The sequence below is a fragment of the Macrosteles quadrilineatus genome, unplaced genomic scaffold (assembly GCF_028750875.1).
Source record: "Macrosteles quadrilineatus isolate MER2022 unplaced genomic scaffold, UCM_ALF_1.0 Scaffold_3__2_contigs__length_128488019, whole genome shotgun sequence".
NCBI classification, from domain to species: domain Eukaryota; kingdom Metazoa; phylum Arthropoda; class Insecta; order Hemiptera; family Cicadellidae; genus Macrosteles; species Macrosteles quadrilineatus.
In genome coordinates, this window is record NW_026542596.1 from 126701276 (window position 1) to 126764016 (window position 62741).

General features: G+C 34.3%; 4 protein-coding genes across 4 annotated transcripts in view; 2 read left to right on the forward strand and 2 right to left on the reverse strand.

Annotated features, from left to right (window-relative positions):
• LOC128989542 (uncharacterized) overlaps positions 1-4644 on the reverse strand; it is a 54704-nt gene extending 50060 nt beyond the window's left edge. Inside the window, exon 1 of the mRNA XM_054411441.1 lies at positions 4594-4644. Within this exon, the coding sequence (XP_054267416.1) occupies positions 4594-4644 (51 nt within the window). The remainder of the gene's footprint in view (positions 1-4593) is intronic.
• An 8555-nt stretch (positions 4645-13199) lies between these two features.
• LOC128988376 (uncharacterized) lies at positions 13200-18530 on the forward strand. The gene is made up of 4 exons (XM_054409620.1): positions 13200-13386; positions 16024-16142; positions 16610-16700; positions 18249-18530. The coding sequence occupies exons 1-4, from the start codon at positions 13294-13296 to the stop codon at positions 18393-18395; spliced, it is 450 nt and encodes a 149-aa protein (XP_054265595.1). The 5' UTR covers positions 13200-13293; the 3' UTR covers positions 18396-18530.
• Positions 18531-24145: 5615 nt separating this feature from the next.
• On the reverse strand, positions 24146-43892 carry LOC128988705 (eukaryotic translation initiation factor 5A). The gene is made up of 5 exons (XM_054410269.1): positions 43804-43892; positions 30963-31088; positions 29889-30056; positions 28739-28873; positions 24146-28047 (listed from the first exon to the last, which is right to left on the reverse strand). Exons 2-5 carry the CDS (start codon positions 31068-31070, stop codon positions 27976-27978), a joined length of 483 nt encoding a protein of 160 aa, XP_054266244.1. The 5' UTR covers positions 31071-31088; positions 43804-43892; the 3' UTR covers positions 24146-27975.
• A 3887-nt stretch (positions 43893-47779) lies between these two features.
• On the forward strand, positions 47780-60647 carry LOC128990087 (leucine carboxyl methyltransferase 1-like). The gene is made up of 6 exons (XM_054412323.1): positions 47780-47874; positions 50192-50455; positions 53582-53765; positions 53901-54142; positions 55571-55680; positions 56326-60647. Exons 2-6 carry the CDS (start codon positions 50258-50260, stop codon positions 56522-56524), a joined length of 933 nt encoding a protein of 310 aa, XP_054268298.1. The 5' UTR covers positions 47780-47874; positions 50192-50257; the 3' UTR covers positions 56525-60647.
• The last annotated feature ends 2094 nt before the right edge of the window (positions 60648-62741 follow it).

Below are 62741 nucleotides of genomic sequence, written 5' to 3' on the forward strand. Positions count from 1 at the left end.
CACTACTACTCGATCAGCTGACATCGACTACGTTTGTTTAATTGATGAATCGATTGTTTCGGTCACAATTAGTGCCGATATTCATGGCCCTGTCGTTGTCGTTGGTCGTTACCATCTATAAATATTCCATCAGCCATTCTCGTTCCAGCTTTATTGTTTCCCATCGGCCCAATACGATAGTCATGATGTATGGCCTCCGATAGCTTTTTAGTTTGTCTCTGTTGGCTTGTAATTATAGATGATCAAGTGATGAACACACGTTGATTTCAATATTCGGTTTTGGATTCAGTACTACGATGGTATCACGAATTGAACTGTTTTCGTGATGACGAGTATAATTAAATATTATGGATGTAGTATGAAATTGTCTAAAAATAATTATATCGTTTTTCGAAAGATAGGCAAATTGTTTACGTAATGGTAATACATTATTAATTACTAGCAGAGTACCCTCCCTCATGGGTATGGGGTTAGGGAAAAAATATTAAAATTATTCAAATAATTTAAATCTAACGATTTCCTTTCTACATTCCGTCTGTATACAGAGAGGCTGAAAAGTAACTTGCGCCCCCCCCCTTAACTTTTCAACCATTTGAGATATTTGAAATCAGTTTGTGGCGACCCTCTTAGATATGAGGGGCTACAATAACTATGGTTGATTTTGAAAATTTTCCCCTTAGGAGTGCGGGGGTAGGGGTGGCTCAACATTTTCAAATGGCAAGTACATTTGTATATTTGACTATGTATAGTCGAGTTTGGTATCATTTTCCAGGTCTTGACAAAACTAAACAATTTACATAAAGAAAATCAAAATCGGACCACTAATAACAAAATGGCGTCCTAAAACGTATCAAATCCAAATAACCATGAGGGCTGAAACTTAATTTGCAACCCCTTAACTTTTTAACTATTTGAGATATTTGAAATCGGCTTTCGGCAACCTGTTTGAATATGAGGGGCTCCAATAATGATGGTTAATATTGAAAAATTTGCCCTTAGGTATTGGGGGTGAGGGGTAGCTCAAAATGATCAAAAGGAAAAATGGTCGAGATTGGTATCTTTACATGTCTTGACTAAACTAAACAATTAACATAAAGAAAATAGAAATCGGACCACTTACAACAAAATGGCAGTTAAAAATTACTTTTAATGGCCAATGTCTTAATCATTTTTCTTACCCTGAGACCTTCTTTAAAAGCTTACTCCCAGCTTTTTATTTACTTATATGGTAAATTTGTTAAAAAGAGTATTAATCAAAAACTTCACTGGGTAAAATTTCAATTCAATATGTTTTTTTTTATTTTCTTCAATATGTTAAATTAATTTCTTCCTCAGGATTTGGATATTTAGAAGCAGTTGATTGTAGCGTCCTCAACTCAAGAGACTTTCATTTGAAGAGACGACAAAATTCTCTGCAATTAATTATCACTCAAAACGCGATTCTCTCTCATAAAAGGCACGTTCCGTTCATTTCAAGTAGCAATCAATATTAGGCCTAGTGATTCTAAACAATAAAGATCCTGATCACTAAAAAAATCTGTGTTATATCTGTATTAAAAGAATAAATCTAAAGCCCACCCGACCTTAGACAACCCATAAAATGATATTAAAATTAAACTTTTAATAACTGATTACTTCATAGAAGATCTTACATCTGGAATAATTTTAATTACACTTTAAATTGAACCATATAACTTAGTTTTAAATACATTGTAATTGCATTTAATTTATGTCAAATTGAATTAAATCGTTATTGTCTCCCAACATAATACAAGAAGTCGACATTGCAATTGAATCGAATTGAATTGCCTTCAGTACACTCTTATTAACTTAGAATTGCAAACATAATAAAAAATTTGTAAAAAATAATCATCATTATTATTTTTTTTTATTTATCTACAGAGTATTTTGAGACTGAAGCCGTTCTAGACAATTTCGAAACTTTCGGTGATGTGATAATTATTGTGGGAATTGAATAATTTATTGAATAATGTTATTTGGATAAGGAAAAATCTGAAATATTTAAGGAAATACGACTATTTTAGTAAAAAAATACAATCACACGGAAATTCACGTTGTCTGCGAATTTGCTGTGGGGTATTTTCAAGGCCTTTTTCAAATCACGCCATTCATCTCAAGTCAAAATAACACGAGTTATAAACTTTGCTGCTTTGAGCGCCACTTTAATGAAGCCATTGAATAATCGAGGGGTTGGAAGCACCCTTTATAATTGCAAATGGGTTTGAGGGCGAAAGAGACGCAGTATAACCTCAACAGGCTTGCGGGCCGCCCCTGGCACAACATTGCATAACATCATCTATGTACACAGCGGCGACATTCCGTTAGACAAAGGGGTTGACACACGTTTACTACCCTACCTCGTGCTGCCTCAAGATTATCGCAAGTTACGTAGTCAATGGTTGTACCCAGTATCGTGTACATACATAGTGTAAAGTGTTGATAGGTTAGCTTTCATACTTTGTGTATAAGCAGCTTTTGTTTAGAGTGTGTCGAGTTTTGCTGCTTTATTTTATTGAATAATGATTGTACTCAAAATGGTTTACTGGACCTTTTCCGTTAATTCCCTGCCAATAATAGTGTATTAGGTTAGGTTAGGTTAGGACCCTTTCCGTTAACATAGTTCCTAACCTAACCTAACCAAATATACTATTTAGTGGTAGTGAATTAACGGAAGAGGTCTGATGTTAGATTTTGAATTTTATGAATTATTCAGTGATTTAAGTCTACATGGAGATATCGTAGAACAACATTTCGAATGGATATTTTTATGCGTTTAAACTATTGTAGTTTCAAAGTGTGTAAAATAGCAAAAGATGAATAGCACACGAATAGCATCACCCATGAATAGCACACTGTTTATAATGTCTTCCATAGGGAAGTAGTAGGCCTACAAATTATAATTGTTTACAAAACTATACACAATGATGATTTTTATGTGTTTAAGCTCAGTATACATTTATAGTAAACCCAGAATGACTTACGCGAAGAAAGGAAATGTATGAACAGTTTGACCTCTCAAACTATAAGTTGATGATATTATAATGGATTATGCTTTATGGTAAAATGACCTGTAAAATGTGCTATGTGCTGCAACACAATATTAAATAGCCAATTAAGAAACTAAGCCATTTAGACACCTGGTAGATATGCATACGTCTTGATGTAGGTTTTTATGCCAATATTTAAGAAAAATCTATTATGTTACAAAAAAAAAAATACAATGTATAACAATCAAAATTTACATTTCAACAATAGTACACAAATATATCGATAACTATTTGCCATAAAATCATGATGTACTGTACGAGTAAATATCTAAAGTTGGTTTTTGTACTTAACAGTGGCAGAATGTTTTAAAAGTATTGACAAATATCGTGTAAAACTGTTTTACTTCTATTTTGTTTGTTACACAAACACTCATCGGATAATCGGATTGGTCTGGTTGGCGATCTCATTCGAATGGATGTTTTGTTGGTTTAATCGTTTGTTCAGATAACAATAAAACTCATTCTCAATTTACGGGGGCTATAATGTCAATTGAGCTGGACCGATTAGATACCCCGGTGGACACCCCTCTACATGGACCAGCTGTATCCAATTTGTTGATCAAATTGAACCTGTAAGAGCAACTTACAGAATAAGCTACAGTACTGGGATAGTTATTTGTGTAACTAGTGTGCGAAGTGGCATTTTGCTACACACGATATAATTTGTTTACTCACGAGCCACAGGCGAGTTACACACTATATTTCTAAGTGTTACACATTATATTTTTCCTACAGTTATTATAAATCATAGAAATAATTACAGTAGTCTTTCAAACACTATACAATACGTTTTATGTTAGGTTAAATCCAAGCGTGGAACTAAATCGGAAACACTGCAACAGCTGATCGTTGTCTTTAAGTGTTGCCAACTTATTTTTAAGTATAGACGTATTACGTGCCTTTGGAATTCTGGAGTGCGGCAAAAGTAAGTAAATGCAGCACAAATAATCAGTGAAACGAAGCCCACTTTGTCAGGTAACTGCAAGAAAACAAATTTTTATCCCTTTTGATACTATGATGATTTGACTTTTATATTGATAGCCTATAAAAAATGTTATAGTTTACAGTAAGCTGTTATTTCATTTAAATGTTGGTAACAATTTTTGTGAAAAGATCAGACATCAATTGAAACATACACTCTGTTGGATGTTACGTTGTGATTTGCACAGTTATGTTTGTTTTTCCTCAGTTGGTCTTGTACTCGCGGGACTTATGCACTAAATACGAGGCACAGGATGTCGTCCAAAAATTGCATTTTGAAATTATTTTTCCACTACTCTGTGGTTAGAAGCACACCTTATGCTGTGGCATCTATCAAGTAGAAATATCGTCCTCTTTGACTGGAAGATCTACATTTATTTATTAAATTCGCAAAAACGAAAACCCATACGGTAATTACATTTTAAATCTGGAAATAATCAACAAATATCCTGCATTTTATAGAAACGAACAACAATAAATGAATTACTGCACTTACTTACTGAAGTGGCTCCAAAAATCTCAGTTGATTCTTCGCTTCGTGTACCAGCCTCTTCCAGCCTTCCCTGTCTTCAGCCAAGTTGACATTTGCATCCATCGTCCTGATGTCGTTCAATACTTGGTCAGTCCATCTCAATTTCGGCCTTCCCAATGGAAGTTTACCTCCAGGTGTGGCTCTCCAAACTCCATAGTCTTGTTCCTTTCTCTCTTCTTAGCTCACCTATCCAAATTCTTCTTCCTTTAACCATTGCAACAATATCTGGGTCAGTGTAGTGATCTTAGCTCTCTATTTTTCCTTATTCTCCACATTTCTCCCTGCTGCACTGGTCCAAATATTTTTCTTAGGACTTTATTCCCAAACACCATGAGTCGTTTTTCATTTTTCTTCGGCAATATTACTGCACTTACAATTTACAAACAAATTACCTATTTAAGTTGCATTTACTCACGTATGCGTTTTTATCACGAAACTCTGCAAATTTTAGATGAAATCCAATTAAAAGTTGGATGAAATAACACTTGGAGCTTTCCAGACTGTTACAGTTACAATTGCTTCAAGAGAGGACAATTAGTACGCAGTCTAAGCCGGTTGAGGAACGCTATGTAAGGCCGCACTAATGAGCTGGCCTCTCTGTTCTATACAGGGTTACTTAGCAGAAAAACTCGTATTAGAATACTCGAATATGGTGTGTATGCTGTAATTCACAGTAACTGTGAGTTTAAAACAGAGTTTTAAAAAGATGAAAAGGAAAAGTTTGTTTAATTACTTATTTTCTCGTCTGAAATGCTTTTTCTCTGTTTGATACAATAACGTTTAATAGTACTAGCTGTTACCCACGGGATTCAACAGGTTTGACTTCATAAGTATTAATAAAACCATTGATTGGTTAAGTTAAGCTTAAATAAACAAAACCGAATAGAATAATACAAACAAATAATCACCAGGGGCCGATTTCATAATAAGTACAAACTAATATATTACTAGCTCTCTGTTATACCCGTGCTTTGCAACGGGAAGAGGACACAAAATAGAAACATTTTAATCTTTACATCTGTTGCATATAATAGTTACACTTCCGCCAACGCTTTTAGAAACAAAATTCAACTTTTATAGCCTTAATAGAAACGTTTAAGTTATATGACTTTTAAATCTTGTAAGTAGTGGATAGCACCATTTTGGTTTCGATTAATTTTAAATCTTGTGTAGGCTGATATGAGAAAAACTTACCAAATCTTCGAATAAAACATTGACATACATGATTTACCTTAATCTTACATATCTTTTAATTTATTAGTGACATTTTAAATTTTAATTTTGAAGTTGCAAAAATACTAATTATTAAATTTAAATGAAATTTGTTTTAAATTTCACTCTTCTTTATATTAAATCACAAATCCTTCGATCTTCAGTTTCTTCACTCACAATAAATCATTAGCAAAACTAAGTCAGCTGTTATAAACTTTAGAAATATTGCTGTGCTATATCAATACAGTTTTTTTGAAATTTTAAAGAAACTATATCTATATTTATTTATATATAAAGATACTTATTTATTATTTACATTTCTATTTATTTACTATTTGTTCATAACTGTGATCATGGCCTAAGAGCCGAAACATGTAAGTTTATTCAATAAATTAATAACTTAAAGGGTACTAAATGTTTAATTATTTATTTCATTTATTAATATATATATATATATATATATATATATATATGCAAATTTGAACGAATGGTGTTTTTGGCCCCTGGGGACATCAAAATGAAAAAGTAAATCGGTCCCGGGCCTAAGTCTTACCGTGCCACCTACGGTAATAGCTACTTCCCTATAGGGAAATTCGCTAAAGACAATGTGATGTGCAAGTTATGTTAATCTAACACATGTTAAGCAGTTAGAATTTATTTAAAGTAGCCTCCAAATTCATATAAAACATCTATACTTTGTAATTTTAATACTGTTTCCATGAAAACATATCAATAACATTATTTTCGTTACTTAGACGCTTTAAAAAATCCAAAGCAGAGCAGGAGTTGATACAGCAACGGTTATAGAATTTTTTCTATAATCATTGACATAGTTTCAGAATAAATAATCCATGATAAAAGGTTAGATTAAAATAAACCTACCTCATAGTTATGGAAAATATTATATTTAATTTCTTTGTATCAGCTGTCTGAAATTGTGAAATATGCAGTTTAGCAGTTCTTCTTGTTTACATTTAAATGTCAAAGCAAATGTAAACAAACATTGTTAGTGTTCTCATCACAGCCATGGAGACCAATCAATATTTGCTATTAAAATAGAACTTTTAAAGCCAAAGGGGCAAAGCCTACGGTCAGTTTTGAAATGTGAATAGTCCTATAATGGTCCTTGGTATGGTAGCTATATTTTTGTATAATTTAAGCCCAGTTGGTTCAGTAGTTTTTGCACCTATTAGTAATACACATACAGACAGACACCATTAGATTTTTATATAATAGTATAGATATAGATAGATAGTATAGACTAGTAAATCAGCTGATCGCCCAATGCAAATCTAATGGAAATTACAAGTTACTAGTTGTAGCTTGTAACTTGTAGTTGCAAGTTGTTGTAGTTGTAGTTACAGAAATGGGCCCCTGTTTTTGGTAATAAATTGAAGGAATAACAAACAAATACGTACAGCTGAGGTATTTTCAACATTAGGTATATGGAAAATTCCCTTTGGAAAGTAATTACAACCTTAAAGGGCAATTTATGGAATAATGGATAGTTTTGCGCAAGGTTTCTCGTCATGACGAACATTTTAAGTATATGGTTTATGGGGCGTGATTTGTGGTTTCTCAAAAGTTCATGGGTACTTTGGGATTTATATGGATTGCCATTGACTATTGGATACAATCTATATATATAATACGCTAAGCCGATTTTTGTGAACAGAACTCCTCCCTCATTTTTGGACCGATTTTGATGATTAAAGTGTCCAAAAAATTGCCCTGATCTATAGTTTTGCAAAGTGTTTTTCGTTTTTTGATATCTTTATTAGTTTGGGCAGGATCTTCCATCAAAGTTGAGTTTTCTCCCATAAGATTAACATGGGGGAATCTAAATATTTAATTGGAAACTTTGTCTCCACTAATTTGAGAGAACGGCTGGGCGTAGAAACTTGGTAGGGGTGTCCAAAGAAAGGTCTTGGTCTGTAGACGAGTTATCAAAAGAAAAACGAAGTGAATTCGCTTAGGGCTCTGCCCCAGAAGCCTTTAAAGATCCCTCCACAGATTTGTTTACATTTTGGCCATATGTATAATTACTTTTTAACAAAACAGCTGTTAATTTTAAAACTGTACTTTAAACCGCACACATTTATTGGGAGTTACTGAATAATCCAAAAGAAGTATTTGCAATGTTATTTTCTGATTTAAAAATTGATTTTCTTCTGTATCATGTCATGTGTTGCAATATGAAGTTCCATTACGAAATTTGTGGAAAATCCTTTGATCACAATAACTCTTACAATTATTTATTATTTAACTATCTATTTTACGGGTTGGTGTCTGCCTTTTTCACACCTTTCCCTATATTTTACCATATTATTCTAGAGAGATAGGTTTACGAGATTATTGTCATACATGCTTTTAATCATTGGAAAAATCTTCGATTGTGTAATACATTCGAAAAAATAATACAAGTGCAGATGGGCACCATGGTGGAAGGAAACCGTGCCCATTTGAGCCGTGTCCATGTTTTGTTAAATTAATATTGGTTTACAGCAACTGGATTAAACATTTTACAATATTCATGTAGAAATATGTGCATGATTTAGAAAGTCATTAAGCTGGAAAACTGCAATATTCTGCAGACTTTTCAGAGAGATTACTTCGATTCATTCAGCTTATTGAAAACATAATATAGATATGTATACAAATAAGAACTTGAACTCTTAGAGAGCCTTTGAATGTTATTAGACTAACAAAAAGGGTTGTGCATGTTTACTATCGCTACTCAGCAAAAAAAACCATTTAATTTATCTCTAAATTATATATTCTTAAAGTGCACTGAGCAGCATTCTAAATAATCTATGCAACTTATAATATAGTTACACAATGCTCAAACTCGCATTGTGACATTTATAATTCGGCTTATATTTCTCCAACAGAAAATTCATCTGCATCAGAAAAATTGTATTGTGCCCTTACCGTTTCTAATAACATCCAAACACAGAAACCTTGCCTAAAATAGAACCTATCTTGACAGATTATTTGCAGTGGCCTATATTACGGACGTGGCCCACTGGGTTGGTAACATTATTGAAAATAACACAACATTTTGGCTGTAAAAAGGCCCAATGAGTAAATACTATTTAAGCAGCTACTGTCATGACAGAAAGGTCATATTCCTTTTAATGATAAACCATATTTGGTAACTGACGCAATTAATATCATTTTTTACACTTATTAATCTTTAAACAATGCTAAATACTCAAAATATGTATAATTTCACCCAATTTACCGCAGTTAGATGAATAAGCGTAAGCCTTGAAAGTAACCGTCGATTTCGACGGGTTTCACCTAGTACTCAATATTACAGTATTTTGACTGATCTCATCGTGCTGTGAATCTAATTAAAAATTGTCAGTAGTATTCAGAGCATATTATTCATTTAACGTATATTTAAATCAGTATTTGATAAAATTAACGTTTAATATCAGTTTTTATGCGTATGGTATTATTTTTGAATATTATTTTTGTCCTCATGAGTACGTTGCAACAGTATCAGTATTCACTGAGTTTGAAGCGCATTGCCAATCTCAGTATCAACATCAATATCAGAATCCACCAAGACTGGAGTGTAGTGTAAATATCAGAGCATCTGTATAAATTTCCTTGTCTCAAGTGCACCAAATATACACATATTTGGACACAGTATTCACTAAGTGTTCAGTTGCAATTCAGCAAAAATATCCGCATTAACTGAATGAGGTTAATGCTATTTCTACGTCAGTATCACTAGAGGTAAGGTGCAGTATCAATATCAGTACAAATTCACTGAGTGTGAAGTGCAATATCAGTAGTATCAATATCAGCATTCTTTGAATATCAGGTGATGTTTCTACGTCAGTATCACTAAGTGTAAGGTGCAGTATCAATATCAGTATATTCACTGAGTGTGAAATGCAATATCAGTAGTATCTATATCAGCATTCGTTGAATATGGGATGATGTTTCTACGTCAGTATCACTAAGGGTAAGGTGCAGTATCAATATCAGTATATATTCACTGAGTGTGGAGTGTAATATCAGTATACACTGAGGTGTTTTCTAACACACGCAACAGCAACCCTGTAAATCACGCAGTTGAGCCCCAAGAGCCGTTTTAAAGCTAATGACGCCCCAATGGAACTTTACACTGTAACTTTATTACAATTGCTGCTCATGGTTTCTCATTTTGCAGTGGTGTATATCTCTGTACCACACCTATTTTTTTATATTTCTTATCAAAAAATAAAATGACAAATTGTTACAAAGGCATTATCTTTTCAGGGTGTACGTTTGTATTAGTTGAGTTATTCATTCTTACTTGACACTTTAATTTACATTGATCGTTGACAATAGTTGCTTTTGCCATTAAATTTAAACAGTAGATTGTGTGTTTTATCATTGTATAGTAAAGTTTATTATGTATTTGAACCTTTTTTAGTGATTATTTACTTGTTTTCGTCCCGAATAAAACGTTGTAACGCTGGATGTGTGTTATTAAAAGTTGACGAAATCGTGGAAATAGGCTCTTTTTGTTTCAATAATGTTTATTAGGTTGAAAATAATAAATTACTTCATTGAATTTGCAATCAGCCGAAACCATGAAACAAGAAAAGTCGCTTTGCATAACCATTTTATGGTGGAAATTAAGGCATTAGATCTACTACTTCGTATTTAAGAAACACTATTGGGTTTAAGATAGTTTTAGGATTGTGTTTAAAACATGTTCATATCAATAGACAGTTATTTACTCAAAGCGTACGTTTTAACCCTTCCCAACTATGTGGTAAAATAAGAAAACCCGGGGGACCGAGCCATGGCTCGGTATATTTGATTGTAAAAGCAATCATAAAATAAATATAATGTTATTAAATATTTATTTCACTCTTTAACAAAAGTTTGCTAATAATAAATCGTATTAGTACTTAGGGGAATAAGTGTTGGTAGGGAGAGCCAGGTAAAGTAATCAGGTAACTTATTTGATCGGAACTGTTTTCCCCTATAGAGATTAATATTCAGTGTAATCTTTGCTCGATAGTAAACAACTGATGTTTTCCCCTTTGTACTGTATATTGTAATTTGTTAGTATACTGTGGATGGCTTGTTATAAACACATGTTTCAAGTCTTTTGTTTACTTTTCCTTATTATTTTGTTCAACCAACATAGTTACTTGGCAACCTATAAGGCCAATGTTAAAAATTTAAATATTCCAGTGAGTTGTGTAGCAAAATACGCATTTCCTGAGGTAGTGGTTGTCGCCAATCACGTTTTTAAGGCTATGAGTCCCTAATTCCAAAATTTAGTCAAAATCTTTCCGCTGGATTTCGAATTTTTTATTACAATTTGACAATTTCTTTATATACCCTGGTCTGGTTTGGACCATAGGTCCACTCTTACACCAGACCAGACTTAGACAATCTGTACATACATAAATTACATGTCAGTTGTGGCTTGGCAACTTAACTACCTTATAACTAAAAGAAAATTGCTTTTACAAATTGTAAACTTAAAAAAAAATATTTGCAAAACACAAAACATGTTTGCTTCTAATCTATAGATACATTTAAATTTTTATTTATTTTTTAAAATTATTTTTCAATGAAAGATACCACAAAATTAGCTTCGTTTTATACATGTTTGGTGAAAATAAAGTAGTGTTTTAATATAGAGAGATAGAGAAAAGGGCTTAATATCTTAACAAAAGGGATTTCTTCAACATTCTATTGAATTATGCGCTAGTTGTAACAGTTTTTAGGCTGTCATTCAACTTATTGACTAATCATATTGTTTGTACATGAAATGACCTATTATAAATTGTTGTTCTATGTATAGGTATTTGTAGCAAATTGTCACTAAATCTAGTATGTCTCAAATGAACTTGTCTCATCAAAACATATTTTTCATATAAATAGTCTGGTCTTTTATCTTCTAAAATTTTATACATCAAGGACAAAACATTGTACTCTACCCTTTCCTTAATCTTAAGCCATCCTAATTCTTTATAATATCTTGTTACATGTTCATCAAGAGATAGATTAAAAATATACCTTAAACATGAATTGTGTGCTCTTTGTAACTTCATTGTCAATGTTTCGTTTACATCACAATATGCCGCTAAAGCATAATCAAACAACAGAAAAGTTAGAGTGGATACAAGAAGTTTCTTTATTCGAAAATCAGGTCTAAAACATAATCTTTTTAATCTATATAATATCTGATAGACCTTTTTATGTACACAATCTACTTGTTCGGTCCATGACATCAGATTAAGATTAAGACATCCATGTCAGATTCGGTCCAACATTACAGGCAGATAGACAGATATAGCTCGTATTGGATATTCAAAACATTTGTAATGTTGTTTACTCTAACATCGATTTACTACACAAAACAGTCAAACAATGTTCTCGCATGGCAAAAAGCCAATATTTCCCGCCTTCCGTGATTTATTCACGATTTCACCTCAAACCAAACAAAGCAATCTGCAAAGCGTTTTATTCCTACTCAGTCGAGGGAAAGGAGGCAAAATGAAAACAAGAAGAGACAAAGAGGAGACAAGAGAGGTGGCGAATAATGAAGTGACGGAGGCGACATTTGTTGTCACGATGGCCTGAGGGTAGTAGAAGGGTTGGTGTGGAGGGTAAGAGGGAGGGTAAGAGGGAGGGTGAGAGGGAGGGAGCCGATGTTTGTAGGACGGGGTGTAGCCGTGGAGACTGTGTGTATCGGAATGTCACCAATCGATGGCTTATTTCGATACGACTATCGCAATAGTTACACATCGATTAAAAACCAGTTAGTGTTGCATTTTGGTGATAATAGTCTGTATAAAATGTGAAAGTACATAAGAGTTTTGTTCAATAATGATAATGGCAAAGTGATTGATTCAGTATGTGATTGCAGTTTGAGAGTAGTTTTCTGATATGCCTAATTGAGAGGACCTTGTAAGTTTTCTTCAATTTGATCTAAACATCAAACTTAATTGTTACAATTTATCAATTCTACAAACACCCAACATTGTAAACATTAGGGTTATTAGTTTCATAATTTATCACTCAGAGTGTAACAATTTTTTGAATTTGTAGTAAATCGCAAAAACTTTGCTTAAACGGTAATTTCTGAGAAACGTAACCTCTGAGAACACATACGAGACATTTCTAGGAACCTCGCTCATTAATGTTTTCAGGAATCGAGAAACTATTTGGCGTAAATCTTTAAACCACAATATATACATTAAGTATAAAAACAACACGTCATGATGCGTTTTAAATCTAGGCTCCAGGTTATTAAATTACAATCCAATTATTTTGTGTTGATAGCCACGTGGTTAAATAATCAAAGCTTTGATACAAATTTGGCAATGAAGATTATTCTTACAGCTAATGTAGATTAACTGATACCGGAATATATTCTCCAAATTCGACAGTGTAGTCGGTAAACCATCGATATATCGAAGGATGCGACAGTAGGGGTGGCGCAGCTGCTGAAGCTGATATAGTAGTGCTGAGGCTATGGCTGAGGAAGGCTGTTGTTGTCTTCCTCTCCCCCGTCGACGTTCCCGGTGTTCAGCACGTCATCTCCTCACCTCTAGGCAGCCGTGCAAGGTACGTGGACAGTGGTGATATCAAGGTAGCATTGGATGTTTATATACCAACAATGTCTCAGAAGACGACGCTATAAGTGAGGATTCGGAAACTCGTTTTCCATAAGGATGTGCTGCACTCTCGTATTGTTTGTATTCTTTACATAGATTTTTCAATATTCATATTCCGAGATAGAATTAAAATTATTTAACTAATGAAAATTACAAGTAATGTGTTTCTTACGTAACTGAAACAAAGTATTTTTGCTATAGTGTAAACAAATAATATTTTTCTTCAAACAATATATAGAAAGTTATATGGTATTTAGCATGAAAATTTTATATCTTAAAACCCCTTTGGGTAACTAAACAATTTGAATTAGTTGAGTTAAGGATTCGGAAACTCGTTTTCTATAAGGTTACTCTACAATATCATATTGTTTGTATTCTTCACATGGCATTTTCTATATTCACAGATATGTTGTAAGAACACCAGCAATGCTAAAGAAAAATTATATTGACTGGGAAATGCCATATCTTAAAACCATTTCGTGTAATTAAACGAATTGAATTGGTTTCTGCAAAAAATACGAATTCACGTTTGAATTTGCAAATAAATGACATCTGATCTTTTAAAATATTTTTTTTTCTGAATGTAAATTCGATGTTGTGGCTCTCCAGCATCAAACCCGGTGATTATTAGGACCATTTTTTCTTTATAAAAACAATTTTTGTCATTTTCCCAGTCCGTTTAAATATAAAGATATAGGCTTTTTAAATTGAATGGCAGTAATATTATTCTCTCAGTGTATCCGTAGTCATAAAAATGGCGATCCTATACAAGGTGATACGAAAATTATAAGAGTAGTTAGTTTGTAAAGAAACAACAAAAGACACACATTTTCAGAATAATAAGTTTACTTGCAGTGCACAGAAATATTTTCCGTCTTCCAAGTATACAAATTACACATCATTATACAAAAAGTATATGAACTATAATTATGACCATTAATTTACAATTTCATGAAAAATGTGTTTAAATTTATGTAAGACTATGATAAATTAATATTTAGTGTATTCAGATTAAATACGAATATTTTAATAAAACTTATGATTATATTTAATGCAATTCATATACAGACTACTTTAATTTTAGCTTAAGACGTAATTTCAACAAGTCTGTACAATTAATTTAACAAGAGGAAGTCCAGTGGTCGAAAAATCGACAAAAAATATCTAATGAACAGACTTCTCTATTATCACACCACGCTGTAAATAAAACATGTGATTGGAATTTCCTCTTCCATTTGTTTTGGTTTCCTGTTTATATTTCGTCACCCATAGGGCTCATGTTAATTGTTTAAATTTTAAATTCATTTGCTGTGCTTATTTTTGAGCCTATTTTAATTTTTAAAGGGATTCTGCACACCTATAGGAAAACATCTTTCTAACAGTATGCGTAGATTTTCCCTGCGATGCACACAAACTGAGAAAAAAGGTTTTAAAGAAACATGCTTGGCTATTAAATAGATTCTAAATTATCAAATGTATACGATTAAGTAAGTTATTGTACAACGAACTGCAAAAACATTATCAAATTTCTATTCTTGATATTTTAGATTTCTATACAACTTTTTTATTGAACAATGTACTTTTTCCAAGTCAAAAATCTAGAGTTTCCAACTTCAGTATGACTTCACAGATATTTTAATGAAAAGAGTGAAACCGCCTGTAGCCACACAGCAGAGCCTTATTGTGTCGGATAGGCAAAAAGATTTCTGTATCCGAATTGCGTTGTTAAACTTGAAGGCTTTCGTTTTAACGCGTTTTGTTGTTGAAGTGTTTACAATATTTACAATTTTGTCACGAGCATTGATTTGAAATAATTTTTTTGTGTAGTGATCAGTTTTTATTTTTCATTCTCAGTGTTGGTATTACCATTGATAAAACATACTCCCTTAGCCAAAACTCTGCATTTACAAGTAAATCTTTTCAACATTTGGAAACACTATCATATCAAAACGAAGACTGTGGGACCGTATCCAGTAGCCCCATTAAGTCCCAGCCTGAATGTAGTAGCATTATGGTTGATATATTTCTGCTATGTAACTACACAGGCTTTTGACTTTAGTACTGAAATGGTCAAAATGCAGATAAACTGTGCAAGTGTGTATTTATCGCTGTTAAGGTGGTGAGGCCAAAAAAATTTGCCCCTCGTAAAATTGTAAAATAGTTTACTATTATTTGAACTAAGACTATGCCTATACACATTTTTTCATAATTTTAAAATAAATGTTGTTTTTAGATATCAAGGTTTTTAGCTACTAAATACAGTGCTTTTCTGTCTTGGTTCACACATATACTGACCTAAAATTTTCATTTTATTTATGATTAATTAATCTTTAAAACTTAACATAAATGAAATTGTAAAAAAAATTAAATAAAAATTTACCTCTTTAATATATATTTTATAAAACACAATTGGCATTCGATTGCAATACAAATCATGTCATTATAACGGCCCTCAAACCCCCCCTTTGGATAGCCTGTGTGTGTTGTAAATTCCTGTGTTATTCTTTACATCTGTATACATGCTGTTTAATTTTTATCAACTAGTTTTTTTCACTTCATGTTGGTACATTGTACTGTCCCTGTGTAGGTGCTCTTATATCCGGAGGAAGGCTGGGCCCGCAGCGCCATGTCATCCTACTGGATACTGGCGCCTTGCTGGTGGAGCTGGTCTAGGTGTAAGGTCATTGAGGTCACAGGCACGAGGAGGTAAGTGTGTGTGTGAAAAACCTTTTAAAATCCAGTTTGTCAGGAATCCTTTGCTCGGAAAATACAATATTATCTAGGAAAGATGTTTGTTCAACAAATCGCCTGTGATTTACTATGAGCTCCTAATTGTCCAGCTTTCAACAGTAAGCAACACAATTCTACTTACATCCATTGATAGGGCAAGTTACACAGACTGGTACCGATACCTCATAACTCCACTGCAATACCTCACAACAGAATAATGTTTAAGACAACTGTCGTCTGAGTTCATTTTTTTATAAACCAACTTAGATTATAAAATGATGATCTATTTTTCTATACACAGCTTAACAAATTGGAGCAGCATGGTAAATCTGTTGCAGACACATGCCGTGGTATGTTTGGTCTTTGGTGCACCAAGTGATGTAAAAACCACACAAGTTTTTTTTTATAAAAGCAACAATTACTTATGTATTGTGTTTTTGCAGGTTTACCACAAAAGCTCAAATGATCAGCTCCGATCACAGTTTATGCATCATTGGTTCCTTCAAGAAGATGAACATTGATCCTGATTTTAAGGTAAATATTGATACCTTTACAAAATAAAAACGGTTTCATGCGTGTTTTGTCATAAAACGTCTGTATACCGTAACACTGATTATTGGCCAAACATATAAATACCGGGGTTCCCCCGGTTGCTGTAGTGTTAATTTTTTAATTTTACTGCAAATTTGTGGTAACAATCTTAGCAGAATCCCTTAACTTGTCCACAATCGGATCTTGGATAATGCCTCTCATCTAAAAAATCTGCTGAAGTTCCTATCCATCATTGCAAAATACCCAGCCCATAGAGAACCAATTCCTGTCCGAAACAACCCAAGCAATGTCCTTAGTTAAGTTCATTGGCAGAAACCAGACCTCAATCTCTGACCCAACAGCAGCAGTAAAAATGTTGCAGCTACTCTGTAATGGGTTCGTTTTGATTTGAACCACACTAAACGTAGGTAGGTTCATTTTCTGACAACTCATTGGGTATACCGGAACTTACGTCAAGTACAGTAACTGTTAACCGAAATCAAGACATGAGCCTCATCACATTGAGTTGTTGCCCTTTATAAGCATTTAGTGGGTTAGCTCAACTCCTAAGTCCAGATGATGTTTTTTTGACCTCGAAGCTTAGTGAAACAGCCATATAACTTTGCTGTAGCCACACTAGGATTACAAACCATCTAATGTGCTCAGTATTAACCATGAATATTAGAACAGAAACAGTAAATGATTCATAAACATAAACAAATTATGTTACTATGGCCCTAAAGTAAGGATACAGTATTACATAACATTACTGAAATGGAACTGTCTAAATAAATCCATGTTAATGTTTTTAGTATAGGATTCGGGTCAGTTAGGTAATTTGTTTATGATGCATACCACTTCTGTTCTAATATTCATGGTGTTAACGTAGAAGTATCTTTGACTTTTGATCCAGCTAGACATGCCATCCTCATGTTAAATCTGTCTTCAGTTTTTTTATCAAAATCGTCGTAGTTGATGTGAGCGTGATTAATAATAAATTTCAGTCAAAACAGATTGTGCTGACCTAAATTTTCCAATTTCTGTCAAATTCACAAATTTGTTACCAAGTCAAACTGATTGAATGACTTATTATGAGCTATAGCAACTGTTATGACTCATGAAATTTGTCAGTAACAAAAACTATAAGATTGAAAATTTTAACTTTCTTTTAAACACTAGCACATTCTGTGACTAGCTCACACAACTAAGTTTTTTTTTACTAAAATATTGGTGACACTGGTCCATATAGATGTTATGTCTACTTAGGTATATAATAGTCAATATGATAGTATCATTGGCAAAAATAGAAAATAGACCGACAGCAGTGCTGCGGTTAGCATATGTTCCGGCGTCCACCGCTAGGAGTGCCGTGTAGTTAAGGCGCACACCGCTGCAGCGTCTGCTGATAGCATAAGGCTCCTTGCCTGCAGCTGTGCGCCGTAACTACATGGCACTCCAAGCGTAACCTTCCTTTGACATTCTATATATTCTATTTGTCTATGGTAGCATCAACTCTTCATTTTTCTTAAATCAGCTGTTTAATGTGTCTAGTTGAGTTTAACATCCAACGTGACGATGGCAGACTTCAACATGGGCTACATGATGACTGGATCACTAGAGCGAGGACACAAGAAGAAGAACAGTTACCAAACAACACACTTTGCCATCATCCAGAGAACTGATTTCTCCAACTCCTAAGAATCCTTGACGCTGTGAAGTAGAGTAAGCCGCTTAAAAACATGCAAGTATAATGTATACACGGTGGCCCAATGTTACCAACAGGAAACAACAATATTTGTCTTAAGCACTCAAAAATTACCTATACAGCTATTTTGTACCAAATATTAAATCCAATCAGTGCAAAGATTATCCTTTATATCCATTAGGAATATGAAAGTATAAAAAGTATAAATTTAAAATTTTACCATCTCCTCTTAGTTGTCAGAACCTAACGTATATTAGCCCTTGACAGATTATTGTGTTAGGATTAATTTTGTAAAGACACAATGTCTACTTAATGGTATTTAAATAATATTTTGTGTAGTCATGTTTGAATGAAACCAATCATGTTTCAATAGAAAATAATTTATGCAAATTATGAACATCTATGATGTACATCTTCAGTTTTACTACATAAGTATATATATTCCAGCCAAACCTTCATATAGACAAGAAAGCAGTTATCTGCTAGAAAGTAAAATGTAATGGTACATTATTTCTTTTGATTAGCCTGCTATTAATCAGTATCTCTATGATATTCAATGTTTAACTAAAATTCCACATTCTATAGATGTTAACTGCCTTAACCACTGAAGTATTTTATAATTTTTATCAATTTCTTTCGAGTGAGAACTTTTAATAAGATCCGTCCAGATATCATAGGATGAATTTTTTCCTAGTTTTAACATTACCTAGTTGTAAGATTTTCCTGCCTCCCGAGTTGAAATTTAAATGCAAAAAAGGCCCTTTAAAGACTATTTTACCCCCTTTGGTCTTTAAAAACTATTTTACAACAAATAAATTCTTATGTGAAGTTATTAAGTACAAACTTTATCATAAGAGGGGTTTCCATAAATTAAAATGTCCGTCAAGCTCCCGCAAAGCCAAACAATTCTGAGATCAACGTTGTTTTTATTATTTTTTTACTTCAGCAACTAATATTCTAGCTGGTTCCAACCCATCAACATTGTTCTCATCACAGTATTGGAAGTCAAAGAAAAATTGACGCAAAGTTTAAATAGTGACCTGTATTTTAGATTCCTGAGGTTTGAGTAGTCAACCACTTTTAAAGTCAATCAGGTTGATGGACATGAATGGAGTCCATGACCCACTCGATAAAACCAACACAAATAAACCAATATAACAAACATAAAACTCAAAACAGAAAACTTAATATTTCGTCCCAGTTAGGGACCTTATTAGTAGGAAGAAGAAAGAAGACTGGTATTCTTTCTTTCTTCTTCTATGGTAGACTGAGTCTTCGTTCTCCTCCCTACGAGTCCCCCTAGAGTTGTTCCTTACATTATTTTCAGCTACTGTAATGAGAATAATAATGGTCGCATTCGGTTGGGGACTGGCTAAAAGCTAAAATATTACAGGGCAAAATGACAAATTAAGAAAATGGCGTTGTCTAATATTTCAACTAGCTTGCTTGGCCAAGATTGGAGCTCAAAGGAGCTTAACTTAATCAAGGATCACTTGTAAAAGGTTTAAATGTGTCAATTTCACCGTTTTAAGGGTGATTTTCTTAGCTTCTACAATACCTGACTTGTTCTGTTTTTCAGTATATCTCCTAAATTATAACACCTAAGTATACCTGCAGTGGTGTAATTTACACTCTCAAAGTCCAGTGGTTTTGGTTTATATAGTGGTTTAATTGTGCAAGTGTTTTTGTTTTTACCAAACCTATCATGGTATCTCTGAGGGAGTCAATTGAATATTTGTTATATCACTGCCTCCTTGATTGATTATATTAATCTGTTTAATCATTTTTTACGATACATATTTTCAGTCTATCATGATACAATTGAAAATATTTGTATCTTCATTTATGAGAAAACCTTACACATCTCGTAAGCCCTTTTTATAAATATGAGTACATCAAAACAAATTTTTTGTTAGGAAAATAATTTTACATCAATGGAATTCAACTTGTAAACCTGTACCTACTCAATGTTGCTTAAATGCTAGAATTTTTTTTTTTTTTTTTAATTAGTTGAATATAGATTAACAATTTATTAATCTTTACTAACTAGTCTATGTAAATTCCATCCATTATAGCTGTGAATGTAAATTGAGAAGAGCTTAAGCTTTACATTTTAAGGAATAGTTTTAAAGTGTAGTTGTTACTAGTATAGCTAATGTTCGACTTAAGCAGTGTCATTTTGCTGTATTGGGTATTCCGAGTATTTCATGTAAAATGTGTTTAAATGTACAACAAATTATTGGTGTATTCAGGTTTTAAGGATATTACCTAAACTTTTTAGTAAACTTTCTGCAATGTCAAGCGAACAACTTGACTTTTAATTGAAGACTTACTTTACAATGAGCTTGCACAATAAATTGTATTCCACTAACATTTATTATTAAGTACAGTAAGTTCTTGTGCATTTAATTTTCGAACAATAATACGCTTTATATTTTTGCTGCTTTAAATAACTAGCAAACACTTTCATTGAAATTGTACTGTTTACAAAACCATAAACATGATGATGTTTTCCTTATTTGGAAAAAGACTATAAGCGTATGAGGATTAAGTTTGTAGTTCACAGGATTGCTGCCTAGGTGGCAGCACCTCTCCTTTAGGTTAAAGGTGCTGAAACCAACCTGTGGTCTTACCATTCATAGATTTAGAGAATATATAACAGTTTGTAAAGGTGCGTTTTGCTAGGAACGACTGGTGCGACTTAAGCTGATGTAAACTGTTGATTTTAGCGTCTGCACTCTCTCAGATGAATTGTTGAGTTTTACATAAGTGTATGGTGTTAATCCATAATTACCGGTAATCAATAAGCTAGTAAATTTTCTTCTGAGTGAGGCATCGAAAGCCAAATAATTCCTAGGATTCTTAAATGCTAATAAGCAGAAAACTCGTTCAACACAAAACTGATGAGGGTATAGCACAGATGAGTTGAGTAAGGTACATAAGAAACATTCAATGGCACACTTAAGTGGTGCCTATCACTAGTAATGGTGTCTAAGACAAGGTTTAACGCTTTCCTCACCCTCATGTACGAACATTTTCTCAAAAAAAAAAAAAAAAAAAAAACAGCAGGCGTCTTTATCCCAGCTATGTAATATTGATTCATGGTTTGTGCTCTTGTGGTTTTATATGCACGATTAGAATTTTACCCTCCTTGCAACAAAATATTTGGAGGGCTTTAAATTATGTTGGAGGGCTTGTCACGAATATCTTTTTCTCTGATTCAAGAACTGTTTTATCTATATTCTGTGAATTGTTGGATTAGTTTCTCCTCCTAGATAAGTTAAAATTATGGATTGGTTTATAACGTTGGGTTAACAGTTTTCAAAAAAAAAAAGCTCACAGTAGACGATGCTGTGCTCTGTGCGATAGGAACAGTCTGCACCGCTCAGGCTCTTCCTTGCTCCTCACGACAAACTAGAGCTGAAAGCGCTTGGTTGTCCCATCATCGTGTTTCTTCTGTATCTTACTTCTCTGTGGGGTTCAATTTAATTTTATACTTTGCTTTAATACTTTTCATTGATATAATTAATTGAAATATCAAAACCTTGTCAGCCAAATGCTATTACAACCCGTGACCAAAAGAATAGATGAACTAGGATTTATTTTCACGTAGTTATAACCTCACTGTGGCTGGTCAGGGCAGAACCTCAAGACTGGTGACAGTAGTTTTGAGCTTAACAAGACAACTTAAACCCTTTATCTGTCGCTCCAAGCTAAACACACCTTAAGAGTCTTCCGTAGTGGAAGCCATGTTGGATTTCTTCCCCTTAAGAACAATGTTAAACATTACATCATTTGTGGACACGTAACGGCGTTATTTGTTAAGATATAGCTTTGAAATTTACAATTCGTATTTTTAACATAATATACTCGTGACTGAGGTTTTTGAATTTCAAAAATCCATTTTCATTTCCTTTCAATAATTAGCTTAATTTTAAGCTAATTAATAATCAATTATTCATTATAAAAATTAAAAATTGTGAAATAAAAAACGTCAATCTCTAGAGGACCGCAATTCCTCAAATTTAACTCCTTATCCATAATTATATGACAATTTACTGATGAGATATTTGGACCCAAAGTTAACATTGTTCTTATGGGGAAGAAATCCAACATGGCTTCCACTACGGAAGACTCTTAAGTAGAGATATACCTGTATCTCTAAAAAAAACTTTCTTTACACCAAAGAAGTTTTTCTTCAATGTGTCATCTAGTGTATGCTTGCTTTGTGAATCATAATGAAGACTATTCACATTTTCACTGTTTGATTTCACAAACAATAAAAACTATTAGTACAGTTTGGAAGGTTGTTTATGTATCAAAGCTTAAGGCTGTGATGACTCTTGTTCATGCTCACTATTTACTCATGTAACTGTCTAGTCAACTAAGAGTGGTATGTGTATTTTTTGTGTCAAATTAAAAGTTAGCAATTACTTTTATGATTGAGAATAAACAATGCTCCAATATTTGCTGATTGATTGCTTAACCTTTATTGTACCTGTTTTACCTCATGTTATATTATGTTTACACAAGTTAAGTTGGCTTAAATGCTAAACAGGAAATAAAATAAAGTAAGTAAAATAGGCACAAAGCTCCAGTGTATGTGTATGTGTAGTACAATGAACTGGAGGGAAAATTTAACCTTCTATGAATTGGCTTTCCAATCCAGCGTTCTGAATATGCTCCATGAAGATTATGTATACTTTTGTTTTTCCCTGGTTTATCCTACTGCTGCGCACCCTGTAGTGGAAATCTCTAATCTATAAACGTAGGTTTTACTAAAACCTACAGTATGTCAGTATTTACAAAGTTATCACCAGTGCTGTGAAGAGGACAACACAGGGCCAAACTTACACGACTTAAGAGAATGCATCCCCAGAAGCTTTTTTTATTACATGTAACATGTTAGCATACTATTCTCAAACAAACTCTATATATAAAGGTAATAAGGATCTCAAACTTTTAGGAAAACTGTAAGCCTCTATCAACCGAATTCTTGAATAAAAGGTCTTTATAGGACACTTGCAAAAAAAATGGGGTTTTCAATAAACCTCCTAACGGCACGAACCTTAATGAAAGGTGAAATTGACAGCACGTGTGTGAATATTTATATCTAATGATGTGGAATATTTAATTTTAGTTTTCTAACCTTTTAATACGTGAGTCTTCCAATTGATTACATATTTAGTTTAGCTTTAACACAATGATGATGTTGCATGAAACAAGAACCGTTTAGTTTGGGAAGAGCCTTATGGGTTTTAAGTTGGTAAAAACTAATTCATCTGTAGAGTATTTTGCCTTGCCAGGGACATTAATATTGATTCGTATCAAGATGAAACGCCTAATCATCCAGCAGTTTGCATCGGACAAGGCAGTAAAGAACCACAAAATCTGCTCTACTTGTTGCGGAGCACAGGCAGAACTAGTTAAATATAAAGGCAAAAACCTATCCCAAACCATTTACTAGTCAGCTTATTTCTAAATTGGAATATTTTTACAAAGTGATTCATTATTTGCAAACCCATGAGGCTGATCTTATGTTGTGTAAACTTTATCAATACTCCTTAGCTCTAATCCTCTCTAAAGCTAGCTGAGCTCTATCTCTTTAAAAAAAACTACTTATCAAGCATATTGTTGCGCAACAAGTTTGGAAGAAAAATAAATTATTGTTTGCAACCCAGGGGATATCCCCTTTAGTAAAAATGAATGTATGAGAGGAAGTCATTAAAACAATTCAACAATGGTCGAGAAGAAAAAATATTTATTTCGAACCCATTCAACTTATTTGTGTTCCAAAACGATAACAATTGTCCTTAGATTAAAACAAAACAACTGAATCTTCAGATCCACTTTACCACACATGGGCAGAAAAAGTAACGTACAAAAGCAAATCAAAGTGTTGGTTTTCAAAATACAAAATGTCAGAAATTACAAATCAAACTACATGAGTATACAATTTGATTGTAAATCGAACTATGTTAGATTCGTTTTAGTGCAAACTTATCCACAGTCTTTTCTTGGTACTTGTACAGCTTTCAAAAAATACTACCATTTAAAAAGGACATGGGCTGATTTTACTGAGATCATAATTTAAGCTTGATAATCCCTATCTTAGGTTTTAATTGGATGAAATAATCTATAGAAAGCGAACACACTCAAAAACAAGAAACCCATTCAAGGAGCTCACGTAAGGACAAGTAACCGACCCAAACTAAGCAATTAGAATTTCAACTCCAGGTACTTCGTACATGAATGAATTTCAAATATTCCGAATTTAATAGAAATAAAAAAGCGTTACTTGTATTTATTCGTAATGATGTTGGGTCAAATTGAGAAAATGCGGGGAACAAATGAACAGTACATTCCTAAAGACAAATTTAGGTTCACAGAAACAATACAAAACCCCTGTAACAATTTGAAAGCGGAAAATATATACATGCACACTAGTGTTATTTGTAACTCAGGCAAAGGTTAAACAAGCGATTCCACCTATACCCACTGCTTTCTTAGTAATTTACAGTACAGTTATTTCACAATAAACCAAGAATACCAAACACAATCTTATCTCACTGTAGTCACCACTAGCTTCTATATATTAATAGGCAAGCATGTTTTTTTAAACCTTTTTTATCAGCTCGTGTGCATCACAAGGAAAATCTATGCATACTTTTGGAAAGATATTTTCCTGTAGATGTGCAGAATCCCTCTGCAAATTAAAATAGGCTCAAAAATAAGCACACAAATGAAAAAAATAAAAAAAAATAACATGGGTCTCATGGGTTGCCATGCTGGTGACGAAATAACAACAAAAAATAAACAGAAAATCAAAACAAATGGAAGAAATTCCAATCTCATGTATTATTTACAGCGTGGGATGAAAATAGTAGAGAAGTCTGTACATGAAATATTTTTGTTCGAGTTTTCGACCGCTAGACGAACTCTAGTATAACGTATACCACAACACTATTGGGCTTCTTTAGCTCACCACACAGACCAGAAGGTCCATGGTGGCAGGCTGTTGAGGTTAATTGATTTAAATGTTTTGAAAAGTTGAGGGGAGCGAGCTGATAGTGTGGGGCTTCGGGTCCCGAGGGCCCAGGTTCAGTTCCCATCAATCCTAATGGATTTTATCCATAAGATAATGCCATCTAGGACTAGCCTGAAGTAATGTGTAAAACAGTTCTGGGCTAGAACCCAGTGTCCTAGGATACAAAGGTGGGACAAAAAAAAATTAAACTCGGTGCAAAAGACCTGGTTGTGTACTCGAAATTTGAAAACTTTAATTTCAATTTGCAAAGCTTTAGACGAATATTGCAACATCTTTCATTAAGACTATACAAAATAACATGTAAAAGAAACTTATGTTGTTTTATAAAAATTGTCCATGATTATTCATTAAAAATTCTTATTACTTTCAAATGCATTTATCCAAAGTATTTTTTATACATAAATATATAAACCATTGATTATTCTTTATATGTTTTATCATTTGAGCAAAAAAGAAATAAAAAATATTTAAAAAAATTATGATTGATAACTCATCCAACAAATATTAAAGTTCAAGTTTAGTTGTTTAGCGTAACCTCATAAACCAATGGTAAATGGGTATTATTTTAATGTATATCTTTTATTACATTTCTAAGAAAACCAGCCCATTCTCCTTTTTAACCAAACATGAAATGCACTTACTGGTCAATGTGCCTTTGCATAAAAGGAATTAAATTACAGCATCCCTATAGTAATTTATAAAAAATATATAATCCTTAACTCTTAACAACAAATTACATGAAAATCAATCAGCAATACAATTTCACAATATACTGAAAAAGTGTTTTGTAATGAGAAATTATTTTTAGGCAGGTGGTTTAACTTGAAAAAAAAAATTAATAAGTGTTGAATAAATCAGCTTAATATTAAATAATTTGTACCAACCCAACCAACAGGTTCAGAATCATCTTGAAACTGTATTAGTAATTGAATATTTACACCAGTGCCGACCAAAAAAGCCTAAACATATGGGAAAACATGATCCCTCCTTTTAATATTTGCCCTACTTATTACTACCAACCTTAACACAAGTTGGTCATATGGGGATTAAAAATTATATTTACTATGTTTTAAACAAACCCCCCAAGAATTAGCCAACACATTATTGTAATTTGGCTTGTTGAAAGAATAATTTTTCATGGACTTGATCTAGATTTATAAGCAGTATGAATGTCCTTGAAAAGGCTAGCCATGAAAATATTTTTACAATGACAGTAATAATCATATTTAGAGGGTTAAACAAATAACTAAATATTGACATTTCTAATCATGGCTAAGATCTACAATTTAATAAACGTGTCTAAAGAAGCCTTAAACTTTAAAAAGCATATTGTAAAGGCTGATTCAAAGCACCATAACTTAGTTGTTAATAAAATTTATTTATTTAATTAGATTGTCTTAAACTATGCCAGACTAACAGCACATTTCTTTCAAAATGGGAAAAATACTTGGGGTTTGTTTAAAAATTAAATTAAAATTTGCATACCGGTTTAAAAATTTAGTAGACATCATTTGATCATCTAGATACTAAACAATTTTTAGATGACATATTCAGTTATGCTATTTTATTTAAAACATGTTTTATTAGTTATGGGAATATTTTGTATAACAGTATGTTTCATTGAGAATTGTTTGCTCGAGCAGTTTTGTGATTGGTTATGTTGAGAACATCTCAATAATCATGGCAGTTTAAGCATATATATACCAACCAAAATAGGTATTTAACAAGGATAAACTGATAAATGGGAAAGCTATGTTTGGCTGTATCGCCGGGTTGTTAAAGCTTCCAAATAAGTTTATAGATATTAAACCAAAATAAACCCCTCATAAGAACAACACTCTTATTTATAAAAACGAATAAATATGATATTATAAGTGAGAACGAATAAATATGATATTCAAGCTGCGAAACTGTCGTCTCACAGTATGTATGTTACACAGCGAGATAGGAATGCACATAGATAACATACATTTTACAATTCATAAAATTACATCCTAACCAAATTTATTTCTAGTATGTTGACAAAACACTAATTTGGTTTTAGCTAAGGATACAAAATAATTGATTCAGTTTGAACTTATAAATTGATTACAGTATGTGTTAAATGTTATGATCACAGAGCGACACGTATTACAAAGCAGTAGTCGAACATTAACATCAGTTCAAAACAAACTCCGTAGGACCATGAATGCTACATCAGTAAGTATATAACTTATGGACATTGCAGTATCCGACTTGAGGTGAAGAAAGGTAAAAATAATTAAGCGATTCGAGTCTCTCAACACTTAGCGATTTAATCTTTCTGTTATCACTCCCCATGAAATAAAAATATAAACAAATTTTTTTCCTGTGAAAACATTACAATTTTCAACATCCTAAACAAAAATAAACAAATTATGTAGTATTAAGTGTAACAGCCCCCCTCCCACCCGTTAAATTATTTGTTATCGTTCGCTTCACGTCAGCCACTCGCCTTCTCACTCATATAAAAACAGCCTTTCCATCTTCACAGGATTTGTCAGCCATTATTTGTCAAGGGCTGTGTTGGTTTTGATTGCAATCACACACTCCTCCCCGCAAGCCTTTAAGACAGTGCACTGAAACATGACAACATTTTCATCAGGATATCCTAAATAAGTCATTTTTAAGCGTAGATTACATAAATGTCGGTAAAGGTCTCAGAAGAGATTAACAAGAGGTGGTTTAAATATTTTAAGCTTCTAATGGTTGACACTAGAGGCTTAACTTGTTGCCAGCTAGAAACAAGTTTGTGGTTGTTTTTGTACACTAGGCCTACACTATGTCAATGGGTTTTTAGTGTCATGAAAAACAAGATGACTGGACCCTTACTACCAAACAACACAGTAGAAAAATTCATAAAAACAAATTGATACTTTTCATGACCACAAATAAAGTAATATTCTGAAAAAAGGAAATACTGTAGTAATACTGTTTGTACTGTAATAAACAGGTAGTAATTTATTTGTCAACGTGGCAATGGACTATACGATGCGTATGGTAAAATAACAAAGGTAAAATTTCATTTTAATTCATCAAGAAAGTCTTGTAAATATGGAAAATTAGGGGTTTGAGGATCCCAGAAATTTTTGGTCTGTTCAAATCAGCGTATTTGTGACTCGAGCCTCCAGTGAGAGGCTATAAGTAAACATCCTGCCTCGTAACAAAATGGTTGCTTGTATCTTTAATTTTGACAACAAGTTCTGTACTGTATACGTGTTAAAGATAAATATATATATATATATCATTTCATTATGAAAATCCACTTACCAACAACTCCTTGCCAGCATCATATTCAGACTTGAGCTGAGAACCCAGGTCACCGTCAGGAACCTTGAGATCTTCACGTAAGTCACCATTGTCAGACATCAGACACAAATAGCCATCATCCGAAATATCTGTAAGCTGAAAAATACAATGACGGTTAATCAAGAGGAACACAGGAAACAACATAGGATTAACTATATGTGAATTATTTATATGAAGATCTTTATAATAAGTTTTTCACAGGGGTTCCAGCAACTAGGATGGACGGGAAATTGTACAATAATTTGGGACTAGACTTTTATTTCCTTCCCGATTTTTGGAAAAGGACGGGATTTCCCACCAAAAGCAACAAATTTTGAGAAAACATTTTTGCAGATGGCAGTCTTTGTGGCACTGTATTCTAAAAAGTGATAATGGGTAAAAATAAACAAGTAACATTTTTTTACTGAAAAACAAACATATTTTGGATTAAATCTTAATTCTTGGTTTCGATAGTAGCCCAATCACAGACACAAGTAAAATACAGGAATTTAAAATATAGTATCCAAATCCAAAATATTTAGACACAAAAAAGAACACTAGTTAAAATATGATAAAATACAACCCAGAAAAAAAAACAGTCCTTACTGTCTTGATACTTGATGTTTTATCAGTTCTTAAACTTACAATAGATTTTCAACTGTTAAAGCTATAGAACAGCAACAACTTTGTGAGAATCTCACGCAAATTTCATAATAATTTCTTATGATCACGGCCACAACTGTGATGATTTCTCATCCAAGATCATATCTTAAAATCTCAAGTATCTAATGCACTTGCAGCAACAGAGTGATCATTACATAAGATTGCAGCAATGCCAGAATAAAAGAAACTGAATAGCACGAATATAAGAAACGTTGTGAGTGTCTGACTTGATCGGGCAACAATCATAATACTCGCGATTGCGGCAACATTATGTGATTTTACTTGAGATTACGGTAACATCTGTTATTTCCTACAATAATCATTTTAACACCTCTGGCTGTTTATCACGGTCACGGAAATAACTGGTGATGATTTACTGCAAATCACAGCATCCTTACAAAACTACCTATGTATATGAGTAGAGATTATAACATCACATTAAAACATTATCAACTTTAAGCAAACATACCTGGTAGTCCTCACGTTTAACAAAAGGTACGTCCATGTTGTGGGTAGAAGGACAGATATCTTCATACTTCTTTCCAGTAAATATATCCAAGCCCACAAGATGGACTTTGGCATGCCCGTGTTTACCAGTCTTTGAGGTTGACATTTCCACTATTTTACATGGCCGAGCCTAAAAAATATCATTAACGTTATAATAAAACAAGTGTAAAATGGTAATTGAACTTCTTTCTAGTCTCTAATGAGTCTATAGTGTAATAAGTTTAAGTGTACTCCCTAATGAGTTTGACAGCCGTAGTAAAAAAATTGTTAAATAGATCAAAACTAGTTTAAACTTTTTTTAATAAATGACACAGTACCGGTACTATATGTTATGGTATTTAAAACTTAAAAAGATAGTAATTATTACTGCATAAGTAAAATAAACTGTTTAAATCAACATATTTAAAAATAGTGACACCTATATTTAGATTCTTTCGACAATACAACTAGACATTCCATCCCCATGTCAAATTTGTAGCCAGATTTTTTATCAAAATCGTCAATAGTTGATGTAAGACACCTACAGACTACGATTTAGGAATACTAAATTCTGTCGAATCCACAAACCTTTTAGGGAATGACTTAAGGTGAGCTATAGCTATTGTTATGACCCATCAACCTGGGGTCAGTAACAAAAGATAAGGTATAAAATGGAATTTTAGACATTAGTGTATTCAGTGACTGGCTCACACAACTACGTTCTTTTTTAATAAAAACTTGGCAATAGCTGGTCCATATAGATGGGATGTCTACTTCAGTATCCAATAGTCAATGATAATACCTTCAAAATTCTTAAACTGCACGCAATAAACTTGTTGGCCATTGAGGTTAAAATTAGGTCTTGTCCCAATTAAGCTGGATTACCAACACACTACCAGTACAATACTGTGATAAAGATGCTAACAGAAGTCTCTACGGTTAACCAGAGTGTGAAATCCAGAGCAGGTAAGCTATATTTTGCCCAGGTAGAGGCAGTTAAGCAAAATTTGGTTGTTACTGAATGTCCACTTATTTGTAAGGCTAAATCCAAACGTACCTTGAGCATAACAAATCCGTTTTTACGCAGAGCTGAGCACTGCTGTGGGTAAGTAACTGAGGCACCAGAGTCTCCGGTCTCAAAGTGGGTGTCCTCAATGTCAGCCATTTTTGTAAATTAGGTTTTCTGAAATTTCACATGGCATTAATTTATTAAATAGGTATCATATATTAGACCATATAATTACTAATTGAATTGTCAATTTGAACAAATCATAAAGTCTGATTTTGAAAATATTTTTTCAGTTTTAATCATTTGCGATCGGAATGAATATTTGCCGCTTAGCGCGTGGAAGTCGGATTTTTTTCTATACCGGTAGCAGTTATCCTTTGCAATCAGATTGGCAAACATGAAATCCTACAAACGCTTGGGCATCCAGTAGGACTGGCCGACAACAATATTTTAGTTTGTAATATTCCAAACTGTGGTATGATGCCTGTAGAGTGCTACAACCTAATAAGGAATTGATAAACTAAAGGATCAGCAGGCTTGCAATATCGTATTTTTTATCGTACAAATTGTGGTGGAAACAACTAAAATGAACACCTATTGTCCTGACACAAGTGCTGTCATAATCATCATTGTTTTGGTTCAGTTTTACGTGAGGTTTTCTCGATAAATTTTGTGTTTATTTGTGTTAAAATGAAGTTTTATGTTTTTATGTACATTAGAGTTGGTTATAAGAATACTTAGTACGTTTAACGTATAGGCCTAAACTTTTATCATAATTAGGCCTACAATAAAACTTTTTATCCCGTATAAAACAAATTTAGTAGTAAGAATGGAGTTAAGTTTGTTTTTATTCCCGTATATTTAACTAAGTAATAATGGACGATCGTTAAGATCAGACGAATTGAGAGGCTTGTTATTTGCTGATGAAGTTGTTGACAATCCTGATATTTACTATGGAAGCGGTGTTAATTTGACTGATTTAGCTGCAGAGTGAAGACTTTATTCGAGAAGAAGTATATGAGGGATATGAAGCCTATGGAAATTTGGAAGAGGATGGTTGAAGTAGTGAAGTTCAAGCAGCTCATGTGGAATTTAATGGACATTTCAAAGGCACGGAAGTGGCAAACAAAAGTGAAAATAATGATGGCACGGAAGTTGAAGATGAAGGTGCCCAAGGGCCAGAAAATGAATAAGGTATGGGTGTGTCAGGAGGCAGGACAGTGGAAGGTATGGTCTGAAGGGGATGACATTTTAATAGTAGAAGGTATGGTCTGAAGGGGATGACATTTTAATAGTAGAAGGTATGGTCTGAAGGGGATGAAATTTTAATAAGTTTCTGTAAAACATGATAGTGGTTATAAGCCACCAAATGACTAAACACTAACTATACGACTTACAAATTGTTTCAGCTTATTTTTACAGATGCTTTAATGTTAGAAATAGTGAAAGAAACAACCCGATATGCTTCACAAAAAATGCAGAAGAATAGGGCCTAGGCCTACACCACTTAAGAAGAAATCCATCTGGCTTTCGTGTAACGACCTTACATTGCAAGAGTTGAAAGCTTTTTTTGGACTCATAAATAACATGGCGATGAATGAGAAACCAGAGATCAGTAACTACTCATCAAACTATTGGGTTGACTACCAACCATTCTTCAAAGATGTCTTCAGTAAAGAGATATTTTTACAAATCTTCTTAAATCTGCAAGGTCTTTCCACCCCTATCTGGTAGCAGTAGCTGGGACTTCAACTCTATCAGGAAAGGTGGGAAATGACACTGCATGCCTCAATAAGAAATTAGAGAGTATTTTATCCCACAGAATGAAGTGTAGACGAAGCATGGTTGGGCTCAAAGGAAGGATCCTATTTAAATCCTACAACTAAGACCATTAAATTAAGGCCATTAAATGGGGAATCAAGGTCTTCATCCTGTCAGACTTGACTACGGGTTATATTTGTGCTATTGAGCCATATGGTATTTAAAACAAATACAGTTTGCTTTATTAGGGCTGACTAGTCTAAGTGTCTTACACTTAGTAGACAAACTGAAGCAACTTTGGGAGTTCTTAAAGGGCTTCACGTTTTCACTGACATATTTTTTTCTAATCTCAATTCGGCAGAAACACAGAATAGGATTACCAGAAGAAGTGAGACCAGTAAGGCCTAAAAGTAGAGAGCAAAAACCAAACAAACAAGAACCCTCACATAAACCTGAGCTGAAATTAAAACTGGGGAAATCAAAATCTACAGAAAAAATTACGAAGTATCTCTTTTGTTGTAAAAAGACAAAAACTTTGTGGCTGTTCTAAGTCCAACAATGTACGGTGATAACTCTGCCGAAACGGTAAGGCGCTACAAGAAAGGGGGAGTAGGGGAGTTGGTGAAAAAGCCTGGTGCAGTTATGGTAATAAGCATATGGGTGGTGTGGACATCGCAGATCAGTAAGTAGGCTACTATTCATTATATTCATTCCCCATAACATCCCTGAAACGGCGTAGGAAAATGTTCTTTTGACTTTTGGAAACCACAATTGTAAAATTATTCTTTCTAGACAATGTCAATTAAGAAAGGGAAAAAGTTGTTCCCCAGAGACGTTAGAAAAATGTTGACACTGGTTGGAGAAGAAATGTCAAATAAACGAGGAAAACTTGGCGTAGAGGACGAGGACTAAATGGGAAACTACCTCTGCCCTATCCGCTTGATGAAGGTAAAACAAAGGATTGCACAGTGTGTAGCGATATAAGACAAGGAAAAGAAAGAAAAGGTTAACTTTTTTAACAATCCCAGACTTCATATAGGTGAATGTTGTAAAATATACCACTCAGGGGAAAAAATCAAAGAAGATTAAAAGAGAACTTTCAACTTGTTGTTTGTATGAGTAACAAATACAATCAGGTTTAGTAAATACATAAGATATTTCACTTTAGCCATCCGATCACAAAGGATTAAATCATCAAACCAAGATGATATCTTGTGTTCAGCTTATTCAATGATGCAATTTTAGCCTTATTTAGCCAAAACAGGGTTGTGGCCAATCAACGAGGATGTTTTTACGTCTGATGATTTTTTACCATCGTACGTCACGGACCGTGAGTTACCCAGCACATCAACATTAAATCATATTCCCAATGATGCATCAACATCAGTAAATTCCAGTTTATCTGGTACCTGGACATCAACCAACAATTCTTGTGAAGCGTTGTTTTCAAATGCTAATCAGTTGTAAACCTTGCCAATTGATTCACCAGGCATTTTGCCCCCAATTACAGCCAGAGTTTTAGACCTAGGCCTATCTTCGCCATGTCAATCACACTCCAAATCAGGTCCTGTAATAACACCTGAAAGCATTGGGCCATTTCCGAAATCCAGCCCTAGAGTCTCTAATCTGCCTACATCCAAAGGGAGAGTAAAAGGTAAAACACGCATACTAACAGATACGCCAGAAAAAGAAAGGCTAATCTTGATTGGATAGGAAAAAGTTGAAAAGCAGAGAAAGAAAGAAGAAATAGAAAAAAAGAAAGAGAAGAAAATTGTTCAGCATTGAAAATTCAAACGTTAGGCCTTAATGAAAAAAGCTCAAGACGAAGAAGATCAAAACCAGTGCAATTGAAGACTCAACTTCTGCAGAAGAAAATTCAATCTCTAGTGGAGAAAGTAACTTCATCCTTAGTAGTGAGGAAGAACTTGAAATGAACCTCATATAAATCAAAAAATATTGGGACTTAACGACTTTGTGTTGGTCAAGTTTCATACAAAAAAAACCCATTCAAATACTTTGCAGGTCAAATTGAAGAACTGATTGGACTTCATGAGTAAGTCAACTTTCTTCGCACTCAAGATAAGAGAAAGTTTTTCTTTCCCCCAAATAAGGATTTGAGTGATGTGTCAATTGAAGACATTTGTTTAAAACTTCCCCCTCCAACCATTATAGGAGGTACTGAACGTGCTATAGAGGGCTTAACTTTTAAACTTGACCTAAGCCATTACAATATGGGATAGCCTAGTATTTATGTAGGCCTAAAGAGAAAATGTAAAAAACATGAAATATATAGAGTCAAAACTGAATGCCGCCGGTTTTATACTTCCCCACCCAGTGTATGAAAAACCTATATGAAACTGCCCCAATGTTGGGGTAGTTTCATACAAATACAAAACACATTGGTTGGAAATATTTTTTTAAAGCTAATATTCTCTTGTTTTTTTTAGTTGAAAATATGATATTCTGAATGCCTATTAAGCTTACATAATTATTAATCATTTATTTGGAGCTTAAAATAAGCGAAAACAAAAATTTAAAAAAATTACGAGTAAAAATTTTTGAAAATTGTATGAATGTGCCCCACTCTCCCCTACAACTCTATTCACCTAGACAATGAAAATGTCATAGTAGGCCTATTTTTTTTCCTATAGCCTAGAGTTAAATTTTACAGGTAAACACACAAATTTTCTGTAATATAGCCTTTACCTTTTTCAGGTAAATATGCTGATTGGGATTTAACTTAATAACTAAAATTTAGTAAAATATTTTTTAGGCTTTAGTATAAAATGATTCTAAAAAGGTTGTGAAACTAAGCGATTTGGTGTAAGCGATAATTAAATTTAATATCAAAGTTATTGTACCCTAGTCTATATGAAAAACATTAAGATATAAACAGTAGGCCTATTTCATATTTTCCAAAAATACTTTTTCATCATAAGTTAGCTTACTAGGCCTACAGCAAAAATAGCCGTTTTTAATGCATGTGGGTCTAAAGTAGCATTTTTACTCTCTAGTGAATAAAAGCGATTTTAGCCCCTAGGGAGTAAAAATCAGCTGTTGTCAATTCAGTTGTAAAAATTGCAATAGGCTTAGTAGCTTTAACAGTTGCATGTATAAACGTAGGTACTGGTAAGTATGAATTATTTAATCGATTGTAGTTAATTGTTGCCTCATCATAAATAGTTGGACATATCAATAAAATAATGTACACTAACACAATCGTCTTAGTAGAAACTATTGAATCACTTACTAAACAGCTGCTTGTTTCCATTAGCAAAATAAATTTGAAACAAGTAAAAAGTATAGTTTTGACAGGTTTGCTGAAAAATATTTTAGTTTTGTAACATAAGTTAAGTTTGTTCAAATAATGGTACAATAATATGATGAAAAATATAGTTCATGTAACAGGCAAAGAGTGTCTTTCAACCCTCAACTTTAAGCATGGCATTCCCCATGTAATATATGTGCCTTATAGTTTGTCATAACTTGGATACTCTATGGGCTGTGCTCCCTACCACAATTCGTAAGAATAAAGATCTTCTATGTTCAACCATCAACATGAAAGCATCTCTTATTTCAGAGCCTTGTCTAAATGTCAGTACAAGTTACATATTTAGTAAAGATGGTTTTAAGTGTCAATAATTGTTAGTGTTGCTATAAAAGAAATAGTATACATTACAGATTGTGGCGACGAGGAAAAAGTTGTATAGTAAAAAGAGTACTAAATTTGATCTTCAAGTTTTTCAGGTATGTTTCAGGACTAGGCCTAGCTTCTATTCCAGTCAAGAAGATAAACATACTATTATAAATTGAAAGTGACAGACTATTTTCGATTCATTTTATATTTTAGTAACTTAATCTTTCAAATTGATATTTTTTTCTGAAAGTGTTAAGCCTAAAAACTTGTAATATAGGCCTAAAGGAACTTTCAACTTTCATGTTTGAACAAACTTTCATGTCTGAACAGACTTTCATGTTAGAACAAACTTTCATGTTCATTGATTTGCATGTTAGGCAGAACATTGCAATGGTGTTTTAGTGATGTCACTTGTAGGTAATATATCTGAATTTGATGATTCTTGTGAAGAATGGGACTTATATGTACAAAGACTTGAACAATATTTTAGAGCTAACGACATTACTGATAATGGCAAGAAGGCGAGTGTCCTACTCTCTGTTGTGGGTAGGAAGGCTTTTAGAATTTTACATGATTTATGTCAACCAGACAAGCCTGGAGACAAGAAGTACAGTGATTTGGTATCAATATTAAGTAATCACCTAAATCCTAAACCTTCTGAAATAGCGGAACGCTATAAGTTTCAGCATGTTAGACAGGTAAGTGGCCAATCAATTTCAGACTATGTGGTCTCACTTCAAAGGGCCGCTAAACACAATTTTTCTCAAAGAGATGTCTCCTTACGTGATCAATTTGTTGCGGGACTCCTTAGTGATGTGGTGAAGAAGAAGCTTTTCACAGAGATTGATAGTGAAAAGTTAACTTTTAAAAAAGTTGTTGAAATCGCGTTAGGCGTGGAATCTGCTGACTTAAATACTGCTACCTTACGTCAGCCTTCAAGTAATATTAACTACACTAAAAAGAGTCGCTTTAACCAAAATGGGAGGAAATCTGGGTCATTTCAATCATCTGCTACGAATGGGTCGAAGTCTACCTATGATGGGTCATCACAGGGATCACGGACCACACTTCAATATTCTCAGAGCAAACATTTTGTAAATAGTAGTAATAAGTCGAATCTCTCTCACAGACATCAGTCTAAATATTGTAATTGTTGCGGTAGATCGAATCACATAACCTCAAAATGTAGGTTTAGTTCTTATTCTTGTTTTCATTGTAACACAAAGGGACATTTGTCCAATGTTTGTCCTAAAAAGAAAAACAGTAACAAAGTAAAACATCATAACCTAGAAGTTGATGATAACTTAGTAGAAGACCCAGTGGAGTTAGTTAGGCCTAATGTTGATTTAAATGACGAATCACAAACCTCTGAGTTTGAGTCCTCCGAAGGAATTTTTAACATTAATATGAGTTTCAATGAGGTAAAACCTAGCCTTTGTAAGCCATATACTATGTGTGTGACTATTGAGGGTAAAATGTTGTCTATGGAGTTAGATACGGGTAGTCCTATATCTGCAATTTCAGATAAAGTTTATGAAAAGGAATTCAAGCATGTTCCAATTGTCAGTACTGATCTTGTGCTAAGGTCATATAATGGTAGCCTTATTAAACCAATGGGTTTTTTGAATGTAAATGTTCAGTATGATAAAACTGTCAAAAATGATTTAAGTTTGTATGTAATCTCAAATGGAGGTCCAGCTTTGCTTGGCCGAGATTGGCTAAGTAGCCTAGGTATTGGTAACCTGAACTTAAACAATGTAAAAGTTTCTCCAGAAACTAACCCAAGGGTCGAAGACATTTTCCCTGAAGTAAATGAAGTTTTCTCTGAAAAACTAGGAACATTCAATAAAGGTAAGGTTAGCTTACAGTTAAAATCTGATTCTCACCCTTTATTTTTTAAGCCAAGACCTGTGCCTTTTTCTCTTGTAAAAAAAGTTGAAAATGAGATTGATAGGCTAGTAAATTGTGGTATTCTTGAACCAGTTGAAACTAATGAGTGGGGAACGCCTATTGTGGCAATTCCAAAATCTGATTCTAGTATAAGATTGTGTGGTGATTATTCTGTAACGCTTAACCCTTGTCTTGTTGTAGATCGCTATCCTTTGCCTAAGATTAGCGAATTGTTAAATAAGTTGTCTGGAGGTAAAATATTCAGTAAGATTGATTTGAAACACGCTTATCAACAAATTTTGCTTGACGATGAGTCAAAGAAACTAACAACCATTTCTACGAGTAAAGGTTTGTTCATGTACACAAGAACTCCTTTTGGAATTACTTCAGGGCCTAGCATTTTTCAAAGAATTGTAGACCAGTTGGTAATTGGTATTGAAGGAACGGTAGCGTTTCAAGACGATATTTTGATCTCTGGTAAGAATGATTCAGAACATTTAGAGAACCTCAAACAAGTTTTGACTAGACTAAATGATTGTGGTTTAACAGTATAAGGCCAAGTGTGAATTTTTTCAGACTTCAATCAAGTACTTAGGGTACCAGGTACATTATTGACAGTCAGGGGCTGCACACAGATCCTGATAAGGTAAATGCTATAGTGAGTGCTCCAGCACCATCAAATATTACAGAATTGAAAGCCTTTTTAGGCCTTGTCAACTTTTATGGTTGTTTTGTGCAGGACCTTGCATCAATATTGCATCCTCTGTATCAACTGTTGCGCAAAGATGTTGACTGGGTATGGTCTAAGAAATGCAATGATTCTTTTAACAAAGTCAAAGAACTCATGACTTCTGTTGATTTTTTGGCTCATTACGATCCTAATTTACCATTGAAATTATCATGTGATGCAAGCTCTTACGGCTTGGGGTGTGTTCTTTCAACAATCTTAGAGTCGGGCAAAGAACGTCCAATCGCGTTCGCGTCTAGAGTTTTGTCAAAAGCCGAGAAAGGTTATAGTCAGACGGACAAGGAAGCTTTGTCGATTGTTTTTGGGGTCAAAAGGTTTAATCAATATCTTTTTGGGCGTCATTTTTCACTTGTAACTGATCATAAACCGCTTTTGAGTATTTTTGGGAAGAAAAAGGGCATTCCCCAAATTGCCGCTAATAGGTTGCAGCGGTGGGCATATTTTCTCAGTGCTTATGATTACTCTGTTATTTTTGTAAAGTCTTCGGATCATGGTAATGCTGATGATTTGTCCAGATTGCCGCTGGATGTAAAAGGTAATGACAATCTTGATGATTATGACTTTTTACAATTTATTCAAGAAGGATGTATACCGTTGAGTTCTAAAAATGTAGAATGTGAAACCAAGAAAGATGAAATTTTGTCTTCTGTATTAAGGTATGTACTACATGGTTGGCCGTCAAATATTGATAGTAGTGTGAAATCTTATTTTTACAAAAAAGATGAATTGAATGTAGAAGCAAATTGCCTCATGTGGGGGTACAGAGTTGTAATTCCTAGTAGTCTTAGGCCTAGCCTATTAGCTGAATTACATAAAAATCATTTAGGAATTGTAAAAATGAAAAGTATTGCCAGGTCATGTATGTGGTGGCCGGGAATAGATAAGGATATTGAGAATGTCTCAAATCTTTGTGATTACTGTAACAATTCAAGGCCTAATCCGCCTAAAACTGTATTGCATAGTTGGAATATACCCGAGAAACCTTGGGTAAGAGTACATGCAGATTTTTTTGGTCCAATCAATAACAAAATGTATCTTTTAGTAATTGATGCTTATTCTAAGTTTTTGGAAGTCATTCAGATGAATAGTATAACAAGTTCAGCAACTATGGTTCAGTTGAGAAAAATATTTGCTAGGTATGGTTTACCTCAAGTGTTTGTAACGGACAATGGAAGACAATGGACTTCTGATGAGTTTTCTAAATTCATGTCAAACAATGGTGTTAAGCATTTGTTTACTGCCCCATATCATCCAGCAACTAACGGTGCTGCAGAAAATGCTGTTAAGTCTCTCAAAAAGTGTTGTAAAATAGCTAAAGAATCAAATGTAGATATTGAAACTGCCATTAATAGATTTTTGTTTGATTATCGTAACAGCCAACATTGTACAACTTGTGAATCTCCATCTAAACTCATGTTTGGTCGCTCGTTGCGTACTAGGTTTGACCTGCTTAGACCTTGTAAAAATGAAAATTGGCATCGCAATGTAGAGAAACAAAAAGCAAGTTTTCATGGTAACAGGACTGTTTCTTTCAGTGAAGGTGAATTGGTGTTAGTCCGTGATTATCGTCCAGGTCGTAGGTGGAGCAAGGCTCGCATTGTTAATCCCTTGAGTCCTGTTTCATTTGAAGTGATCATTTTAGATTGTGACACAGTTTGTAAACGACACGCTGACCAAATTTTGCCTTTGAATGTGTGTCAAGACAATGTTTATGTTGGTGGTGACAATAACGTAACGTCTGTAGAGTCAGTAACTAGTGACCTAAACGAAACTTTATCTGTAGCTTCTCCCTTAAAATCTCCGCCTGTCACTAGTACACCAATTGTGCGTTCCGGCAGAAATTCTTTGTCACCGGTTAACCAAGATCCAAGCAGGCCTAACATAGCAACTAGTCCTATAAGCTCTTGCAAACAACCAAGTCCGGTTCATGTTGAACCTGAAAGAAGGTATCCTTTGAGAGATAGAATTAAAAAGAAAATTTTGGATATGTAACCTTTTGTTTTCAGTGAAGGATGAGTTCATAATATATAGATCGTATGAGTTATTCATCATATTGAGTTTTTATTTTAAGTTATGAAAAATATGTTTTATTTTCAGCTAAAGTAAATTCAAGTGAATTGTTTATTGCCCTTATTTCAATTTTATGTTTAGCCTATATTTAATACAAGATGTATTAAATTTTGTACTTTAGATTAAAACAGAAGAATTGTTGATTTTTGTTGTACCACTTGTAATAATTTCCTTTGCTCACGTTTGTTAAAAATAATAAAATTTGATGGTTGTTAAATTCATGTTAGTTAAAAATTATTGTAACTTTTGGAGAATTACAGTAGCCTAAGAATTTTAACAGTGTTCTGTTCTATCGTTTTTGTTAGATCGTGTCAACTTGATTCTTATTTTATATTAATATGTGTAGGTCAAATTCTTTTCATTTTGTTTTACTGCTTTATCTTTGAAGGGGAGGATGATGTAATATATGTGCCTTATAGTTTGTCATAACTTGGATACTCTATGGGCTGTGCTCCCTACCACAATTCGTAAGAATAAAGATCTTCAATGTTCAACCATCAACATGAAAGCATCTCATTTCAGAGCCTTGTCTAAATGTCAGTATAAGTTACATATTTAGTAAAGATGGTTTTAAGTGTCAATAATTGTTAGTGTTGCTATAAAAGAAATAGTATACATTACACCCCAGATAGGCATATCTAAGTTTCTTTACACCATTTCCCATTCCTTCACTTCAGTTTATGGCGGTTTTAATAAAGTCCTAGTTAAGTAATTCCACACAAGAGTGTGTCTCCTAGTGTTTTGGAAGTAAGTTACAGGGCAATAAGACAATTTGGGTCTCCTTGTTTTTTGTAAAGCAGTGCTTATTATGTGTTTAACTTAAGTTAACAATAGTTGTATTTAATCAATTACAGTATTATTGCCTAAAGATTATGTGCTAGACATGGAATCAAGCGACGGAGGATTGATGGACTGTTGGTAAATGTCTAGTAGGCCTACGAGTAGGCTGTTAAATGTTTTGTGAAGCCTACAGGATATTTTCCCCGGCATCTTTATATTGAACCGTCCCGAGAGACAAAAAATGTTATTAGGCTAGCCTAAGTCAAAAATGAAGCTAGGAAATTGAAAGCTTAGGCCACTTATATAATGAGTTTAAGAGAGTGGGTGCCAGTAAACCAAAATCTTAAAAGTTGGCATACTAGCGTGTGTGGAGAGGGGGTTATGCGTGGCAGTGAATGGAAGTTTGGGAGGGTTGGGGGGTTGAGGGGGTGGTAGTAGGATGAGGAATCACAACGTCACAGGCATTGATAAGTCACTCACGGCGCAGCAAACCCTCACCAGGAGGCATGATTTTCATTTCAATTCCAGGAGTTCGGGCATATAGGTATAGGGTGAATGTAGTGAGTCATTTAATTGACTGATCCAACAGTGACAGATGGCAGGATATTTGATATTTTTAACTAGGCCTATTTAAAAAATGAAACTGTTAATATAACCTAACCTAACTTCATTCGCCCTATAAGCCGGAATTCAAATTGGAAAAAAATTATGCCCCCAGGATGAAGTTAGCCAAGCACTGTGTTACATCGCGTTGGCATGGTGCACGGACTGTCAGTGAATGGTGATTCCACCCTGCTTGGCGGATTGCGCTAAGTCACTTTAATTGCTTAATATACCTATAACTTAGACTACTCGGGTTTGTTGTTGTAGACCTTCATTCGATGTTTTCATTATCAGCAAGTAGGCCTACTATGATAAGTTTGGTTAGGTTATAACAGTTCAATGTTACTATAGTTTGGTTAACTTATAAGCTTAGGCCCAGTTTAAAAAGCGAATGAAGGTTTAACAAAGGACTAAGTTAAGTTAATCGAATCGATAACTTATTTTCAATCGATATTAGCGTTACTTAACATAGGCCTAGGTAAGTAGTCCAGTTACAAGAAACTGTACCCCAAACTTAATTTTTTACTTAGTTTAGGCTACACCAGTATAGGCTACGTTATTTCGGTACTTACGTATTATACGGAGGCCACTCATTTTACAGCACGCTGCGGCGGTTAGGTTAGGTTGGGTTATCATAAGTTTTTATGACTCATCTCGTATAGTTCGATTCATAACGAAACTAGGAAAGTTCTACAAACATATTTATGATAACCCAACTTAACCCAACCGCCGCAGCGCGCTGTAAAATAAGTGGCCTCCGTATAATACGTAAGTACCGTTATTTCTAGCTAATCTGGGTGGGAATAGAACGTGTGATATCCTAAGTAAGCTGTCAGTAGAGATAACCAATGCAGGGGATGTTCTCAAAAAAGATTAGCTAGAGGACTAACTTAGGCCCTAGGTCTATGTCTGCTTAACTAAGTTAAAGCATAAGTTTAGGTAATCGAGTTGGAAAGTTAGTTTGTCGTTCTCAGATCAACGTAGATATCCAAGTAACCGAATAATTTACGTTAAAACAGGTTGATCACAACGTGGGTTATGGGGGGGCTTTCATCTCTGCAACGTGATAGTTAAATAACCGCCCCAACAAAGCTACTGAAGAAAATAAACTTGAAAAATGTAAGAAGTCGTATTATGAATTAAAGAATACTATTCCAATACTAGAATAACGAAAATGATAGCGAACTATTAAAAATAATAGAATCAACATGGCGCGAATACCCATCAATGTCAATAAACCCAGCCCAACCGGTCACTTAATTTCAGGTATTTTATTTTCAAAACCACTTGTGTTTCTACTCGTATCAATAACCAGATATTTTACCTCACATAACGTAAACTAAATTTACCAAAAATACATTTATGGCCATGAAATAAGATTAACAAAATAAGGGACTCACATGTGCTGTAAAAGGTAAGAGAACTAGGGAATTTCAGAGAGGCGCAGGCGTACGACGACCACGTTTTCCTTCCTGAACAAGATGGCGTCAAATTGGCTTTAGAGGGGTATCAATAATTGGAGTCAACGCCTTAGAATTTCGTGTCATTACATATACAAGTACTATAAAATATACTGTGCAACGTACTGCACAATGCCAAACAAATGGGCGCTCATGACGTCCATAAGATGCGCAGGAACCCCTTGGGGAATCAAACACTACAAATATGCATCGGTGCATTTCTGGCTATATTAGGCTGGAGTAAGGCCTCAAATAACCTATGGTTCACTCGTCTGGTGGACAAAAGTCAATAAGATAACTAACTTATTGGTGAGTCGGTGGCTCAGTGTCACGGACTTCGGGCCCAAGGCAGAAGTGTCGTGGGTTCGGATCCTGGTCACTGCCACAAACTTATCAGTACAGTTCACCTTTGTACTGTACCGGCTCACCCATTGCTTTGCTGGATACGTTCCAACCACGCACAGATCTGTAGTCTATGTGGACGGGCAAATGCAAGGTTAAAAGAGGCCACCAACCTCTTTAGAAAAAAAAACTTTTTCACCACACTATGATGTTTTTGGCTGTATTACATACGTTAATTGGTGGCTGAAAGTTACGTTTTGCTTGCCATGCCAGCTGTCATAGAAATTTGGGGACCGAGCAGGTTTTTACAGGCCGGGGCCGCAAAATCAGCTGTCCGCTTACTTACTTAAAACATGAATGCATTTTAAATACACAATCAAAATCCATAGCATTGCAATAGAATTGTGTTATCGTTGCCGTTGCCTAGCAACTATTTATTTTTATTTTTGCTGATTCCTCAAATTATTTCTTTACATAACCTTAATGTTGTAGTTGTGTTGACTATCAGTGTGCATTATTATAGTGGTGAATAGTGGTAATAGGGTATAGTGTGGTGAAAAATAGCGTTCGTACCACGGGCAGAAAGGGTTTTGCAGCTCTCGATCGATTTAAGTTCTCGACTTCGTCTCGAACTTAAAAACTATCTCGAGCCGGCAAAACCTCATTTTCGGCCCTAGGTACGAAATATACTATTTCACCACACTATGATGTTTTTGGCTGTATTACATACGTTAATTGGTGGCTGAAAGTTACGTTTTGCTGGCCATGCCAGCTGTCATCGAAATTTGGGGACCGAGCAGGTTTTTACAGGCCGGGGCCGCAAAATCAGCTGTCCGCTTACTTACTTAAAACATGAATGCATTTTTTAAATACACAATCAAAATCCATAGCATTGCAATAGAATTGTGTTATTGTCGCCGTTGCCTAGCAACTATTTATTTTTATTTTTGCTGATTCCTCAAATTATTTCTTTACATAACCTTAAAGTTGTAGTTGTGTTGACTATCAGTGTGCATTATTATAGTGGTGAATAGTGGTAATAGGGTATAGTGTGGTGAAAAATAGCGTTCGTACCACGGGCCGAAATGGTTTTGCAGCTCTCGATCGATTTAAGTTCTCGACTTCGTCTCGAACTTAAAAACTATCTCGAGCCGGCAAAACCTCATTTTCGGCCCTAGGTACGAAATATACTATTATAGACAAATTAGAAAGTCTGCAAAGGCTTGGTACCCTAAACTGGTGCCTTCAGGAGCAGTCAATCAGCAACTCTCTAAGTTGCTCTTGGCTGCTACCACCTGGTCCTCTGGACATCTTCATTGAAGCTGAAGTTTGCTAAGCAGCTTACTTACAGCAAGAAGGTTGCAAATCTGTGGAAAGAAAACTTGTCTTGGGCAGGTAACTACACCATTGCCAAAGCCATTGCTGCATGTTTTATTTATTTATTTATTTATTCATTCCAACGGCAATCGCCATTTTACAAAAAAATACATTAGACAAGATTTACATGCAAGAAGATGGTACAATAGAAAACATCAATAAATGAGTAAGAAGTTTGGTGGTGGACAGTTTGAGTAAAATGTCAACAGTTATAACATTGTGAAAAAAAGTAACAATAACAAGAAACAGCGTAAATAATTAACATCAATATCAATAACAAGAAACAGTGTAAATAATTAACATCAATAACAATAACAAGAAACAGTGTAAATAATTAACTACAATAACAATAAGTGTGAATAAATAATTAACATCAATAAAATCAGTAATCTTCAAAATGACAACATTGTATATAATTAACATTAATAAATTTACTATACATAACAATTATAGACTATGGCAATATATAACAATATAATAAACTGTGAAAAAGCTAACGTAACATAAGAACAAAACTATATAACAAAAGGATGGATCTGGAGGGAGAAAAACTTTTTGATTTCTATCTTGCTGACAACAAGACATTTCATCACTTGACACTGTTGAGCGTGTGGCCCTCTAAAGGCACCACCAAGACACTCCAAGAGCACAAATCCCATCACTTGACACGAATCAGCACTTCCCGGCACCCAGCATGTGGCCCTTTAGAGGCACCACCAAATAACCAACACTGAGCGGAGAGGTGTCAGTAGAGCAGCCTCTGGACATCACGTCTGAAGGATGCTGGTGACGGCCCAAAGAAATCCAAGTGTGGGCAGACGTCTTTGCTAAATCTCAGCAGTCTGGAGATTCCGATGGTGCTTGACATGACCTCAGACGTTCTTAGCGCAGAAGTAGTTTTCAGTTTTCACCAAACACTTATTTGTTAAATTCCGCTCCAGGGGTGAATGTAAACATAAGGAAGAATACGGTATCAGACAGAAACAGACAGCTTCATTATGTACACAGGTGGCTCCCAGTAAATCGATGGAAAATCACGCTTCTGACACAACAGATACTTGGGTATAGCTAACTATGCCTACCCATGTCCTTGACCAGGTCCAGGAGCTGAGCAGGCTGCGGCCTGGTAGAATTGGCAACGTCGCAAGTGGTGTTGTTTAGTGACAGACGTCTCATAAGATAAAATGGCAGACAAGTGACATCAGCTCATTAATTTCGCACTTTATTGTTTAAATTTATGAACATAAATTTATTAAAATATTGAAAATAAAACATACCTACAGAATTGAAAACCGAAACAATATGAATTAAAAATCTATATCTGTACATTTTTAAGCGGAGTCAATATTGTCATAGTCCAGTAATCAATCCGGTGGGGCACACGGAAGATTTCTTAGGTGCCGTTTGACGTCACTAACTGCTGCGTCTGAGGAAACAGACAATTTTATAATTTTTCTATTATTAAATTAAACTTTCATAACCTAACCAAACCAACCAAACGTGCTGATAATGGAAAAATCGAATGAAGGTTTACTAATCTAAAAAATAGTTTTGTTCATAAAATAAAATTATAAATGCCTAAAATTCAATTTTATAATTTTTTAATTATAAAATTAAACTGTCATAACCTAACCAAACTAACCAAACTTGCTGATATGAAAAAAATTGTTGACAAAAAGTTAGTGCTACCAGCGGGATTCGAACCCGGTACATTCGGATTATCAGCCCGACACGCTATCCACTTCTCCACCGAGGCCGATGGCTCAAAACCGTATCGTTGCGGCAATGGTGTTCCCTCAATGTGACGTCAGCAGTTAGTGACGTCAAACGGCACCTGAGAAATCTTCCGTGTGCCGTTCCGGTAATCGATCTTTCGTAATAACACAAATACCATTTATTAGCTGCTTCCAAACAACACAGCTGTTACATCATTACTTGCGACGTTGCCAATTCTACAAGGCCGCGGCCTGTAGTTAAAGGCGGCCGTGGTCGTGGGGCGTGGGTCCCATTCCTATAAGACTAACCATATTGGACCCCTCGAATACTTATGAGAATCCATTAAGCTAGGCTGCATGACACTTCATAAAGCCCAGAAACAAGAATCTAAAGATTGCAGAAAGAACAAAGAAAAAGAGCACTAAAAAAAGTCCGATGTCCGAATCCGAATCCGAAACGAAACACTGTCATATATTTACATTCTCTAGGTTTTGTTCTACTTGACTTGTATATTGTATGTATTTGTAATTTTTTTGTGTAGGTTAGAAAGAAGTCCTATTTAGGTAGTTTATTCCGGTAAGTTTATGTTATTGTTTACTAACTAGATTATTGTACATGGCATCATATTTTTAGATTATGTGAATAATTTGATTCCTCAAGCACATAACTTTCATTAAACTCTAACGTTATAAATAGCCTATTTCTAGAGAAGTATATTCTCCATTACAGGTAGGCCTAGGCCTAGTTTAAGTAGCCTATCACAATTTCTTAAAAAAAAAATATTATTCATAATTTGAAATTTATTCTTAATTATTCTAAAAGCCATGTAGACCTATGGGGTACAGTTTCTTAACTGGGCTACGCTAATATCGATTGAAACTATCGATTCAATTAGTAAACCTTCATGCGATTTTTTCACCATCAGCAAGTTTGGTTGGTTAGGTTTGGTTATGATGGTTTAATTTTATAATATATATATTTTAAAATATTGATTATCAATCAATATTTTCAATTCAATAGTTTCAATCGATATTAGCGTAGCCCAGTTAAGAAACTGTACCCGGCCTATGCAAAATATTTTAAAGTGAAAATGTAGCCTAACTTTAGAAAATAGGCCTACGCTTTAAGTCACCTGGGTGTGTGTTAAATAAGTTTTAATGTATTTATTTATTTATTACATACACGGCAAACACCATTTTACAAGAGATTTGAGTTGAGATTAATACAAATTTTTTGTGACTTAAAGTGAAATAGTTAAGTGCGATCAATAATTTATATTATAACAAGTATGAAATACTAATAAATAATATGAAATACGATAACAACACAGTTTTGATGAATAAATATTCAGTAGACCCCCTCTTAACCGACCCTAATGGGACCGGACCTACGTCGGATAACTCAAAAGGTCTGTTAAAACGGGCAATCAATAAAATCATAACATAATGAAATGCTATTCATTTGGAATTATATAATCAATATTTTGAAGTCATACTTGCATTAGTTATCAAATAAACTACTCTTATCTCCTTTTTCGTATTGATAGAAAAGTCACAAATAAACACAAAACACGGTTAAATCTAATAGGCCTACTTTCAGTGGAACATATTATAATACTAGGCAACAGTCAATAAAATTCCTATCTTAATAACTTTAGTACTGTAATGTATTAATTGATGCTTTCTACATCCATCGTAATACAGTACAGAACCTTTTTTCGAAATTAAAGATACAAGCAACCATTTTGTTACGAGGAACAGGATGTTTATTTATAACCTCTCACTGTACGCTCGAGCGAGGCACAAAAACTAGCTTGACCTTGGAGTTGTTAACCCCCCTTCCCTGCCCTCCCTACAAGTTGCGTTGTTTGTTTACTCCAACGATACTCCAGCGATAAGATAATCAGTTCTCAAAATCCTTATGAGCCTATAAATAAACGTCCTGTTTTGTAACAAAATGGTCGCTTGTATCTTTAATGTCGACAAAAGGTTCTGTACTGTATTACGATGTTTTTGGAAAGCATCCATTAATACATTACAGTGCTAAAGTTATTTAAATAGGAATTTTATTGACTCTTGTCTAGTATTATAATATATTCCACTGAAAGTACCGGTAGGCCTATTTGACTTAACCGTGTTTTGTGTTTATTTGTGAATTTTCTATAAATATGAAAAAGGAGATAAGAGTAGTTTATTTTATAAATAATACAAGTATGACTTCAAAATAATGATTATATAATTCCAAATGAATAGCACTTCATTATGTTATGATTTTAGGGATTGCCCGTTTTATCCGACCTTTTGAATTATCCGACGTAGGTCCAGTCCCATTAGGGTCGGTTAAGAGGGGGTCTACTGTACGTAGCCTATGCCTACATTGCATTTTAACTTATTATTTGGGTAGCCTATATCTTTAATTTGTAACAACATTTGTTGGGTAGACTTCCATTTCTGTTGGCACAAACAACCAAATGAAAGTACCTATTATCCTATTGTTTCATTCGATGTATCGTTTGGTTAGGTTAACCTTACCTAACCAGCCAAACGATATATCAAATAATCGATATATCGATCAATATTTTTAATCGGTTGTTTGTGTCAACAGATACGGAAGTCTTAGTTGCAGAGTTTGCACCTTTGAGTTAAAAACACTTGCTTAAAACCAATATTTGCAACAATTAAAGAAAGCTATTTTGTTAAAAACACTTTGCTGGTGTCATTAGCTTAGGCTACAGTACAGCTGGCACTTTTCTTTCCACAAGCAGTTGACAACAAATCAAAGAGGAATGTAAATTATATGAGGCTAGCGTTGACAACATTTACTTGCTCTTAACTTTCATAGAGTTTTATTTTTCCCCACTGCTTGGATCTTTACCAGGTGTCTTGTGTCACAGGATAATGAACTAGTCAAACTTGTAATCTCACTGAAAGGACCAGAGGTTGACAAAAACCATACATTAATGGAAGTTGATGAGGCAGTGCAGGCCACCAATGATGATGCCAGTGAGTGTAAGCGTTGCGCTGTGCAACTCGGCTACTGGGAAGACAAGTATATCCACCATCTTGTCCGAGGGAGGGAGAGGAAAGCACCGGAAATCAACAGAGGCTACTTTGCCAGAGTTAAAGGAGTTGGAATGCTACTGAACAAAGTTTTAAAGGTATGTTAATAGGCAAATTATTTTGTTTGTTTTTGTTCTGTAATGTAAAAACTTTTGTAACTGCAAATTACTAATTTCATATCAATCTCTGCTTTCAAGTTCTTCAAAAAGCTCCCTGCTAAGATTCGGTCTAGATGAAAGGGATTTCAATGTGGCTATGACAGATTACAGTACTTCTGAGTAGGCGTACCTAGACGGCACCTACAGAGTGAGGCAATTAATTGAGCGGAGCGAGCAAAGCTCTTTGAGATCGGACTTATGCAAACTTTGTAATGGAGATGGGAAATACCGTCACTTTTCAGTAATAGTCAGGAACGTTCTTTAGTTTTTTGGTAATAGGTGAAATAATACTACCTATTATTTTTGTCACCTTCTCTTTTTTATTATTTCCCCTTCCAGCGTTATACCTCTTACTACGACGTTATAAAAATAATACGATTCTCAATAAACTACATGGTGTCTACTCTCCAGGAAAACCGGGAAAACTCCGGGAATTTTTTCTTACCTTGAAATGTCCTGGAAAACTCCAGGAATCCACCCAAACCTCTGGAGCCCGGACATCGGAATCGTTGGCTAACAGCAACACTACCGCTTTTGTTGCCGAAATTGAAACGAGCATTGGAAGCATCGGAAACGATTATCGGTGTCGCCGAAACCGCAGGATATGCTCACGGGTATTGCCGCGATCGCGGGAGACGATTATCGGTGTCGCCAAAACCGCAGGATATGATCGTGGGTATTGCCGCGATCGCGGGAGACGATTATCGGTCGGTGTTGCCGAAACCGCAGGATATGCTCGCGGATATTGCCTACGGGTGTTGCCGCTATCGCGGGAGACGATTATTGGTATTGCCGAAACCACAAAATATGCACACGGGTGTTGCCGCGATCGCGGGAAACGATTCTTGGTGTTGCTGAAATCATAAAATATGCGAACATGTTTTGCCGCGATCGGTTGCAGGTTTTGACGAGACTGTAAGTTATGCTCACTGGTATTCCCACGATCGCGGGAGATGATAACTGGTGTTACCTACCAGTTATACTGTTTTATTATTTTGTATAAAATATTATTCTTTGGAAAAGTTTTGTTTCAAATAAAAATTATTATTAGGGGGTTGTGATTAGTTGAGCAGGGTTGCGATTAGTTGAGCGTGTTCCGATAATAGCTCTTAAAATTGAAGAATTTGTCTTTAATCTCCTGGAAAACTCCTTGAATTTTTCAAACCAGGTTTAGTAGACACCATGAACTATTACCTAGTGCTCGCAATTAATTAATAGGATTATATGGTCAGCGTTATTTCACTTGTTTGTACTACAATGTTACAAAAATAATATGATTCTGATCAGTAAGCTATTACCAAGCGTTTATTAATAGGATTACTTGGTCAGTGTTATTTCACTTGCTCGACCTTCCAGTTCAGAGGACGTTACAAAAATAATATGATTCTCAGTAAAATATTACCAAGCGTTTACTGTTAATTTGTAGAACGAGACGGTCAGCGTTATTTCACTAGCACTAGGTTCAGAAAACATTAGAAAAATAACAGACCTTAGTAACCTGTTACCAAGGTAATAGGTGAATCTTCAGTAATAGTGTTATTTATCCTATTACGTTACCTTAACGCCCACCACTACTTTGTAGTAGAATTATTCAACAACGGCTGAACACATTGAAGCTTTACAGTACAATAGCCAAAAAAACTAATTCATTTACTATAGCCTAATACAAACTACATTTTTAAGACAATACAAAATGCTTTTGCGGCAAGAAGGCAAATTAATGGGAAGTAATTTGATAATTCGATAAGTCAGTAATCTGGATTCAGTTACATAATAAGAACTTTACCGTGACTCATACATTTTTCTATAATTTGAATAGGCTACAACTTTAAAAATGTAGTTAGTAATCCTATTTGCTACAACTGTCCGGATATTGCTATACGGATGGCCTACAGATGGCCTACTTTGCCTTCTTTAATAGTATTTAAAGCTACGGTATTTTGCTGTGGGGCTGTGGTCATGATGTTAGCAGAATCCTGCTCCTACAAAAAAAGGCTTTAAGAATCATTACTTTTTCTAAGTACAGAGCCCATTGCAAACCCTTGTTTATTCAGGAAAAAATACTCACTGTTTTTAATTTATTTATTTATGTGTGTCTTGTTTATGTAAAGTTAATATTAATTCTGTAGCCTTGAGATCACATTCACATAGTCATTTTACTAGACATAGGAATAATTTAGAGTTACCGGTACCTTTAGTCAGGCTAACAAAGTCACAAGAATCTTTTTCTTATATAGGGTTAAAGATGTTTAATCGTTTGCCAGCTGAGGCAAACTGTGTTGATCTTAAGTTATTTAAAAGTAAACATTTTTGCTGGTTATTAAATCACCCTTGAGTGATTTTTTTATGTCTGACATTTATTCATTTATTCATGTAAATTGTCACAAATTACACCATATACAGAGGAGTTTCCTCAATGGTAGATGACATGTCAAAAATATGATACAAAAATGTTAAAAACTAAATTAATGTAACTTAAACATAATGAGAAAACAAACTCTCCACATGAACCATTTTACAAACCACTATTACTTTATAAAATGAAATCCTCTACTGAATAAAACATATGGCTCTTTAGATAGTTAACAAGTTTTCTTTTAAATGCTTTGGCAGAAGATTCATTGCGAATATGAGAAGGTAGTTTATTAAATAATCGGCTGCCTGTATAGAATGGTGTCTTTTCAAAAGCTGCTGTTCGATGTATCGGCAAAGAAAGATTACAATTACGTGTAGGATAGTTATGTGTAGATTTTAAAAGAGTGAATTTGTGAAAATTTTCTTTAACAAATAGAAGGGTATTGATATTAGGTTTTAGTTTCTGACTGATGTAGGCCTTAAATCTGTAACTTACTTTGTTGTTAAAATTATTTGTAGCCTAATTGATTAAATGTTATAGGCCCTAATTAATATGCTATCCACTGGACATTTTATCCTTGCAGATTACTGAGACTTCTTAGCCTCAGTTACTCTCATATTGACCTCAACTATACAAAATGTTCTATTTGTAATTTGTTGCAATAAATTCTTGATTCTTGATTCTGATTAGGTATGTTTCCTATATTCTAGAAAACTGGACAGAAGTGTCAGATCATCAATCTTGGAGCAGGATTTGACACGTTGTACTGGCGGCTGAAGGATATGGGTTACACCGTTGTCAACTTCACTGAAATCGACTTTCCCAGTGTTACATCTAAGAAATGCTTCTACATCAAGAGGAATAAGACACTTCTTGATGAAATATATGTTGAAGGTAAATAGTCTTTTGTAAAAGATGACAGACCTATCTTAGGCCTGCCTAAACTCGAAACTTTATAATATAAAAATAAACCTTTGTTTAGATATTCATAACTACCCAAGAGGAGTGTTTAATGTGACTGTTTGTCAGATGGGGAGGTAAGGTTGAGTGCAACAGATCTCCACGCAGGCAACTACCACGTGGTCGGAGCAGATCTTCGCAACTTGGCTGAGGTACAGCACAAGCTAGCACAGGCTGAGATCAGCTTTGACATTCCGACCATCTTCATCGCTGAATGTGTCCTTGTTTACATCGAGACAGCTCTAGTCAGTCAACTACTCTCGTGGATTGTCAGCGCCTTTCCCACCGCCTTCTTCATCAATTATGAGCAGGTAGTTCAGAGTGTTAGTATAGACTATTGTATTTGATATTTTTCATTTTTGTTGAATTATTCTTCTAATAAATTTATTGAGCGAATAGATTATATTTGTACGATAACTATATTTGGCTCGCAACATAGGCTATGTGTTGGAAACATCTGTTAAAATTGTCACTCTTTGTGGATGGCTTTATGCTGTGAAATTTAAGGCTACAGTGGTATATAATTGTAAATTTGCTGTGTGGTACAATCAAGTTTTGTTTCTATAATCAGTTATTGTCTAACTGGTTTCTTTAGTAAGTATATCAAAATAGCTACAGCCGTTTAGGAAAATTTGCTAAAACACTATCTCTTCTGTAAGCACTGACACACTACCCAGTTGCAAAGTCTGGAAAGAGTAGGCCTACTCATATGAGACTAAAATGCTTATCATCCTGGATTTTCATTTGTTCTCCTGGTGTTTGTCTTTAACAATATGTCCACTTCTTGATCTTTTAAACCGTAAACTCAGGCAAATTCCACTAGTACAGGGTGATTAAAAGAATGGTGCAAAACCAAACGTTTGGTATGTCTGTTTCCGTGATTTCAAATAACTGATTGTTACACCAATGGAAAGGGTGTGTTTATAAGTTTGTTTTGACAAGGTTATGTTTTGGCTCAATTGCTTAGTTGAGTAGCACAAAGCCTGCCAACAAAATCAAAGAATATCAACATGAATCGAAGCTATTATAGTAAATAGCTGAGCCTTTTTGCTTGTCAGTAAGCTTCAATGCTTTTAATAACTGAAGTTTGTCCTGGAATTTGTCTCAAACGCTTGCGTAAAACCATGGACTGCTTTACGTGAGGTTCCCTACCAGCTTTAATTTGTGCAGAGTCCAAAAACCTCGACAGTCTTAGCTTTGATTCTCTCCACAGCGCCTGGCGGAGTCTGAGGACGGCCCAAACTCTTCCCGGCACACAAAAACATCCAACTGTCTTGAATTGCCTCATCCAACGAACCTTGCAGTTCCTATGTGGAGCCTCCTTACTAAATTTTGTCCGAAAGTTCCGCTGAACACTAACAATAGCATTAGTATGAGATAATTCTAAAACATAAAATGCTTTTCCCTGTTTTGTAGTACCGTAGCCAATTGTTGGCAGATTTTGTAATACTTAAATAAACAAATGAAAGAAAACACTACCTTGTCAAAACAAACTGATAAAAACGGAACACACACTTTGCATTGGTGTAAACATTCAGCTGTTTGAAATCGCGGAAACGGGCTTACTAACCGTTTAGTTTTGCACCATTATTTTTTAATAAACCTGTATATACAATATGCTAAATATTTAATTTTAAGTTGGTTAACATAAAGTTAAAACGTTCATAATTTGATATTAAAACCATTGTAGAAAAAGAAAAGGCAATTAAATGGTGAATTAACATAGTTATGAAACACAGGTTAATATGGGGGACAAGTTTGGACAGGTGATGATGAACAATTTGCGAGCTCGGGGTTGTCCGTTGGCCGGGGTCGAGGCTTGTCACTCCCTCGATAGTCAGATGCAGAGGTAAGCTAACATCGTAATGTTTTAAGTGCAATATGGTGGTCTTCAGGGTCAAACCGTGTCAAGTTAGTGGGTAATTAGGGCTGACGTTTTAGCCTTGTAGATTGCTATCTTTAGAGCAGTCACAGAGCACCGCTGACGTCTTCAGGCGGAAACAGTTGCCCAAGTAACCTGTGTAATTTGACACACAGTTTTACCTCTAAATGCCACAATATTGCTGCCAAGTGTGACCATCGATGTCTTGCTTCTAGTAATTTGTGGATTGCCTGATATCAGCTTTAAATTCTTGTTTATTGTTTATGATTTATGGTGGGGGTAGGAATGGTACCAAAAACTTTCCTTGGGAAACAAAACATAGAAATTAAAAGAAAATATGTAAACTATTTATTTGTCACTTTTATTATAATTTACATTGTGATTTCTTTATATGAATCGATGCTATATTTTTTTAGCTTTTAGTTTTATTTATTACAGGTATTTTAAAAGTTTTCAGAATATGGAACAATTTACTGTTCCTTTTTTGGGACAGGAAAAAATATAGAAAAATCTACGACTGTCCCATTTTTCTGTACGACAGCTCTACAAAGTTCTTGGATGAGCAGGAGCTGTTGATACATGGAGAGAGTTGACATGTGTGTTTGTGATCAGGTTTGTAGGGACGGGATGGGACGGCGCGCGAGCGTGGGACATGGTCCAGGTGTACAACACAATCCCTGCCAGTGACAGACAGCGTATAGAGCAGCTGGAGTTCTTGGATGAGCAGGAGCTGTTGACTCAGCTGTTTCAGCACTATTGCGTGGTCGTAGGGTGGCACGGTCCTCTACTGGCCGACGTGGACATCTCATAGCAACCACCTCCAGACTGGCACACCACCTTCACTGACAAACTCACCATCTAGCACCTGCCAACCACGCAAGCACAAATTACTTCAGCTTTGTTTTCTTTTAGTTTTAGTCAATTTGCGGATTCTTGGTCAGCTTTGTGTTTCGAGTCAATTTTAGAGGGCTGACAAAAAATTACGTGAGAAAATATATCTAACCTATAAACCCCTGAAACCGTTTTATTTATTTATTCATTTCTTATTTAACAGTACTTAAATGAGTTGTTAAATCCCAACTCATTTATGATGTATTGATTTTCGTAAATTCGTTGAAAACATTGTCATTTATTTGTCTAAAACGTCAATTATATAGTTATTGTTTTACAGTAGTTGTTTAATATTCTGCAGACTATGTCTATTTTTAAATAATGTATTTCATAATTGATTTTACCTGAAAAATACAGTTAAAATAACATGGAATGTTGGCAACCAACTGGTGAATTATTGTACTTATATAGTTAATTTTTACTCATTGTCTTAAAAAAACTGTTGCACAGCATCTAAGTATTCTGTGGTTTACATACACTCTACATATTTCAAATTTGTGCCAATTTTTACATGTGTCAAGACGTATAAAATGATCAAATGTTTGTTGTTTTTGTCATCGTCACTTTGTGCATCGTGAGTAACTACATTAATGTCTACAATGGTTGGAAATACTGACAATCCCATTTTAGATATAATGATAACACTGTACTCAGTCTTATTGCATAATCAGTATTGCCAACTTAAATGTGATTTATAATGAAATTATATTTTCTCAAACTATAGACTTAACTTTTATAAAACTTTTGTAATCAATATTCTACTGTAACAACATGAAAAAATGCAATTTTCACAGTGGTTTATGTTGGTAAAGTCATGACCATACTTAATCCTTCTCTGTGAAAACTATGCACCTCCCAAAGCAACTATCTGTCTTATAATAACAAAGTTGACAGTATTCACATCACATTAATATTTGTTGTATCATTAAAATGTAAAGCAGTGCTAATTCCGGTATCAGAGGCACATCTCTGATGTTGGGTCCTAGTTTGAAATAGTTAAGATCTTGCATAATTGTGTACCTACCAAAGTATAATCTTTCAGGATAACTGGTCTGTTTGAATGCAAATTTTAAACTTAAACTGTCAGCAAGATCTACTAATTTACATACAAAAATTGGCTGATTTTGGCTTATAAAAAGTACAAAGCGTAGAAACCCCCAAGTTTACTTATATTCTTGCTATATACAGGAAACAGTGTAATGTTATTAACAGTATGTCTTGGAAAACGTTTGGTGTTTAAAAAATACATAAAATATCAAACTTGAACTGTGATATATCTATGTTTTCAGATAGAAGTCTTAATTTTTAAATAAACAGTGTTGAAAAATATAATGCATCTGTCAATGCTTTGTAAACTACTTGATTTAAACATATCTATAGACTATACTTATTTAATACGCAAGCAGGTTTTTTGTGACAATTACTCCTCCAAAACTACTGGACCGATTGACATGTTTTTGTTGCCATTGGTTGGAAAGAGCGTAACGTGAAGTTGTGCAGGAAACTTTCTTTTTAGGGAAATAATTAGAGAGTGATTCCTTGGGGACTATTAAAGTTTCGTATTTCTCCATAAGATTAACATGGGAAACAAACATTGTTATGAAACTCCACCTTTTGTCAGAAATTAAAAGTGAGAAGAACATATAATTGTAAACAGTCTATAAGTTTGCTAATTTAACAGTTTGCTACAAACATTTACTGACTTGGTTGAAATGAAATATTTACTATTTGAATTTGGGTTGGCTTAAATATTACAATGTAAAATACCCCCGCCGCAGCAAACCTGCAGACTAAGCGAATTTCAACTTGTCTGATTACATATTTACTCAAAAATTTCCATAAATAAGACATATTTATTCCCAATGTAAATAACATTAGATTTAACGAGTGCTTAGGTTTGCTGCTACAGGGAAGGTAAACAGTGTTTTTTGACCAAACGTCAATAGTATAGGATGAAATAAATAAATTTGCCAAATTTGCATAACATATATCTATAAACAAGTAAACTACAACAGTTTTCATTTTCTCCATAAGAATAGCATGGAAATTTTAAATTTGCATTTTTTTGAATTTTCTCCGTAACCATTAGGCATACACCGATGCTTCAATATACTAAATTATTTATTTTTTTAAGCTCTACATAATGGTTGGGAAAGAAATTCCAAAATTTTACGTTTTTAGGGCCAAAAATGGGAAAAACCCATTTTTACCCCACAAAACCCCCCATAAACCCGTGTTCCCATAGTCCGATCATGCTGGTTCGCAAACTCGTTCGAATAAATGTAGGTTTACACGTTTCTACCAAATTTCATCAAAATCGGATGATTTTTGTTCGAGTTATCGTGCTAACGGACACATATATATAAATATATATATATGAATTTGAACGGATGGTGTTTTTGGTCTCTGGGGACCTCAAAATGAAAAAGTAAATCGGTCTCGGGTCCAGGTCTTACCATGAGACCTACGGTAATAGCTTATTCCCTATATAGGAAATTTGCTAAAATCGAGAGAGCCTGAATAATTTGATATAATAAAAAGAAAACTGAATTAACACTGTGCTGCATTTCTTAGTAATCCTTGAAAGAACCGATTTGCAAACTATGGAAACATAGGAAAGTCATAGAACACCACCAAGAAGAAGAAATATAAATAATGTTTTTTTAGAATTTATAATCCTTGTTATGGTCAACCTAATGCGGCTATGAGTAAGGCTGTTTGTAGAAAACACTAAAAAACAAGATCAGCTTTTGAAAATGATAAGATATTTTCAAGAAATGTTGATTATATCGATCTGTTATGTGTTATGTACATCTTGAGTATTTCCATATCTTTAAGTCGACTCTTTTAAAGTCATCAGAAATTGTGACTGTTATTCGTTTTAAAATAACGCCTGTAATACTTAGCAATTGCTCGAATTCAAGCAACAGGTACACTAGTTCTGTTTTAAATTCAACAAGAACTTTTATAACACAGGCACATTTTATAATGTTTAATCAATTTTTTAAAATTAAAATTCACTAAATAAATTACAGTATTAATCAGTTCATGCATATTGATCAATACTAATAGTCAAATGACCAATGCCCTTACCCAATCAATCCTTTGTGATGATAATTTACTAATAAAAAATACAATAATGATAATGTTTCAATTATTGTACATTTAAAAAATGAATGTATTTCTTGGCTGCTTAAATCAATAGTTTTTGGTCATCTAATATATACGTTGAGCCTCATGAGTGGTATTTTGTTTTAGACATAACAGTTTAAGAGCCCAAAAATTGGCACAAGTTGTATACCTTAGGTACTGGATTTACTCTTGGTAATAGCATTTAGACTTCCCATCTATATGGACCGGCTGTAGCCCATTTTTTATTAAAAATGAATGTAGTTGTGTGAGCCAGTCACAGAATGTCTAAAATTCAATTTTATACCTTATTTTTTGTTGCTGACCAGGTTGATGGGTCATAACAGTTGCTATAACTCATCATAAGTCATTACCTATGTTTGACTTGGTTAAAAAGATTGTGTATTCGATAGAATTTAGTAATTTAGATCAGCGCTATCTGTAGGTGGCTCACATGAACTACGACGATTTTGATAAAAAAAGCTGGCTACAAATTTAACATGGAGATGGAATGTCTAGTCAAAGGTAATAGTCAGCTTATGTCCCAATAACTTTCTAATAGGTTTCCTTTAAACAAATTTTCAACGTTTTTAAGTTTTTTTGGCACACTTGGCATTTTGGGATTGACTACTCAATTACTTTATAATATGATTTTCAATAGTATACAGGTTGTGTCACTGGCTCTTAAACTATTAGCAAAACTAAATTTGCAATTTATCTTAAGATGTTTAGTTTCCCATTTCACGGATTGTATTTACTGTATTTATTGTGATATGATACTCATTGTGAATCCTGACCTAGAATTAATATGTTTTGGTGTAGTTTATTGTGTATATATTTGACCATTGTTCAATGTTAAGTGATCATTATTTCTTCTGTTGAATCGTGTGTATAGTAATAAAATTATTTTGAAAAATTAACAAGACATTATTATACTGACCCTCTCTATAGATGAACCTCTCTATAGATTGATTTTACAGAGTCAATCTGGTCCAAATATCATCAGAGACGATGTAAGATAAATCGAGTTTTAAAACGACCACCTCTCTTCCCTACTCAGCGCATAGGGAAGTGAATAATCTTACTCTTGATGGCCCATACATTAGCAGGCGATATATAGAGGCAGGTGATAAAAGGGGATGTAGACAAATTTTTTTATGAAACCAAAAACCTCTTATCTTATCTAACAGGGGCAGGCCTAGACTATGAAGCACTTCATCCATTGCGCACCCCAGACAATTGTTTTCTTGATGACCTTACAAGTTCAGGTGTTTAGCTTCCCAATTAGTTCCTCCTCGGGAAGATATCTTCCTCTAGCCACATTACCAAGAGTTATCATTCTAGCATCAGAGAGCTCATCACAATCAAAGAGCAGGTGATCGGCTGTCTCCTCTGACCTATCACAGTGCCTACAGATCGGTACACCATCAAATAAGCCCATCTGTTGTAAATGTTTCCTGAAACGCCCGTGACCAGTCTCAGTTCTACAATTAATTTGATTCTTCGCCAGTCTATTCTCAAGAGGTCAGAGGCAACCTTTTTAGAAGGCCTTAACAGAGTAAGGTTGCTGACCCTAAGAACGAAAGTATCAACCCAGCGTTTGCGATGCTCTTCTTTGGCCCATGACGCAATCGAAGATACGCTAATTTGTGAAATGCCACAGAAGGGCTGTGGTTTCCAAAAACCTTCCAAAGTTTCAGTGGTATGGTGAGGTAAGTAATAGTATCCAATGGAAGGTGGTGTGTTTCAAACCAATATCACTTCAAACATTTTCCTACAGATCGACGAAGTTGCTCTTTTATCGTAAGCTCATTGGATTTAAAATGTAACTAATAGATAAATATGTTGCTACGTGATATTTGTTAACTAGGTGGTTATTCACGATAAATATGTCAGAATAGTGTTTATGTAGGAGGATGTGTGTAGAAGTGTAGTAAAGTTTTTGTCCGCATCACTCAAAAATTATGATGTAATTGTCTAGCTACTAGCTAGTTGAGTAACCAGAGTTCTCGCCTTCAAATCTGGTTTGTTCGCAAGCCAGATCATTACCAGACCTAGATGCCATTTGTCATTAGGCCTATTTAATGACGATACACAACGAAAAGGATTGATAGTAAGAAGTCCAGGGTTAGGTCCGTTCTTGTACAAAAACCATTATGAAATGCCAATGCCTAGAGAAATTTAAAAGAAAAACCCACTGATCTGAATAAATAGAGTTATATCGAAATACTGGACTCCTTATTTGCATAGGACCCAGCTGCTAGTACTAATTGAAAACCGATTGTCTACAATAAGTTGATTGATTTTGGCCAGCTAGGTGTTTTAATTGAACAAATGAAATGGACAAAAAGCGATGAACAGTCCATAGGCTGTGGGGTAGAGTCTCAAAATACAGTAAGCATATATTTTGTTCATCTGATTAATTACAATTCATTAAGAACTGTAATTTTTGCACCTACAGAGAAAACTGTGGTGTTAATGAAAAATAATTAAAGCTGTAGCTAGTTTAAGAATAAATACCCCCGCCGCAGCAAACCTGCAGACTAAGTGAATTTCGAATTGCCTGATTTGATTTTCACTTAAATACATTTAAATAACATAAGGTTGATTGAGTACCTTGGTTTGCTGCTACAGGGAGGGTAAAAGATCGTGTTTTTTAGTAAAATGTAATAGCTTAGGATAAAATAAATAAATTTGCCAAGTTTGATCAAAATATATCCATAAGAGAGCAAACTACAACAGTAGTTGGAAATTTTAAGTGTACAATATTTTTGAATAATATCCGTAACCAATAATTGTACAAAAACATTTCAATATACTTGAACTATTTTTTTAAGCTCTACAAAAGGGTTTGGTAAGATATTGGGAAATTACATGTGTCAAAAATGGGGAAAACCAATTTTACCCCATTAAAGCCCTTTCCCATGGCCCGATCGTGCTGGTTCACGAACTGATTCAAGTTTATACCACCATACATACACCTTTAAGCCAAATTTCATCTAGATTGG

What these genes read in the sequence shown, in the direction of transcription:
- LOC128988376 (XM_054409620.1), top strand. Translation starts at nt 13,294, where the DNA reads ATGGCTGAGGAAGGCTGTTGTTGTCTTCCTCTCCCCCGTCGACGTTCC. An exon ending in GAGGTCACAGGCACGAGGAG is followed by an intron (nt 16,143 to 16,609) that starts GTAAGTGTGTGT and finishes GTGTTTTTGCAG; the next exon opens with GTTTACCACAAAAGCTCAAA. An exon ending in ACATTGATCCTGATTTTAAG is followed by an intron (nt 16,701 to 18,248) that starts GTAAATATTGAT and finishes TAATGTGTCTAG; the next exon opens with TTGAGTTTAACATCCAACGT.
- LOC128988705 (XM_054410269.1), bottom strand. Translation starts at nt 31,070, where the DNA reads ATGGCTGACATTGAGGACACCCACTTTGAGACCGGAGACTCTGGTGCC. An exon ending in ACGGATTTGTTATGCTCAAG is followed by an intron (nt 30,057 to 30,962) that starts GTACGTTTGGAT and finishes GATATTTTTTAG; the next exon opens with GCTCGGCCATGTAAAATAGT. An exon ending in ATGCTGGCAAGGAGTTGTTG is followed by an intron (nt 28,048 to 28,738) that starts GTAAGTGGATTT and finishes GTCATGTTTCAG; the next exon opens with TGCACTGTCTTAAAGGCTTG.
- LOC128990087 (XM_054412323.1), top strand. Translation starts at nt 50,258, where the DNA reads ATGGAAGTTGATGAGGCAGTGCAGGCCACCAATGATGATGCCAGTGAG. An exon ending in TCTTCATCAATTATGAGCAG is followed by an intron (nt 54,143 to 55,570) that starts GTAGTTCAGAGT and finishes TATGAAACACAG; the next exon opens with GTTAATATGGGGGACAAGTT. An exon ending in CTCGATAGTCAGATGCAGAG is followed by an intron (nt 55,681 to 56,325) that starts GTAAGCTAACAT and finishes GTTTGTGATCAG; the next exon opens with GTTTGTAGGGACGGGATGGG.